The sequence below is a fragment of the Centroberyx gerrardi genome, chromosome 5, assembly GCF_048128805.1.
Source record: "Centroberyx gerrardi isolate f3 chromosome 5, fCenGer3.hap1.cur.20231027, whole genome shotgun sequence".
Lineage (NCBI taxonomy): Eukaryota > Metazoa > Chordata > Actinopteri > Beryciformes > Berycidae > Centroberyx > Centroberyx gerrardi.
This window is the reverse complement of record NC_136001.1, coordinates 2,474,696-2,546,784: the sequence shown is the minus strand read 5'-3', so window position 1 is coordinate 2,546,784 and position 72,089 is coordinate 2,474,696. Positions and strand designations below refer to the sequence as shown.

At 40.7% G+C, this 72,089-nt stretch overlaps 1 protein-coding gene and 1 pseudogene across 1 annotated transcript; one reads left to right on the top strand and one right to left on the bottom strand.

Annotated features, from left to right (window-relative positions):
• Positions 1–2,995: 2,995 nt before the first annotated feature.
• On the bottom strand, positions 2,996–5,565 carry LOC139908670 (achaete-scute homolog 1-like). The gene is made up of 2 exons (XM_071895416.1): positions 5,433–5,565; positions 2,996–4,089 (listed from the first exon to the last, which is right to left on the bottom strand). Exon 2 carries the CDS (start codon positions 3,939–3,941, stop codon positions 3,312–3,314), a length of 630 nt encoding a protein of 209 aa, XP_071751517.1. The 5' UTR covers positions 3,942–4,089; positions 5,433–5,565; the 3' UTR covers positions 2,996–3,311.
• Positions 5,566–16,011: 10,446 nt separating this feature from the next.
• LOC139908649 (uncharacterized) lies at positions 16,012–54,636 on the top strand (annotated as a pseudogene).
• Positions 54,637–72,089: the final 17,453 nt, after the last annotated feature.

The following is a 72,089-nucleotide window of genomic DNA, read 5'->3' as shown; positions in this document are numbered from 1 at the left end:
GGTTAGGTAGCAATAAATCTACTGTAATGATCACATCTGCCTTCTAGTGGTGGTTTGTACACATAAAAACTATTAGTCTTTAGAATTAAAATGTAACCTTATGGAGCACAGCCTATTTTTTGCAATTTTACGCATGTTTTACTTATTTGGGAATAGATATAGCTGTAATTGCTCTATTGGCAAATTAGGTACCAGTGCCCACTTGGATACCAAGAGCTTAATCAATCTCAAGTTCCTCTTACCTGTATCTGTAGTTTGACGAATCCAGACTGAAGGGAACAAAAGTGCTTGGGTATCTAAATACAAGGAAAAAGCATGTTAGAATATGGTTAAAGAATTTCTGCAGGCATCAGTGGTAAATGTAATGACTTACTTAAGTAATAACTTTAATAGTTTCAAACCCACAACACTCGACATCAGACAGTCAGCTACAGCTAACTTACAGTAAGTTGACATTAGCTAGCGTTAGCATTAACTAGCGTTAGCGTCTTTTGTCTAGGAGTTTTATCTTAACCGTTTATGGTTCTAATTTCGTGTACAGCCACACACCAAGTTTCCTGCTTGGAGGCAAAACAAGGGAAGCGAGATGGCAGACATAATGAAGAGCACACGTGCATAAAATCCACTCTGACTGAAACGTGATAGCTAACTTAGCTAATAAGGCATACTTTAGCTAGCACGTCTGTAGCCTGTCTGTATTGAATCTCACTTAAATCGGCTTGGCTTAGCCTACATTAAATTTTACGGGCTTCGCTTCGGGTTTCTGTTTTCAGTGTAAAGTTAGGTTGTGTTAAACACGGTGACAGAACCGTGGTCGATAGCCGGCCGTTGCTTACAGGACCACGTTGGTTAGCACCGGGCAGCTAACTTAGCTTGCCATGTGTGCAGGGCAGCTAGCTACAGATTTGCTTAGCTAACGTTAGCTGCCGAACGGGACCTCTCAAGTCATCGGTTTAGCGAGACTTTACATCACCAATCATTCGGCTAAAATCGCTCAACTTACCGCTTCATCCAGGATCCATAAAATTCTGCAGCGGCGAAAAAGAGTAGGCTGTAGTGCCAAGCAAGCTGCTGATATCTGCCCGGGTAAAGTTACCTGTCCCGCCCAGACCAGACACGTTGCAGCACAATGCATCAGGGGAAAAGTGATAATGTCAGCTCTTTTTTTTTATCACATTTCATGAACACCGCAACCACATCGACATAACTACTCTAATAAATTGTGTATGTCAACTCACTTTTATAACATTTCATGTACACAACAATTACATATACATAACTACTCTAATAAATTGTGTATGTCAACTCACTTTTATAGCATTTCATGTACACAACAATCACATAGACATAACTACTCAAATAAATGGTGATAGTTTTATTTAAAATATATTGTTGTATATATACTGACACATTTTAAGTAAAGGGAAAGCATATTGATACTTTTTAGGATAAAACAAATAAAATAAACTAGTTCACAACTATTTAAAGTATATTAAACCTACATGATGGATGTAGCACTTATTACAGTGTAGACGGCGAGTAGAATCTCTAGGTTTACCCTGAGTGTTTCCCCCTTATTCTCCCTCTCTCTCTCTCTCTCTTACTAACCCACACACATACACACACCCACATCTCATTACACATTCATTGCTACCTAAGAATTAGATGGTGTTGGTTTAGCTGCCTAACTCCAACCCCATCTTGGTTCCAAAGCCCCTTTGTTCAAACTGCGCGGTCACGGCCACCATTTTGAACTCTCGCGAGACGTCCCACTCACGTGGTCACGTCCACCATCCTGCCCTCTCTCTCTCTCTCTCTCATCTCTCTCTCTCCCACACACACACATACACACCCACACACACACACACACACACACATACGCACACATCCATACGTGCCATATGCTGTTTGTGCCTTTATGCTTGCTAGTTTATTAACTGAAGTGTTATTGATTATTGATTGATATTGCTAAAGTTAAATAAACTCTGTTATACTTTTAAAGAGAAGTTGTCTGTGATTTCTTGTGCATATGTGTTGTAATAACGGCTGGTTGTGAGGGCCTGTGTACGAATTCACCCTTCACTGTTCACTCATAAATGTACAGTGGTACTTAAACACTGTCATTTGGGGTTGAACAGCCATTTTGTGGTCCCTGATTCCAGGGTGGTGCCCCATTAATATTGACTCCCGTCAATAATTTTATGAATATTAATAATTCAACGATTATTAATTATTGATTGCTAATAACCAAACCTGCCCCTATCAAAGCCCAACACTGGACTCTCGATTGGTTCTGACTTGACTTGCTGTTCTACATGTAGACTTGAGACTTGTGCCACAAGACTTGAGACTGACTTGGGACTCGAGCAAAGTTGACTTGGTCACACCTCTGCAAGGAAAACAAACAACTAAATGGCCCTCATATAGTTTGCACCCAATGCAGGCTGGGATAGACTCCAGCCCTCTGTGATCCAATAAGTGAATAAATACAATGAATTAATGAATGATTAGTTTGCCTGTGTTTTCAGTCATTCAACACCACCCCTCTGAAAAACAAAACACAATACAAAAAAAATTGTCACTTAAGTTAATACTATATTTTTTTCCTGGAACCAGAATTTCAGCAATAATTCCATAAACAAACATCAAGTTTCTAAAATGGGCCATACAACATCAGAAAAATGTAACATCTTCTCCTCTGATATGGTGAAACTCTGGTATTATTTAATTTATTAGCCCTCTTATAGCACACGCTTGCAAAATAGCAACTTTTTTGGAGATGAAATCACCTGTATTTTTTGAATATTGAATGATGAATGAACACTTCTTCAAATACACAGACAGGAATGAAAATAGTTTAGGAATGAAAACCAAATGATACCAAACAGATATAGGATTAAAAACTTTTACATTTTGTAAGGGCTTTGTATCTAAACAAACTGCTTTCTTACAACAAGTAACCTACACAGAAATTACACTATGTCAGTACAGTGGAAGTAAGCACACAGATTTGAATTTCATACAATACAAACTCTTCTGAAAATGTTAGGACACATTTTGCTCCCTCATACATTTTATTTGGCATCAGAAACATGCTCAGCAAACTATCACAGGAGAGTACATCTTAATGTTAATCAGGACAGAACAGAAAACATTGAACAAAAGTAGAGTCCATGCACTGAAAGCTGCTCCCGAGGTGCATACATGTATTAACACCTAGACAGGTGACGTTTCAAGTTGTCTAAGCTTAATGAATATATACTCCTTGGCAACTCCTTGTTCCAACAAACTACCCTACCCATAAAACCCTCCTAACATCCAAAGCCCTCAGACTCTCCACCACAGTCTGGACCTGGAGAGGAGGAGTTGGGTGACTCTCCGCCACTGTGCCCTGCATCCTCCAGCCTATGGTTGGCAGCTCTGAGGGTGTGGCTTGCCTGGCCATTCCCCTCAACCAAACTCTGCAAATACTTAATGTAACGAATGGCTGCTCTTAGCGTTTCCACCTTGCTGAGCCGCTTATCGCCAGTTCGTCCTGGTAGGTGGTCCCTCAGCTTGGCATAGCCTTGGTTCACACACTTCACTCTCTGACGCTCCCGCTCGTTGCGCTTCTGGATGAATGCCGGCTCAAAGGGACACTCATAGACGCCAAAGTGTCCGTGGTGGAATGGGGTCAGATAGGGGAGGAGGCCAGGGCTGTGGCCCCTGAAGGAGCCTTCATAGAGGCTGAGGCTAGCTGGGTCCATGCTGGAAGGGTAGAGGATGAAGGGCACTCTGTTGGCCAGAGAGTTTGATCCTAAGTGCTGGTGGTGAGAGTTGGTGTGATCCTCTGTGTGACCACTAGAGGCACTAGAGGGAGACCGGCTGTACCTCAGACTACTGGCATGGCTAAAATAGGTGGCACGCTGCTCTACAAATGAAGGGGAGAAGGTTGCACTCATTGTATAGGAATTGGGTTAGATTTTGCTAACTACTGATGTATTCTTTTCCTTTTCCTTTTAGAATCCACTTCTCCAGCAACAATCCTCTAGGACGACAAAAGAACAAAGTGAAGTTTCATCATCAAACACTCAGTGTCTTCTTGGTGATCTGTGGAAGCATAAGACAGGATAAAATGTAAGAGCTTAGATAATTGAGTGTTCTTAACTTCATATAGAAGATCTGTAATGAAAGATGAAATGAGACAGTATCAACAGATGAAGAGGATTAGAGAGCTACACAACCCTTTGTCACAGAGCCTGCCCATGGCATAGATATTCTATGCCGTCGTTTAGGGCCACAACCGCTAGGAAGGGTCACATAATAGAATTATTATTAATGGTGGTTATGGTTGGAGTGTTTTGGGGCCACAAACACAATCTTGTTTAGGGCCATCAAAAGCCTAGTTCTGCCTCTGACAGCTATGCAGAAATCCAACTCCCAACAAACAAGTTAAGAAATGAAGAGTCATGCTTTTATATAGAAGTAAGGATTTCCTGGCTGATTATGTATTGTATCCAACACAGCAACTGTGTTTAGTCTGATTATTTTCCACCTGAAATCCCAGTGCTCTTAACAGCACATCATAGCAGCACTATTGGGTAATTTCAGATCACCTCTATTTGTTCCATCAATCCTCTTGTTTGCCTGACTTATAAGCATATTTGAATCTTGTACTGAACCTTGACATCTTAGTCTCATACTAAATCCTGACACAATTTCACCAGGAGAAGATTTGTTATGCAAGTCAAAATGAAACATGACAAATAACTCATACAAGGGTTAAAGTAAAGGGCAGAGTTGTAATTTCCCTCAAAAGTCATTAAGTATGTTTTAATCTGTCACTTCTCCTCCTTCAAGGAGATAGTTGGTTCCTTCACACATAAAGAAGAGGAATTCCCCCATTTAAGCCGAGTGTAGAGTTTCATGAAGTAGGCTAAATGCCAGACAGAACCAACAGGCTGCAGAAGAACTGAAGACATATTTTACTGTCTGTTATGATTTTCATAACTTGTCTGTAGCTCTGGACTCAGTACAGTTGTAGAATATTAGTGATATTACTTTACTATTAGCGCGGGCACTGCAGTACTCAAAGCAATACCAGAAAATGAAAGTATGAAAAAATATCATGGAATGTAAAGGATTTCAACTTGGGTTAGGTATAATTTGCATTTCATGTGTGAAAATAAATGTGGCTTTATTAGGCCAGTGTTGCTGTTTAAATGAAATACATTTTATGACCTAGTAAACTTTGTTTGGGAAATAAGACCTGTATGCATCGTTTCATTCATTCAACCAGAAACCTGAATAGCCCATTCTACTAGCCACCTACTACTACTATTACTACTACTGCTAGGCTAATTCTACTACTGCTACTACTACTACTACTACTACCAATAATAATAATAATAATAAGTGTGAGAAAGCTAACTCAGATACACTCTTTGTCTTACCTTCAGACCCTGAAGGTCTTCCTGGGGCTCAGGCAGGAAACCCAGACCCAGCCTGAGTGCGCTTTCCCTGGGTTCTGGCGGTTGAGGAATCCTTCTCAGGTGCTCTCTGTGGTTGTTGTTGTAAGATAGTGTGTGTACATACTGAAGAAACAGGCAGGATGAAGACGTGAGGTTTTACCTGCTTTTACTTGTGGATGCTCCGCCCCCCCCCCAGGTGATGGATGGGATGTCAACAGCAGCGTTTAGGCAACATGAGAACATCATATGAATACACTGCATTCTCTCTCAGTGCCTCATATGGGAACAAAATGGAAAATATCATATTAGACAAATTCAGTTATAATAAGACATGGTTCATTTTTTAAACTTTTTTTTTTTTTTTTTTAAATCACTCTGATGTTATATGTAAAGAGGGTATCATCAATGAGTCTACATGTCTTCTGATGTCAGTTGCATTTTAATAGCAAGGTCTTGAGCATCAAAGAGCTGCAGCTTACAATGACTGTTTGCTGTTTCCTCTTCCTAATCCCGTATTTCCAGATGAAAAGTGTCTCCTGCTCTGAGGGACACACACCCTTCCTCTCTCAGCCTATCATCACACAACCTATTTTCACACTTAAACATATTTATGATTGTTTAGCTACTGTGTCTTTACATTTTACCTGTAATCTGAGTTTCTCTCTGTAAATTGTCTCATCACAGATAATAATCCAAAGCAGTGGAATTGTATTGAATTGAACAGTTAATACACATTGCTGCCAGCCGTTCAGGTGAACAAAAGCACAAAATGATTCATGAAATTTGTGCATTGTGGTCATCGATGACTGATGGCAATTCATGGTTTACAGAAACCTCTCTCGATAAATTGCTTTCCTTTACTTTTCAAGTGAATGTAATTACTTTTAGCAAATTTTGTCTGATTTCAAGGACAGGCCTTGGACTTTTGATTTAATGTGATCACAGTGGTCTCTGTCAGTCGTCTTTCTGCTAGTCTGTCTGCCTCTCTGACCATCTGTATGCAGGGATATAGTGGACGGACATTAACCTGTATGATGTAAACTTGTAGTATGCATCACAATGAGCAGTATCAAACTGATGGACGTTGTGAGGATACAATTTTTAAGGAAAAAAGCCTAAATTAATGCTTGTCTGAAAATGGAATTAATTTTGTTTCTATTGGTGGTGGTTTGCCTTATAATTGACTCAAAGTCAGAGTTTACCTTGACATTTACCACTACAACACTGTCTGGATGTGTGGATCTATTTGCATAAGAAAACTAGCATTGAGCAACATGATAGCAAAGTGGAAAATCCAATTAGAGCCAAGTCTGTCTCTCTCTCTCTATCTCTCTCTCTCTTTCACACACACACACACACACACACAGACACTGACAAAGTTAACACAGACACGCACATACATCAAACAGAGGGGAGACAAACATCAGTCATCTCCAGTCCAACACTGATCCCCTTTCAGCTGCCGCTCACCCTGCACCACCACACACCCTGCCCCAGCCCCCCAGGACCCTCAGCTGTCCACACTCAAGTAAAACCACAAAAATGACTTTTTCACCTTTTTAGCTCATTCCAATTATCATACCATACACCACTATTTGACAAATTATACCAAAAAAAAATGCATTTTGGGGATTTTTATATCAAAATCTCATTACTTGTACTTCCTGCAAACAGAAAATATTTTGTGGTGACTTCATTGTGTACCAAGAGGCGTAAAAAAAAACAACCAATAAAGCCATCACCGATTTTTTAACAATCCCGCCTCTCCACCCCTCCCATCAAATAAAATTGCCTTTGTCTCCCTAACTGATAAAGCCTGCATTACTTTATTACAATATGTAAAAAAAGAAACAACAGGAGGCACCTTGATAGCAAAAGGTACTTTTAATAAAGCTTAATGTGCGCAAATAAACACTAGTATTAGCGGCAAACCTTTAGGAAAACCTTTAACATGAGGTTTCTTTTTTCTCAATTTATTTATTTATTCTGTCCTAATGCAATGTTTTCTCTTTCAACTGTAGTTCATGTAGTTTGACCCTTTTATGCCTGTTTCTCTCTAAGTTCTTGTAAATTGTTTTTTTGTGTGTGTGTTTATTTTTCTTTTTTGTATTTGGTTGCTGATAATTTCCACATACAGCGATATTAACATCACAAATGCTATGAACTGTGTGTAATTCCCTCAAGCAAATTCCACAGGATAGCGTATTTGCTGAAAGTCTGCATAAAGGGCTCAATGAGTCCGTGAGCCCTCATGCACTTGCTGATGTTACAGTGGGACAGCCCTGAGCCCTCGTGGACTTATCGGGAACATGCCTCAAAGTCCATAAGGCTGTGAGCACGGACATTGAGATTGGGCCTATGGTTCAAATTTAGAAGCATGTGACAATGGCACCATTAAGAACCTTTAAGTGTGGGTGCCATATAACATCAAAAATGGTTCCGCTATGATTATGAGTCAAAGAGCCAGTTTTGGGTTCTAGATACAACCTATTGTTTTTAGTGGGTATAATCACTGAATAAATAATTGTTTAAAAAACAACCAAATTATTTGTATTTGTATTCAGATCAATTCAGAAGTGGGTGCATGGATGTGGTTTAGACCGAAATGTTAAAAATCTTTTTTCTCCTTGCAATCATTATCATTGCTATTGTTGTGATATTAAAACATTAAATTCATGGTTTTACAATGATCTATCTATCTAATGATAATGAAGTATAAACCACTAACCACCACCAACACCCTATCCCTAACTGGGAGACACTGAACAGTCAGTTTTAAACATCTTCATTATGAACTACCTTATGCTATGAACTGCACGACCTGCCCAACTACACTCCCCCGTCTCACCCACATCCGTCACTGTAGAACACTGAGCCTATTCTTAAAAACTTTTTCATTTTCCTCATTTTACCTTTCGTTTTACCTGGGAGGAATAGCCCATGTCTTGCCTACTGTGCCCTTACTCAAATTTCTCCAAGTTTTGGAGTATTTTGTGAAGACCAGTATTGTGGAGTGACAGGGAGACATCCCTGCTGTACTGAACAGCATCAGAGGACAGGGATTCTTAATCCACTCCCAGTCAAACCAACTCCCCCTCACAAAGTCTATCCACAGAGCAGGGGAGCAGACTAGCCGGGACAAGAAAAAAAAATTTGGCTTCACAAATGCTAAATTAGCAAACAGAAACTGTATGAACAAGTAACTCTCTCTCTTTCTGCCTCTTTATTGCGGCTCCATGTGTATGAGACAGGCAGACTGACAGTGGAGCACAAACAAATCCCGCACCCTTCTCTTCAGAGTTCAGTGAGAAAAGCCACTTACTAACAACATAGAAATAATACTGAAAATAGTGGAAGGAACAAATATTCATTTAAAACACATTAATCGTGCTTTACTGAATATGGTATGCTGTATACTGAGGCTTTATTTATACCTGACTCACTGTCTTGAGGAGACACAGGAGGTGTACCTAATAAACACTTGCTGGCCTTGTTCTTTTGTTCTCTCTGCAAAACTTTAATGGGCTCAGCATATGCTGACTTATGAGAACACAAGTTGGTTGCCTCCAACACAAAGCTCCAATCCTTTTACTATGATTCAAAGAAAAATAAGTTGAGAGACAGAACCAATAATCAGACAGAAAGTAAGACACTACACTGTGAGAACCTGTCACTCACATGGCACTCAACAAAAATAGCAATTCAACAAGCACAGGAAATGTCCTCAGACTGTAAGAAATGTGTCACACTGTCTTCAAAAGCCGACCAAGAAGAGCTCATCTGTTTTGGTTGAAAACTTTGAAGGCTGAAGTTGATGTGAGGGCGTCTATCAACGCTGGCGGATGTGAAAACAAGGTTCCACTCATCAGGGGGAACAAGATCAGAACACACACACACACACACACATACATTCTCAGTCTGAGTACACACACAGTCTTTACTCTAAAACATTTAAACTGTCAACTGCTCCCGTTTTCCTTCTGTTTGCATTTATCTCACTTCTTGTCACTATTTTTGTTGAAACAGTTTTAGCCATGTTGCGCTATTTCTCCAGAATGATATTCCCCCTGTGAATCTCTGTCTGTGGTGGACGAATGCCAGTGTAGTGAAGTGAGATGGAAGCCTGGCTAAGATCAGGACGGCCGATGTGCTGTTGAGGGCCCCCCCCCACCCCACCCCCACCCACTCACCCCCCACATCCCCTCCCAACAAACACACACAACATGCATGCACATGTAAAAATATGAAAGAATTAGGTTCCCACTAAAACAAGCAAATATAACATCAGACCACTGTCAAATCATAACTAATGATGTTATGTTACATCTTCATGTGTTTCACACCAACACCACCAAACCCTACAGTAGCTATGCCTGCATTCAAAAAAGCCTAGATACACTGATCTACCCTACTCAATTCAGTTTATAGTATTATTGCCATTGGTTTGGATAGTGTGTGTGTGTGTGTGTGTGTGTATGTGCGTCGCACATCTCTTTCCTCCCTTTCTTCCTGTGCAGATGTCTGAGTCTGGCTTGAAGGAGGGACCAGGTGTGTGTTCTTGATGAAGTGATGACAGACACACACACACACACGCACAAGCACACACACACAGGCAAATACAAAAAAAAAAAAAAAATTTGCATTATTTCCTAGATTGGTTCTAGGGAGGCTATTATTTATTGGTAAAGGGGGAGTGAAAAATACTGTAGGCACCCAAATGTGTGTTTTCCCTCTACCTTCATCCTAATCTTCCTGTCTTCCTCTGTTCCTGATGGGTGGAGCTCCAAGGAAGCCTGCCACCTCTTTGATTGTGGCAGAATTATGTTTGTTGTGGATTAATGAGTTTGTGTGTGTGTGTGTGTGTGTGTGTGTGTGCGTGCACATGCTCTGATGCTTGTATAAGGGCATGCATGTGCAAGAGTGCGTGCATGCTGTTGCTTTAGTGTGTGTGCCAGACATCAAAAGCAACAAAAGATGAATCAGGGCTCCAATCCATCTAATAGGACACAACAGCAACCATGATTTTCATTTTTTCAAAAGAAAAAGAAAAATTTATAACTTGAAAAGACTAAACTAAATCTCAATTTTGCATTTATCCAAATGGCAGACATTGACATTTTAGAAAATTACATTTTCTGTTTTTCTATTGTTCGATTTTGAATGATAAAATTAAACTAATGGACCAAAACTGTCAAATGTGTGTACCTTCGTATTGTTTAACTAATCTAAGTGCAGTAAATAAAAAAGCGATTTTGCTGCCTTTTGCTCTGAAATGGAGGTCCATCTTGTCCGAAAGTCAGATTCATCTTGTCCATACCTCTGAAACACTTACTCCTTTTCTGTATAGACAAACTAAAAACAAAAAGGAAAAACGGACATCTCTCTTTCCTTTTCTGTGGTGTCAACCCAAATGCAAAAAGCAAAAGGCAGCAAAATCGCTTTTTTATTTATTCATAGTATTTTGTTACATCACCACACGGCCACCTTGGTAGGAAAATAACAGGTGATTGTAATAAATTAACAGGTGATTACAATCAAATGACAAATGCAGCCAATGAGCTGTGTGTATTGTAAAGCGCCATGCATGGGACATCATGGGAACACTATGAATTGCACTTAAATGAGTAAAACAATTGATACGAAGGTACACGCATTGTACACGCATTCAACCCCTTTACAAAATACTACTTTAACTGAAAATTACAAATATGATATACAACAATTTTTCTGTTTTAAAAAATGGCTAAATTTAATTTTCTAGGTTTCATTTGCTTTGACCCAGAAACAAATGAATTAGTGCCAGGGCAGTTCTACTCTTTGGCAGAGCGCACCTTAATTGACCACGATTGCCCACTACTAATATGGAACAGTATGTACTTTTTAAAAAAAAAAAAAAAAAGAAGCGTGTTAAGAAAAAGTAAAGATGTTGGTTTATTTCAGATATTTTAGCCAAAACAGGAGTCGAACACACACACACACACACACACACACACACACGTTGGATGACGTGGCTCACGGAAGGGCTGTTGTTTGGCGGACTTTGGCGCATTCGACTCCTGTTTTGGCTAAAATATCTGAAATAAACCAACATCTTTACTTTTCTTAACATAGATCATCTAGATGCAGTGTAATTACTAGTTCGGCTGTACTAGATATTTGATATATTCAGTAGATATATCTTTTATATCTTTTTTTCATAGTAACGGTCGCTGAGGATCATGGGTAGGCTAATGTAGCCGCTTCCGCTATCGTCCAAAACTGACAAAAAAACTTGATTTCTCAGAATCGAAGGTGAAATAATTAAAACGGATGGCCATAACATTAACCTATCGTGTTGTTGAGTTATCAAGGACACTTTCGTGTTTTTGTGTTGAGAAATGTTAAAGATATCATTAAAATCGAAGGTTATGTTACGGCTTCTGTGCTCCCGAGTCCTGACTGACAGAAAAAAAAACGTGCTGCAGGCACGAAAGATACTTCCAATTGAAATACATTAGTTTGAAAGTCGTGCTGAGTGTCACAACAAAAAATGGAAAAATCGTGTCCATGAACACGAATCGATAGATTAAATTACGTGACTATTTCACGAACTGCCATGAGACCGGGTTGGTCAGTCAGTCAGTCAGGCAACGCTTAGTGAGACGATGCGCTTCATCAGATGGCCTCTTGGGGACGTTTTTGATGTGAGATGCAGTGTTTCCCATACAGAGGCATAAAATCAAAAGTTGGTCTGTATAGAAATGGATCTAAATCGATCTCTAATGCGCCTGATGTCGCATCACGTCATGTCTGCAATTTGGAGATGTACAGACAGCAGACCAGCAGCACTGAACTCAATCCACAGAGTCTCCCGGTGTGAAAACAAAAGTGAAAGTTAACATTCCACAGTTAGTAACGGGGATTTAACTCGTCTTCGCTGCCCTACAGACATTAACGGTAGGTGCCTTTAACGTTACCTTGTGGTATTTAAGTAACGTTAGTGGAATACCGTGTCGCAGTGCTTCAATGTGTGACAGGTAGAGAGCACAGGTATATCCCTGTCTGTTTGTATGACACGCCCCTTTACATAAAGGGTAGTCAGGGAAGTCAATGGGCTAAGTATCAGCCAATGGGTAGCATCAGACACACCTGAGTTTCATTTCCTCCTCATCATAGGGAGTATATAAGGCTGGAGATCAGTGTGGAGCACGCTGGTCTGTGGTTGTGCTCTTGTGCTGTGTTCTCCTGTGCTTGTAGCTGAAGGTAAGCCTAGCATGCTAGATGAGTGATATTAATGATAGCAGGTTCCAAACTATTTCACTGACTGGTTCACCTTATTATAGGTTTGATCAGCCTGGACCCTTATGGCTCCTCATTAGATTGGGACTGAATGGGAACCAAGGTAACATGTGTTTCTCTTCTTTCTTCTTGGTTTTAATGGTTTTATGTTGGTTGACTAATGGCTATCCTCAAATAGGGATGATCCAGCAAAGCCAAGCCCCGGTATAGCACTCCAGAGGAGTGTAGGAATTTCCCTGACTCTGATTCTGACTCCTGTTACAAGGTGGTGTTTTGATGTGCCAGAGGTTTTTTCCTTTTCTTTCTAGTTTGTGTAATGGTCTGGATTTCAGACTAATGGTAACTATTGCATTTTGTTTCTTTTTGTAGGTTACCGCCCCTGCTGTTTTGCCTTAGTTATATTTATGGTTTAGTTTTTCCTTTTGCCTGACATGGTCTGGCATTGCCACTCGTGTGGTGGTAGTGTGGAGTTCCCTCCTGTCTTGTCTGGGAATACCTTTTGAATTATTTTGTGTATTTTCATTTGGTTTAGATGACAAACCAGCCGTAGGTAACTGCCCATTGTGGACCCTGAGGAGAGTGTGGCGTGTTGACGGGGACTGGCATCGTAGGGGGGGGGGGCCCTTCCCTGAATCACTTGCATGCTATAGAGTTAAATTTGCACTAAACTCCTTTTGCTCACCTTTTGCAGTGTGTGACCTGGACACAAACACGTGTGGTGTGGTACGTCGTTGGCCTTGTCCCGTTAGCAAGTCTTCCCCGGTCATCGGCCTCCTCCCTCAATCCTCCACTCCCTTGGGTACGCAAATCCTCATTATATAAGAAATTCTCTATTTTTGTACTTTACCCTTTTTAATATAACAATCTTAATAGAAGAAATAATATTGTAGTTACAAATAAAGTTGTTCAACTATTTTTCCATAGCAGCTTCCGGCGCCCCTTATTCACGGGCTAACATTTAATAAATAAACTTTTTTGTGAGCTTGAAACCACGTCTCTGTTTAATTACAAATTTACCTGTGTGCATTTCATAAAAGGAGTATTGCATCGAACATTATTTCCTGGGGTGCAATTCCCTAGGTGGCGTAGTCGGTAATTCAGGGTATCAAATCCCCTAGTAAGCCAGGTCACAAATGCATAGAATTGAACACGCACCGCACTGGTTTAGAACTTGTTGCAGGGAGAATGAAGGCATATTGGTCTGTCCATTCATCCTTGAAAGCTCAATTTTCTGCATCTACTTTTCTTATTTTGGAGCAAGACATGCTGTCATCTCTCTCTGTGTAGCTTTCGTCTCTCTCTTGCTCTCTGTGCGTTTCCTTAGCGATCTCTCCATGCACTGTAAACAATCGCTTTGATTGGCTGAGTTCAGTGAAGTAGACGCATGTGATTGGTCTGTAGCCTCATAGCTCCACTTATTCATTGTCATTAATTGATCAGAAATGGGTCGCGGTCCGCACAGAACCGCCACTGGGTCCAGATCCGGCCGGAGTCCGCCAGTTAGTGATGGCTGTTCTAGAGCGACCAGTACATTGTCTTTTATGTTTAAGGTATAAACGGGGTGCGATTTGTAATGAAAACAGCGGGGGGATCTTTTGGAATACAATTTCATCGTGTGATATCTTATACAGGTATAACAAAGAAAAATCCAAGTGCAAACCCCTATCATATACTTATTATTTTTTCCCCAAAGAATTATATCTATATATTGGGGATGCACATTTAAAAAAAAAAAAAAAAATCTTGATTTGCACTGTTACTTAACGATCAAATATCGATGTTTGTTAGGCCCAAATATGCTACAAAGCAAAAAAAACACACATGGGAATGGAGGCTATAATCACAAAGAACAAAATAAGAATATTATTATGTAGGTTATATTATTATGGAGGCTACAGTATTAGTCTATGTAGGCGATGCAATTATGCTCCTAAAAATCCTGCGCATTTGCATCTGGCATTCTCATATTCCAATATTAATCCGACTGAAATAACGTTTCCAAAGGAAATTTAAAAAAATATTGTTGACCAAATCGTCTGGAGTTAACTGTTTTAGGCCTCTTGCCTAAACATTTTTATTTATACAGATCTGATGTGTGTTATTGCTTGTTGTGGCTATTCTTGTTTTTCTTGGGTTATTGTTTTTTTGGTTTCTTTGCATGTTGTGCTTTTTTTGTGGCCTTGTCCACACTAATCCAGGTAAATCTGAAAATGCATCTTTATTTCGTTTTGGCCGTTTTGGCCTTCCATCCGCACTAAGACGCCATTTTTGACCACTGAAAACAGAGCTTTCTGAAAACACTCTCCAAAGTGGATGAATTTGAAAACACCGGTTTCGTGTTGTAGTGTGGACGGGGAAAACAGAGCTTTTCCAAAACGCTGACGTGGGATTGTCATGTGATCTCACTCAGGCGGTAGTCAAAGTCTATATTCTCCATGGCTTTGGCAGTCTTGTAGTCATTTGTTACTTTTAAAAGCAGCTCAACTTCGTCGTCAGTCCAGACAAAGAAGTCTGGCTTGTTTTTGTCCGTCTTTTGTCATGATTTGGACATCTTGTTGGCACTTAAGGCCCTCTGCTACTGCAGCCCTGAGAACACTTCCGTAAACAGTGGTAATGACATGAAGGTCATGGGTCAGAGACTTGTGCATGCCCAATAGGGTCGATTTCACTGTTTTCCTGTTTTTTGTGTATCATTGTGGATGGGAAACTTTTAGAAAACGGCCTGGACATGCTAGAGTGGACAGAAACGCAAACGACACGAAAACGCTGTTTTCAAATTTACCCTGATTAGTGTGGACAAGGCCTGAGACCACTCAAAGACTAAAGTTGCTGATTGACAATTAAGCACAGCTGCACTTCACAAGGCTCCTCCCTGCCCAATCCACGGGAGCAACCACCTAATCAAGATAAGCGGACTCACCTGCAGAGGACAGAGGCACTCGGCAGAATTATTTGAGGTAAGCCACAGGACAGGACATACTGCCAGCCGATCCGACTAACCAAACCTAACCAAACCGAAGAGGGACCCCATGCAACCGACGTTGAGACCGGAGGAACAACATAAAATGAGGTTAACACCTTAACCAGGTTAAGGAACAAGACCACGCCTAACTCCTCCCCCAATTACCTGTCCAACTCTACTTCTATCTGTTTAACCCTCTCCCTCTTGTTTGCTCCAGTTCTCACGTTAGTGCGTTCCCAACCGGACAGATTGTTCGCCGTTACTACTGGCAAACAGTTGCCCTAGTATCCAGCTTTGCTAACCAGCAATGTTAATTTTAGCATGGATAGCGACATCTTCAAAGACGAATCTAGATCCCCTGGATCTTCGCCAGCTCAGTCCCTGCCTCTGGCCCAAGCATCCCTCATACAGGTTCCGCAGCATCGGGTCATCAACAATCCTCTGTCCAGCAGTTCCAATGAAATCTCTCCCACTCCCCAACGTTTGCAAGCCCGGTCTTCCCATCCCGACAGAGGCAGAAGTTCCATTCGAGAACCGGCACGGAGGACATCAAGACGCCGTTCCACAACTCAACATAATCCTCCACCAAGGTACAGACGCTCGAGCCCTGCGCGTACCAGAGCCACTACTTCCAACACAGCAAGAGTTCGGTCACAAACTCATCCTGACCCCCCAGTATCTCCGAACGGACCGTTGACGAGCTCTCAGAGAAAGGAAAATATTATTCCACCGTAATGACAACAAAGCAAAGCTGTTCCAGCTATACACCGCTTCCCTCGTTGTCAACACCACCGTTCCTGCGCTTCCGGGTTCTCAGCACGCCGCCGCTCCCCCACCTGACGTCGGTGACGTCACCATGACTTCCGACACTCAAGAGACTCAACCTGCAGCAATAGCCCACAGTTCTGTGGGCCAGGTTGTATCCATCCCTGTGCCTGCTCCCTTCGTGTCTGATCTGTCTCGCCTTTTCACATCCTTCCTTTCATCCCTGCGTCCGAAGGCTGCATGAACACCCCTTTAACATACATCCTTGCATTCTTCCATCCTTTCCTCTACCCTTCCTTCAGCCATCAATTACAATAGCTTGGCTTCTTCAGCCTCCACCCGCTCCTCCAAGCCAGCAACGGCTACTATTACTAGTAACAGAAGGATTCAGTGCACTCCCACAGTAGTCAACTCAGATGGCTCAGCCAACCCTTCAATTCCTACTGATCTGTCCTACAACCCCTCCCTCCCCTACCCCACCCCCTCCTTTCCCCAATACCCCCATGTTTCTCCTGCAGTAACCATTTTCCCTACAGGTCAAGCACCCCACACAGCCGTCCCAGCAGTGCCCCCTACTTCCAGCAGCCCATACATACTCGCTACCGCTTCACCTCCCATTTGACCTGCTTCAGTTCTTCCACGACCGTCTCCTGTGTCCCCCGCTCTTAGGCAGGCCATAATATCTGGTAGTTACATAGACCTCGCCCAGCTCCTCCAGCCTTCCATCTGCGATCAACACAACTTACGAGAGCTTCAAAGTAATCAAGGACCCATTCAACTGAGACATTCAGCACAATCCCACTCCAGAGAACTCACAGCAGTCAAATTTGCTTTTGCCTTCTCCCTGTACCAAGACACCATCTGTTCAGTTTTTCCTCACCGCAGGGCGGAGCTCGACGAATACCTCTCCATCATTCTTGACCTGGCCTTACGGTTTGGTGGCACAGGATTCTACACCTACCATATCCTCTTCGCCTCTCAGGCAGCAGGTCACCTTCAGCAATTTATTCAAGGCACCTACTGGGGAGTTCTTAATTCCGAACTCTATTGCAGAGTTTTCGCTGCTCAGGCTTCTCTCTCTTGCGAGCTGTGCGGTGCTCCTTCCCACCCTGCCACAGCCTGCACCGTCACCATTCCTCCCCCATGAACCAATCCTTCCACCTCTCACATCCCATCAGTATTCTCTTACCTCTCCCCCGCAGCACCTCCTCCTCCCATCATTCCGAAGCCAGTGGACATACGGCCTTCGGTAAACATGCCCACTCCCAAAGGTGTTGACAAGAGAGGAAGGCCTATCCTGTACCAGGGGGGCAGGATGGTGTGCAACAACTTCAACCTCCTTGGTTGCAGTCTATCCAACTGTCGTCTTCTCCACACCTGCTCCTTCTGCGGAGGTGCACACTCCAGACCTAGCTGTCCTCACAACCCCACCACAAACAGCCAATTACTAGCCAAGCACCTCAGCATTCCAGTCAAAGTTGAGGCTCTGGCTACTGCACTTAAAGGTCCCATATTATGCTCTTTTTAGCTGTTTAAAACATTTCTCAGTGGTCTTTAAAACAAGGTTATGAATTCTGTTGCAAAAAACACACAAATCCAGGCTCTGTGGAGCCTCTCCATCCTCTCAGTTTCTCCCCTCATTAACTATGCGCTGTTCTGAGTGGGCGGGGATGCTCTGATAATGAGGCGCTGCTCTGATTGGCTGCCTGATCGGCTGGGTGAGGGGGAAGGGTGCAGACGCGGAAAAACTCCAAAACAAACATGGCAGCTCCTTGTAGAAGAAAACTCCGTCACACAACATGTAAAACCGTACATGTTTGAGAAGGAACCTGTCAACCGAACAAGAGGAGGCAGCTGCCGAATTTTTACAGACACGGTTACAGCAGGATGTCTCTGAACGGTAGGTTGAAATTTCACTGTTTTCGTACTTTCTCACCGTGCGTGTGTATGTGGTTGCGTCGGCTATGTGGTCTTTCTGGATAGCCATAGCGGACAAATTTATATCCCATAAAAAGGATATCTAACGTTACCTGCCGGAGTGTCTCGCACGGTAACTGTACCGTATGGTTTGTTTGATTCATTTTTAGCTTGACGTTCACCTGTGCCGGTGGTTTGAGGTTGTCTAGTAAGCTCGTCAACACAGTAGGTGTCGGTAGCTTTAAGCTGGCTACTTGGATAGCTGCTGTAATGTTATTCCATGAAGTGTCTTACAATTGCCGTTGTACTGGCTAGCGATAGGAAACAAATCCACACCAGACATTATGTAGTTATTACGTTCAATTACATCAAATTGTGAAGACGCAAAAGAAGAACCCATCTGCAGTGGATACAAATATTGTCACGACACCGGCAAACATGGTTATGTCTCATGCTATTGTGACAAGTAGTATGTGACAGATAAGAATAATTCATTTTCAGACAAAAGTACATTTGAAAAACTAATTTCATTCTTGTCTTATTACAGTTATTACAGTATTCTATTATCAGCACATGTAATTTCATTATTGGTTTCAGATGTATATTAGTACTGGTCACTGTTAAGACTGCAGCCAGTGACAAAAAGAGGAATGCAGATCAGTGATGCAGATCTTGTCTGTTAGGGTTAATTGTTCGTCGATCTGTTGGTAATGTCTCGGGGCTCCAGTAGGGGGATCGCGCTTCTCTCCCTCACTTAATACAGACGAGTGCTGCGAGTTTCTTCATCCTTCTCCTGTTACTATTCCCCTGTTTAAGGTAATTACTGTCCACAATACACTATAAATTTATGAGCACACGTTAGTAATACTTTTTCTCATGTTACTGTTGTTTTATATGAAAGTAAGATACATGCTTTGTTGATATATTGTTGAAAGTTTCAGGCTAACTCCGTCGATGTATAAGCTAGCTGCCGGAGACCTTGTGGTCCCGCCGTAGAGTCCGACTGTTTACCTTGTCGTAGTTGGTATTTAAGTTAGTTACTATTACATTCATATATTTGTGCTGATAAGCTGGTAAAGTGTTTATATTATCTCTGTAACAGCCTAGTTCATATGGCAACAAAAATAGATAAGTTTAAAAGTTAAAAATATATCATATAATTTAGATTTCATGTTGTAACTTAGGTAAAAAGATAATTTGAATAATTTATATAAAGTTAAAAAGATACTCTAGTCATGGTAACTGTGGTCCTGAGACTGAGTGTGTTCATGCTTGAAAAATGTATGGAAAAATGGTTTTTGTTTGCATTGTTTAAAATGTGACTTAATACAGACGAGTGAAGGCGAGAGCTGCGTGTTTCTTCATCCTTCTCCCGTTACTATTCCCCTGTGTAAGGGCATAACACTATCTACCATTTGGACATATGACTGTCGTAATTTATGCCAGTGTTATTCAGCTACAGCTCAACAGTTTTAGAACTGTAGCTGAAATATTCAAAAACTGCATCTCATGGAGGCCTGCTGGTCATTCACCCTGTACATAACCTCTTTTAGTGTTGACAGCTTTATTGTTTGTCGTATGTTACATTAGTTTGTACAGTACTCACATTTACTCTGCATTGTCTGTGCTAAATGATAAACATAATATAAACGTCATTGGCAGTGTAATGTTCTTATAAAGCTAGCAAAATTCAATAACAGTTACCCTTTCTCATTCCCTAGGTTACCAGAAGAATGAAGCAGCTTCAGGATCCACCTACATCCACCTGATGGATCATCCTGGTCTGGAGCCTGTATGTTTGAATGTGTTCTCACTACAGAATGTAATGAACATTTATAAAACAGACTATGGGCCCTTACAGCTTAGAGGTATAGAGCAGTAAGTTTTTTTCATGCATTCTGTGCATGAATTGATTTGCCAAATAATATGGCCAACATGTGACTTTGGATAATACTGTACATGACAATAAACTTGAGTAAAATATCTGTGTTGTTCTACTTTATTACACATCCATCTAGAGAAACAACTGTAGCACACCTAAAAGTATTTTAGTGACAGGGGCATCGGACAAAAGTTACTGAAAAAGTAATATAATCCCACACACACTGTCTCCACTTGCATGTAAGTGTAGACAGTGTGTGTGGGGTTATATATTTTTTTCCCTTTACACACCCATGTAAATTAAACGTGAAACCAAAAAGTAACCACAACACTGACTGTTCATACAGAATAAAATTATTTTATTATAGAAAAGGCATTAAAAAGGTACATGTAGAAACATAACATACTGCTTGTGCAGGACCATAATGTGGTGCTGTTATGTTACAAAACCTAAATCTGTGAGTGTACACAGGGGAGTGTTCCACTGTAGCAGTTATTGCAGTGTAGTAAAGTAGTGCAGTATCAATCACAAAAATAATTTATAATATGATGTTTTTAGTTATGTTATGTATTCGTGAAACACACCCAACTACAACCTGACCTCATACCAGATAACCAAAACAACAAAAGAAGAGACTGAGTATTCAAATCAAATATATTGACAGTATGTGTACCCTCTTCTCAGTGTCTAGCCTACAGATCCTTTGTCAGCTAGTGCTGGGGCTTTCTAGGTCACAGGGTCAGAGTAGTGATACCAGTGTGTGGTGCTGTGCATATGCTGTGAGCTCCCTGATGCTGCCAGCTGCGTCGGGTTCAGACTGCCTCTTGATTGGACCGAGACACGTGGCTGCAATGACGTCCTCCTTGGCTGGCCTGTCAGACTGGGCGCACAGGTCTTCTGGGACGGGGATCTTCAAAACCTGGCTCACATAAGGTGCAGGGTCCTGGAACACGTGATCAAAGATGAGGTCCATCAACTCATCAACGTAATCTGTGGAGTAACAGAAACACAGAAATCATCAGTTCCATTACAACCCAGCAGGCACTGGACGTCAATGTAACGTCAGAAAGACATTGGACTCTAACGTTGGACAGACGTTGAATTTTGGTTGGAAATGAAAATCGGGTTGAAGCCAAAACCCAACGTTGGGTTGACATCAACCTCCAACGTTGGACAGACGTTGAATTTTGGTTGGAAATGAAAATCGGGTTTACGTCAAAACCCAACGTTCCGTGTACGTTTTGATAGTTTGTTTTTTCGTTTGAACCAAAAAACGAAAAAACGGAAATACCATGGTTTTTTTGTTTTTCGTTTTATACCAAAAACGAAAAAACTGAAAAACAGAGCCGTTTTTCCGTTTTTGTTGTCTGAATCAAAAAACGAAAAACGAGAAAACCAAATTCAAATAACGGTCCAATTTTGGTTTTTGCAAATTCCTTTTTTCGTTTTTCCTTTTGAAGAAAGACATGAAGAAAAGCAAGACAGGTGACCCGGAAGTAAAAGTAAATGTATCAAAATAAAAGCCAAGAGGATAGAATGGCCATTCTATAGTTAGTTAGTTAGTTTATTTTTATTTCTGTGTCATGCCAAACATCTGGCCCATCCCACATGGGATTATAGGACACCACCATTTTACAAAACATACATCTTCCAGTGATACATATAAGAGCAAAAAAAAAAATAATAATAAATTACCACATTATAAAGTACTACTATATTCTTTCAAATAACATATTTGAAATGATAGGTTTCAAATGAACAATACACTGAAAAGAACTGCTAACTTACAGTTTATCTTGATAGAGCTTTTTTTCTCATCTCCCAGGCTTTCTCCAGGTAACTAGCTAATCTAAATGTTTCATAAGCGAACAGCCAACTCAATCTTTGTGCATCTTCCATATTTACAAAATCAATATCTGTTTTTATCTTACTAAACAAAGTATTGCGCAGTTCCCAGTAAAAAGGGCAATAGAAAACAACATTATGCAAGCATGTACCAGGGTAACGTTAGAAGAAAAAAAATAAATAAAAAATAAATAAATAAATAAATAAACCTGGACCGATGGAAGTATGTTAGCAACAGTAGTTGATTACATGCGGTTTAATATTGTGCATTTATCCATGTACACAGCAAGAGTCAAGTTTTCGATTAATGAGTGCATTGTTTGGTGCAATACAGTTCGTAATATAGTTTAACCTAAGTAATTATTGTGTGTGCAGAGTTGTTACTGTTAGCACTGATATTTAATTTGGGGTCCACCGTAATGCGCCGTTGCTTGAGTGAACACAGAGTGAAAGTAGGTCAAGCTGATGTTTACCCTCTCTACCAGTAGATGATAGTATGAGTATTTAAATATATGCCTGGTTTGTGTCTTTAACTGTTAGCTCATATGCCAACAATTATCCAGGTTATTGATACAGATGTATTTAATGCTGTTCATTTCATTTGGTATTTGATGTTTATGGTTTATTTGCAACCTAGTTATATACAGCATGTATTTACTTTGTATTTTTATATCATTTCAGAACCACACATAGGCTATCTATATATGAGGGGTGGAAGTAACAAAGATTAAATGATAGAAATCGATGTGATGAAAATGCATGTGAATTGAAAAACTGAGTGATAAACTGGCAAATGATTTCATTAGCCATTTTCATTATTTATCACCACTTCCTATCATTCAACATTGCCATTTATCATTTAAGGCGAGCCTCAGAAGGGTCAAATCACTTAACAATTTTTTATTATTATTATTATTAAACCTTAATTTAGACAGGTAATCTCATTGAGACACGGGGTCTCATTCACAAGAGAGACCTGGTCGGGCAACAGCAGCAGACAACACAAAGTTACAGACAGACAGGACATTCAATACAGAGACAAGATAAAACACAATCATAAAGGTGATGAGTGCAAAAGTGCCAAAGTGGTAGCCAGATTTTAGGACTATGTACAAGAGCAAACCCCCACAGACGCTCTCTCCATATTTCTTAGAAGTAGTTTAAAATCTCCTAGGGGAATCAAGCTGGACAGCTTCAGTTTCTGCTGTAGCGTGTTCCAGGTTGAGGGGGCAGAGTAGGAGAAGGCCTTTTTACCAGATTCAGTACGGACTGAGGGGATGGAGAGAGTGATGAAGCCCTGGGAGCGCAGCCTATAGCAGCACTGTTTACGTGACATATAAGTGGATAAATAAATGGGCAGCAGTCCAAGAATGGATTTATATATGAAGTTATACCAATGCAAGGCTCTGCGCATGGATAATGATGACCAGTTGACTAAAGAATACAGAGTACAATGGTGTGTGAGGGGTTTACAATCGGTTATGAATCTCAGAGCTCCGTGATATACAGCGTCCAACAGATGAAGAGAGTGAGCTGAGGCATTCATATACAAAACATCCCCATAGTCCAGGAGAGGCAAGAAAGTAGCAGCAACAAGCTGTTTCCTAGCATTAAAGGAGAAACAGGATTTGTTCCTAAAAAAGAAGCCCAATCTTAATTTCAATTTCCTTAAAAGATGGTCAATATGAGATTTAAAAGAAAGGCTTTCATCAATTGTGAAGCCTAAATATTTATAGGTGGTCACAGTCTCAATAGGGGTACCTTGTACAGACATGATACAGGGAAGAACAGCTGGCACCATCTTTTTGTTAGAAAAGAACATGGCCTTGGTTTTGTCTGTATTTAACACCAGTCTGAGGAGGAACAGGTGCGACTGAATAGTGTCAAATGCAGACTGCAGACGTTCAAATGCCAGGGCAACAGTGCTTGCACAACAATATGCAATAGTGTCATCGGCATAGAGATGTACAGATGCATTAATATTTTGACCCACATCATTTACATAAATAGTGAAAAGGGTGGGTCCTAGAACTGAACCTTGTGGCACACCTTTGGTGACATTAAGAAAGCTGGAAGAAAGACCACTAAACTGCACACATTGCTTACAATTGGAAAGGTAAGTTGAGAACCAACCAACAGTTTGGTCTGACAGACCTATAGCTGATAATCTCTGGCATAAAATGCCATGGTCAACGGTGTCAAATGCTTTAGACAAATCAATAAAAAGAGCAGTACAATAGTTCTTGGCATCCAAGGCTTCCACAATATCATTTACGACTTTCATGACAGCAGTTACTGTACTGTGCTGCTTCCTAAAACCAGACTGGAGAGGAGATAGAATGTTGTTCAAGCACATGTATTCCTTGATCTGGTCATTCACCAGCCTTTCAAGGACCTTAGCTAAGCTAGAAAGTTTGGAAATGGGTCTGTAGTTATTCAACACCGTGGGATCACCACCTTTCAATAATGGGAGAACATAGGCAGTTTTCCAGACATCAGGAATGACATTGCTTTGTATAGAGAGATTAAAAACATGTGACACTGGTTCAGCTATAATATCTGCAGCTAGGCGTAAGAAGTAAGGGGGGAGATTGTCGGGGCCTGCCGATTTCCTAGGGTCTAGGTCCTTTAAGGCCTTACAAACCTCCCTAACAGAGAAAGGGGTGAAGGAGAAGGTGTGGCTATTGGAGGCATGACTGGCAGGGGGGGAGAAAGTGGGTGATTTGCCATCAGATAATGTGCCAAACAAAGAGCTGGAGGCTATAAAATGTTTGTTGAAACAATTAAGCATCTCAGATTTATTTGACACAGGGATGGAATCAACAACAATATTAGGAGGCAACTCTGAAGAGCAAGAGTTGGCAGAGAGAGATTTTATGGTTTGCCAAAATTTTCCTAGGATCATTTAGACTGTCTGTAGTCTGTGATAAATAATAATCGCTTTTGGCTTTTTTAATGGCAGCAGTGCAGCGATTACGTAGTTGACGGAAATGTAGCCAGTCAGCCTCAGAGCCCGACTTCCTCGCGTCGGCCCAAAGCTGATTCCTCTTATGTAAGAGGCCTGCAAGCTCAGAAGTGAACCAGGGGCTATCATGGCCTTCACCCTGAACCGGCGAATAGGAGCATGTTTGTTCATAAAATAACTAAAACTGTCATAAAAATATTTCCAAGCAAGGTTAACATCACCAATCAATAAAATACGGTCCCATTTATCACTCAGTTTTTCCAATTCACATGCATTTTCATCACATCGATTTTTTTTGGTTGGAAATCAAAATCGGATATCTGTCAAAACCCAACGTTGGCTTGACATCAACCTCCAACATTGGACAGACGTTGAATTTTGGTTGGAAATGAAAATCGGGTTGACATCAAAACCCAACGTTGGCTTGACATCAACCTCCAACGTTGGATAGATGTTGAATTTTGGTTGGAATTCAAAATCGGATATCTGTCAAAACCCAACGTTGGGTTGACATCAACCTCCAACGTTGGACAGATGTTGAATTTTGGTTGGAAATCAAAATCAGATATCCATCAAAACCCAACGTTGGGTTGACATCAACCTCCAACATTGGACAGATGTTGAATTTTGGTTGGAAATTAATATCGAGTTGATGTCAAAACCTAATGTTGTCTTTACATCAAGCTCCAACGTTGGACAGACGTTGAATTTTGGTTGGAAACCCAACATTAGCTGTCAAATTCCAACTTTAAAGAAAGATGTTGAAATTTGGTTAGTATGAATTTTGTTGGCATGACATCAAACTTTTAACAGAGCCACGTTTTTGTTGTAAATGAAAAATCAACATACTGAGAAACTTGGATGATGTCATACCAAGGTTGGGCAGATGTCAAGATCCAATCTCAGACCCCAAAGTATTAATTTTAAGACATGAGCAGAGAAAAGTTAACAAACTTTAAAATTTTAGTGAAACTATAATCCACAAATATTTGGCGGTTTTATTGGATAAATGACAAAGACATGCAATGGGTTATCAAAATAACCTTTCATTGTAATGTTTTTAAAGAACCTGCTTACCTTGTTTTTTAAAGAGGTGGATTCACAAAACCTTCTGGAGATGAATTCACAAAATTTCACAAAATTTCACAAAATTTTCAAAATGAATGAAAACAAAATTAATTTCACAAAATTCACAAAACTGTCCGGAACTCGGACCCCACTTTTGGAACCAGCTAACACATTTAAACTTCAGAAAAGTCTTTCAGAAAAGTCCTTTAAGAAAGTTTATTTCTGCCACCTCCGCCCACCCTGTCTGGGGCATACTTGCCTCCCGTTTCCTCCGTAGTCCTCTGGACACTCTCTGTAAGAAATATTTGAAACTGTAAATCTATGGGGAATATAGGATAAGATAGGCTACAGTAAGCAGTAAAAACATTAAGTTGCAGACATTCTTAGGGGCCATGCACATTTAACACATTCTTGCATGTACATGCTGTGACTCCTCAAAAGTTGGAGAGAGATTTCAACTTTGGATGCTGTTCACAAACAGCAAGCGGCTGGCTACATTCTGGCAGAAAAACGTGAATGCCAGCAGCTCTCTTTGTTTTAAAGACGTCAAAGAATGTAAAAGACATCTATCCAGCATGTTTACACTAGAAAACAATTAAAAACAGTGCACTGAAAATCTGACATTTCTTGCGGGTAGTGGCCAGGTTGTTCACAGGTGGCCACTGTGCTACTGTGCTACTGTGCTACGTGGTTACTGGTTTTCACTAAACCACCAAAATAGACACTAGACAACACTGAGGATATATGCTTTTTACCTGTGACAACAGTGAAGAGACGGAGCTTTGTGAAGGCAAGCTTGCCCTTCCCCCCCTTCATGTTGAAATTCACCATGACCTGATTTGTCATCAACCTGTGGATACAAAAGGGAAAGGATTTAAATGTCCAAATAATTCACTTATGATATTATGAACTGGTTGTAATAATTGTCTCCCACCAAAGGGGGGACTATGGATCGGTCTCCGTCCATTAGTTCGTTCGTTTGTTAGTTTGTTAGTCACATTGTAACGTTGACTTTGTGCCGCTAGGGGCGGCATTGACAATGAATGGGGACTCAGTGGTAAAGCAATACAGTTAAAGTTATCATAGGTAACATAATAGTCTACACACGCTACACACTTGGAAACATCAGACTGGGTTGATGTGTTGAAGTGAGAGTCAATGGAGAATTTTTGGGCAAACCTCTAACCACAAGACACTGTAGTTATTGTACAGTTGTTGGACTGTTGTACTGTTATTGCACTCATCACTGCACTACCACTGTGCTGTCAGTGTTGACTACTTATATCATATTACCACTTACATACTGTGCAATACCATATATCACTTATATTATTCATAACACTCACGCTCCTGGTGTTGTATGTTATATTGTATAGGCCTTATCAGCGTGACGTCACAACAACAAAGAACTTACTTCCGGGTGGATAAAGTCGGTGGTGCTGCATCGGCGCTACAGTATTTTTTGTGTTATTTAACCAAAGTAAGACCCCTTTTTAAGCTCTTGTGATTAGAAATACACAGACATTATGTAGTTCTGGCTGTCCACCGAAAAGGAGACGTTGCTGATGTCGTTGCTGTTGATATTTGTTAGTGTATAACCTAACATAAACTAAATATATAGCCTATTTAAGCATGTGTCCACAAGCTACTATATTTTACCAAAATGTTTAGAAATGCTTAAAAGTTCTGTTTTGGCCACTGTCTTATACAAATTAACCATAACTTTCTGTTTTTATTTTATATTATGTTATATAGCCAAACAGTGACAGCCAGTGACACAAAGTAGGCTGTTAGTGTGATTCAGCGAGCAGAAGTTCAAATTCAAGTGCTGATCTAACAAAGCAACCTCAAACCAGTCATTCTTTAGTGTTTTGCTTTATAGTAGAAACTGTGGACTGTTCGTTATTTACTTTCAGTCTTGATTGTAAAGCATCTTGACTGTAAAGCAGGGTATGATAGCAAAGCCAGATCACAAACCACTGCGTGTGTTATGCTACTTGTGCTGTGCTAGAACCGCGGTCCATTAAAAACCGTGCAGATAAAACATTTGTGGCACTTTGACAATACGTTTTACTCGTGTAACAGAAAAGGGCTCAAGAATTTCAGAAAGCTTATCATGTTGGCAAAATTTCGGTCAGGAAACCTTACCTACATGAAGTGAAAGATTTTACCCAAACGGTTTTTAATGGAACGCCTTGGGACTGGCAGTGCAGTGCCAGTCACAACGGAGCTACTGCTGTGCTGGACCCGAACGAGACTAGCAAAACCGAGAGACTGTATAGCAAGCTTGCACGTTATGCTACCCAACAGCGACGTTTATAATTTTTTATTACTGACCTGTAAGAAAATGCCTGCCGCAAAACCCGGTCATGAGTGGTTGCTGCCAGCCTGTCCTCAGTTCTGTAGATGCAGACGGCCTGTAAACTATTATCTGTATCCACCGATTCCGCCTACACCTAATCCATTATGTACCAAGCTATATTTGGCATTACAGCCCCAAACACAACCCGATTTCGGCATAATCGCTAATGTTTTGTTTAGTTGACTCGTATTTACCGCTGCTTAAAGATTTCCGCTGCCGACAGGTGCGAGTTATCCACCCGGAAGTATAGCCAATCTGTTTGTTTACAAACATTCTGATTTGGACTATATTGTATTATAAATTGTATTGTAGTATACATTGTGTAATGTACGGATTGTATTTATTGCGTATTGCAGTTCTTATATTTTGTACTGTATTGAGTAAAAACAGGACAATTACAGTTACTACATTTCAAGATATAACTTGTGTAAGATATAACCTAATTCTGAGGAGAGTAGGCAACAGAAATATATGCTCAATCTGTCCTTTCATTGTCCCGTACGAAAATGCTTATACAATTTCACTCATATTTCAAGTACACTCAGCTATCACTGACTGATCCATGGGTGGAACTACATCACTGTTGGGGGACAACATGTTTACCATTTGCTTGTTTGTGTTAAAAACAAGTGCGTTATATCTAACGCAGATGTCACACTGGTTCTACTGGTGGCGCTAGATGGAAGGTCATGGGCTCACCCAAACTGCCAGGTTTCATCGTCTGGCAACACAAATGATATCACACAATTTCAAAAGTTAAAACCATCACCACCACTGTTTCAACATTTTGGCCTGGTGTTGATGCTAAAGGGCAGTAAGGATGTGAACGTGTAGAAAAATCTCTAAACATTTACTTGGGGCTGTTGTGGGCATGTACACAAAAAGGGGGAATTCAGTGATATCACCAGTCTGTAATAATTTTGCGATGAGTTGGCAACATCAGCACATATTTGCAAACCTCCTCAGTTCCAGCCGGTTAAAGATAGACAACTTCATCAAGTTGTCTGTGACACTGCATCAAGTGACAGGTGTGACAAGACATTATTCATTTAATTTCAAAGATGCTTTAGTAGTTATTTTATTTCCTCTTTCATGGCCATGATTGTAGGTTTCAGGTTTTTATGTTTTTGTGCATCGATTAAATTTGTTTCACTTAGGAGTTTTTTCTAAACGTTTACGGTTCCCATATCGTGTAGAAGGAAGGTCATGGAGTCACCAAAGGAGCCATTATATTGTTGCTAGGCAGTTGCTATGGTGTTCTAGGTGTGTAGTTGCAGTAGTAGCACTAGCGGTGCTAGTACTACTATCAGCAATAGTAGTAATAGCAGTATCAGTGGTCACAGAGGGCATTAGGAGAGCCGCGTGTGTATCTGTGTCCCTGCCTGCCTGTTTGAGAATAAGTTCCGCTTGTCGCTAACCAATCTGTATTCTCTGCTCAGTAGGTACTACGCATTGGTAAGCGGGAGGGAAGAGTACAAGCAAGAGTGCAAGCAAACGTTGAGTACAAGCAACCCTCACCAAAACGAGCCGGACATTTTCAAGCTGGTTTGGTGTCGATAGCTCAATAACTGTGGGAGAGTTAAGCGCAGAAATTTGGGCAGAATAAAAAGGAAAATAAGAAAAAGAATAGTCAGAAAACCATTATGCGCTTTTACGATTTACTACACGGGGAACATAAATACAAGTGAAACGCCCATATAAATTAAATTTAGTAAAACCGGCATAGGTCTTTGGTTCATGGCAAGTCCGTGTATTTCTTGGTGGTCCCCCTTGCCAAGGCAACAGCTGTACACATCCTCCGATGTCACTGTGCTGTTAGAAGTGATAATAAATAACTTAATGGCTCTTGTATTTAACGGGTTAGTTCGGTTTTTTTGACATGGGGTTGTATAAGTAACTTTTGGATAGACGTTACATTACCTGGAGTAGATGACAGGCAGCGAGCGCCCTGTTGAGAGAGCTGAGCAGCAGTCCCCGGCAGCGGAGCCAAGCAGCAGCACAAGCGAACTGGGGCAGCAAACAAAACATATTTAAACCACAAACACATAGGCCCCTTCAAAATTTCAATATCCACTTCATATTTGGATCTTCCAGCTATCTGCCACAAGTATCACAGCCTTATCTTGATAATGTGGTATGATTCTTTTTGGAAAAAAAAGTTGTTATTGTTGATTTAACCGGATGGCAGATGGCTACTGCTCTGTCATATTGTCTAAGGTTAGCGGTTACCTTTAACTAGTACAGATTATTCCTGGCTAATTAGTAAAGTAAGCAACTATAGAATGATTGTCAGTAATTTCCCTATATAATATAAATGTATAATACAGGCATTGCCAAGGTCACTGTTCATAGTGCCAACACTTGGCTAGTGTTTACTTGTTATGCTAATGGCTAAGTGAGCAAATTGAAAATGTCTGTTTTAGTGGTTGTGCTTTTAAAATAAAAGCATGATGGCAAGAAACAGAAATTAAAGTTAGGCTAGAGTAAAAATTAGAGCAGTTTTTCATTACCCAAACAGACAATCTTTTGTAACGTTACCTAAATCATTAACTTGTTCGCCGATGCTTTTCTGACAAAATCATATATTTTCGAGATATGGCTGTGATACTTGTGCCAGATAGCTGGAAGATCCAAATATGAATCAGATTTATTGGAATCGCTGTGCAGTTTATTAAAAATGCTTTTGTTTTTACCTGAAACAGGGCTCTACAGTGCGAGTATTTCACTCGCATTTGCCCCTAAAAATAGATATGTGCGAACCGGAAAAATAATTAATGAGCACAGTGTGCAAGTAAAGATTACAGCCTACCGTAATCTTTTTTTCCCCCCGCTGCTAATCATTCAAAAACTACAAGTCCCATATTCCACAAGCCGCAATGCGCCAACCACAGCAGAGTTTTCTGTGATGACGCAGCCGGAGTCAAGTGAGAGAAAGGTGAACAACACTGGAAAAAAGGTATCGGTACGATAGGCTATAAGTTAACGTGCAGACATCGTTAAAAATGAAGCCCATTCATTTTTATTTTGAGTGAAAAAGAGACGAGGAGAAAGAGGAATCCGGCGAGGGGGATTCGCAAGTTTCAACTAACAAGGCTTCTTCGCAAGGTTCACCTGAGGCGGCTAACGTTAACACGGCAGCTAGTAACGACAGGGCGGTTGAGAACAACATTAGCGAAGCTACCGTGACCCCCGCTGTCACTTCCACAGCGTCCGTCCACTGGAGCCGGCGGAGGGAGAACATATAGAGCCTTCTGTCGAGGAGTTCGATCCCACTCCTGCCGTGGCCCGCTGGCTGACCTCTAAAGGCCCATTCACACTTAGAGCGACAACTATAAAGATAACTATAAACTGTAACGATATGCTGTTGCTCAAGCGTTCACACTACAACGATATCGGCGCCGAATATTCAGAGAAAAAATGGAGCATGATTACTTTACCGACGTACTTTTATTTTACTCGCTCGCTAAAGTAAATAACGACATAGCCGAAGGATTTGGGTTCATGCATTGCCGCAAAAGAGAGAGGAGATGGCAGATAATAATGCTCTTTTATGGCGCTTTCATAACATTATTGTGCTTTGTTTATATGAGAGCTAATGGTACTAATGGTCACTAAGTGAAGCTATTCATTTCTTTACCAGTAGGTGACTCTGCACACCACATCTACTGTGGATCAAAGAGTAAAGTCTCCTGTAGCCCATGTTGAGAGAAACACCTGTAACGTCACCGTGGCTAAACGGGTTTCAACAGGATACTGGAGGGCTCTATTGTTACCTCCCGGTCATATTGAAAACATAGGATAATAGCGCATTTGCGGTCAGGTTGGCCAAGAGATTATGCTATTTTCTTAGCATCATGCTAGCAAAAGGTAGCGATTTAACTAGCTTCCAGGTCAGTAAACAGCCTTACCGCTAATCCCAAGAGCTGTTCCGATCCCGACCGGTATGTCACGTTTCTTTTCAACATTTTTAGAGGCGATGGTCTTTGTCAAACAGCGCTGGGTTCCTCTGGACTTCTGTCATCAGTTCCTCAGCAGCAGCTCCATCACTGCAGTGAACTACTGAATTCTCCCACCCCTTCTTTGTAGAACTTTAGTTTGATTGGTTGAAAATGTTTTATCGTTGTCTCTACCACCAGAAAAATCGCTCTGAGATGGAACCAAGAATATAGTTATAGCTGTCGTTTTGGATGTTTTTATAGTTACAGTTGTAGTTTGAACACAGACATTCTATTTACTTATAACGATTTAAATCTTTTTATAGTTATCGTTCTAGATGTGAATGGGCCTTAAGCGTGCCAGACGGCCAACATACAACACTGTTGTTAAGAGAATCTCACCCAGCAAGTGTCTGATTAATGATTGCTATATATGTAGATGTAGACAGGCTGACTGGCAAAATCGGTATCAGGGCAGCTGTCACAGGTCTATGAGGAAAAAGTGAGGAAAAGTAGGGATTGCTAGTCTGTTCACATTCAATTTCAGTTCTAATTCCAGTTCAGGGATCTGATATTAACCAGATAAATATATTTATCAAGCCTCTTAGAATAAGAGTAGGCTAATCAGGGATCATGACCAGGTCCCCCTGTGACAGCTGCCCTGATACCGATTTCCCCAGTCAGCCTGTCTCTGTTTGACACTGGTGAAAATAAAATGACAACGTGATTATGTAGGCATCTACATACAGCTTAAACCCCTTTATCCAGTTTTGGAGTCTTGGAGGTCAAACTGCATACGGTATATGATGTACATCGGAAATGCTCATCTTTGGCAGCTCCCAAAGACGCCGTGAATAAAACAACGCCATATCCACATGTAGCTGCTACAACAACAAGCTTTCGGTAAAACTGAACCGGAACCTAGTAAATCTGTTTTAACAGAATGCGGAAGTAAGTTGGGCATAACGCCAATTGATTCACCACTCCAAACCTTACAACTCCATCTGCTTTCATTTAATTTAAGTAGTGCATTATCATTCAGAGTGGACAATTATAATAACATCAAAATGTACTTTTATTCCCAAATTATTAACCCAGCTTACATTTTATGACCACCTCAGGAACATCCAGGCTCTTTTTGACTTCTCCAATGATGCCGTAACTGCCACATTGCGTGGGGATCTGAAGCTGAAAAGGACATTGGCATGGAAATACATTATCTGGGGATGCCCCTCATGTACAAAAAAAATGTACAAGAACCAGCTTCTTGACTTCCTATAATATTTCATACCTCTCGGATGGATTAAAATGCCTTTGATTTTCCTCTGAATTATGGAGGCGCCTCACCATGTCCTGTAACATTCAAGATATGATTAAATGATAAAATCATAAGTATAGCTATTCTATACACTGTTGTATAAAAACAAATTTACACTTGAGGCCATGTGTCCAGTGGTCAAATCATAGCCATGAGGTTACAATAGCAGTCTCTACCTTCTCTCTCTCTCTCTAACGGCCCAAGGTCAAATCACTATATGGCCAAATCATATTCCATAAAAGCCGTCCCTGTTTTACAATTGTTAATGTCACGTTTTACATGCCAGAGTAGCTGTAGATGGCCGATGCAAAACATACCTCAGCTTTCCCTTTTAAAATAAGCTTTATCTGTTTAAATAATGCCATCAAAAACAAGCCAAATAGCACACATGTTGTATAGCGGAAAACTGTATGTTGAACTCCATTGAAACGGCTTCCTTTGTCGTTGTTACAGTAATAGCAGAAACAAATGCATGGCCAATTCACAACTCGACCCGAAAGATTTGTAGAAAAGAACATATTCTATCAACTAATTAATTAATCTGCTTTAGTTGCTTGTAAACAGATTGATGTTACCGATAAATTGACAGATTTAAATTTGGCGCGTTAATTTACAACAGCATATCACGCCGCTATCAATGCATTATAAAAAACTCCCTGGTCGACTTAAATCATTTAAACAAATCATTAAATCATTAAAAAAATATATATGGACAAGCAAGTTGGGGTTAGTTCTGCATAAGCTTGGCTGGCGCTACCGTTAAGCTAGCCCTTTAGCGGTAGGAGTTTGGCTAGCGCACCCAGCAACTAACTTACATTAACGGATTTTTAAACGAATAAAGTTAATAAGGTAGCTGTACAAACAAGGTAACCTTGGCCTACAGACTTACCGGTGACTTGCCGCAACTTTCGGCGACCGATCGGGCACGCTTCAGTGGCCTTCTCGGATGTTCTGCCCCGTTCTGCCTCCCCAGCAGGTGCTCCCTTCAAAACAGTCCCACCGTCTGCGTTGCACTGCTTATCAGAATGCTGATGACGCGGTAAAAATTTTCAGTGGTTGCTTTTTCTGTGTTGTAATAATTTTTGTGAAATGTATATGTGTGTAAATGTGTGTGTAAATAATTTGACGTTACCTTTTTATGACTGTCAAACAACAGCAAGATCATTAAAATGTTTTTCTTGAAGTCTCAAAATGCTAGGATGAACCCTCTCTTGAACGGAAGTTTGCACGGAAGTTTGCTAGCTTGTTAGCATTTTGTGACTTCCATAAAATAAACATTTTAATGATGATGCAGGTCCCAGAATTTTTCCCAGAAATGTGTATTTTCATCCAGTGATTACAGTGCTACTATCCCCAAATGAAATATCACTAAATAATGTAATAAGTGTAATGTCACAACCATTATCACTAGATTTCAACCTAAATAAAATCAGTTTGAGATTTCAATGAGATTCACCACAGTCATTAAAACATCAAATCATCAGAATAGTGCTTGGTCATCAAAAGCCACAAAAACAGCTTAATGGTTTAGCATGCTACCTATAGGTCCCTCTCAACAGCCAAGCCATCAGTGGCCCAGAATAGGTGGGTAGGCCATCACCTGTCACGTTTAAAGCAAGTTTGACCCAAATGCAGAACACCAAAAGGCAGAAAAACGATTAATAACTGCTTTACTTTAACCTTGCACCTCCTGTTGTGAGAACGAGTGCTTTACCGGGAGTGTGCTGCTCCAAAATGAATGAATTGGATAGACCTGCAAACAACACGATTTTGAGCAGCAACCCAAAGCTGAAAAAATGTTTTGAAGGATGCAAATCAACACATGGTGGTTTGGGATTCATTATTGAAGCTGATCTTTTCCAGTCCTCTTACTTGTTAATTGGTGGAGCTACTTTGTTTTGGTAACACTATGCTATGGCTTCACCTACCAGATGCGTTAACACACAGCGCTGAGGGAGCTGTTTCATAGTGATACAGAAACAAAGTAGGTCCACCAGTTAGCAAACAATATGGCTGGAAAAGTCAACTAGTCAAGTAATAAGTATAAAAGAGGTTAATAATGAATCCCAAACCAATGTGTGTTGTTGTGCATCCTTCAAAAAAATGTTTCAGTTTTGGGTTGCTGCTCAAAATCACGTTGCTTGCAGGTGTATATCCACTTCATTCATTTTGGATCAGCACACTCCTGGTGAAGCGCTTGTTCTTGCGACAGGGAACGCACTAGGTCAAACTTGATAGGATCTATTACACTTGCATGGAGCAGCAAATACCACTGTATGAATAACAATCCGAACTATCACTTTAAATACAACAAAATGCCACGCTTACTGGACGTTTACTAAACGTAGGATATAGGTCACACTACCACAAAGACTTATGTCTGTATTCTACATCAGTATGAAGTTGGTATGAGACGTTTTGACAGACATTGGATTTTGGTTACCCAACACCAACTGAAATCCCACAAAATACCAACGTCTAATGTTGTCTGTATCCCACGTTAGATGGACATTAGCACTCTGACGTTTAGCAGATGTTGGGTTTTGGTTAGTTAACAACATGACTTACAGCCAACAAAATACTAACATCTAATAATGCTGGAATGTCATGGATGTTAACATTGTGACGTTGTTGGGTTTTGGTCTCCATACTTAATGTCGGTATTCTACGTCAATGTGACGTTGGCATGAGACGTTTGGAAGACGTTGGATTTTGGTTACTTAACACCACGACTTAAAACCAACAAAATATCAACGTCTAATGATGTTAGAATTTCACGTAGTGTGGACGTTAACATTATGACGTTTATCATACGTTGGGTTTTGGTCACCATACCTCACGACTAAATGTCGGTATTCAGCGTCAACATGACATTGGCATGAGACGTTTGGAAGATGTTGGATTTTGGTTACTTAACACCACGACTTAAAACCAACAAAATATCAACGTCTAATGATGTTAGAATTTCACGTAGTGTGGACGTTAACATTATGACGTTTACCAGATGTTGGGTTTTGGTCTCCATACCTCACGACTTAATGTCGGTATTCAACGTCAACATGACATTGGCATGAGACGTTTGGAAGACGTTGGATTTTGGTTACTTAACACCACGACTTAAAACCAACAAAATATCAACGTCTAATGATGTTAGAATTTCACGTAGTGTGGACGTTAATATTATGACGTTTACCAGATGTTGGGTTTTGGTCTCCATACCTCACGACTTAATGTCGGTATTATATGGAGCTTTTTTCCTATCTTTATTCAAGAGCGTGGTCTTTCAATTTGAGAGCATGATTTATTGATTTCACGTTCAGATTTTGTAATGCTTTCCCTCAAACCCTGCCCTCGCACTCAAATAGCCCCTGCTTGCACTTAGATTTGCTCTGCTTCTGCTCAAACTGTATGCTTGCACTCAGATATAATGTTGCTTGCACACAGATTTCCTGCGCTCCAGCTTCAGCCCTTCTCCTCGCACCGCTGCTTCTGTGCGCTCATGAAACGTCTGCTCTCAGATTTCTGCTCTGCTCTCGGATTTTTTGTGCAACAACCCTGTCAAAATTCCCCAACCAATAGAATGCCAGGTGTAGTGTTGACCAATGAAATGATCCCTGCCTCGTTGCGGGCGTGTTCGCTTTACTTCTTAGAGCGTCCCGTACGGGCGGTTACTCTTTAACCGGGTTCATCCACTCCCGCCCTCCGGGGCTTTATTAAATGTACTTCCCTTGCTTTCTTTACGACTTTTGGAATAAAAGGACAGTTAATGTATATATCAGCGCCCGTACTTTTTCTTTTACTATAATAGCTACATAAAATAGTAGCCGTGTAGCACACTGGCCTCCCGTCGGTGTGCTAGAGGAGAAAACGACGTCACCTTCATGACTCAGGAGCGGGAGTCTCGCTGATCGCTGGCCAACATGGACCACCAAAGTCAAGGAACTCAAGTAAGTTTCTTATTTTAATGGTGCTATTACTTCCTTCAAATTGAATTGGTTAAGTCATATTTGCGGCACAAGAATACATCCATGATAATATGCTTGGCTTTCAAGTGTTGTACATTATGGGAACACTGTTGCTAGGCAACTAACAACAAAATGGACGTCGCCGTGTTTGTTTTTTTCCTGTATTTTAGTGTTTAGGAATGGGAAAAGTACCAACAGCAAAAGTAACCAGCTAACACATTAAGACAGTAGAAAACAAAAGTAAATTCAATGAGCTACTACATTTTAAAAACGCAATTGGTGTGTTGTGTATATATCCTTCTCTTCAAATGATGTTTACCGTTGCGGTGTCAAAGTCTGCTCTATCAGAAAGGTTTCACATATTGTAAATACGGTAAACACGTCCCCACTTGCAGGTATCATATCTGTAACATATCTACAATTAAATCAGTTAGATTGCAGACATTAAGCACTAGCTTTCCAGTTGAACAACGAGGGGTCTGTTACTGTTAAAGCTGAGGAAATCCTTAAGTTGTGTCACAGATATTATTCCAATTTATTCCAATCTCAGTTAATGCTACAGCGTGATTACTGGAGATTGAGATACACATTTAGCTACTCATAATTGCTCTGGGTTTGGGTGGTGTTGGGCTTTGATAGGGGCAGGTTCGGTTATTAGCAATCAATAATTAATAATCGTGAAATTATTAATATTCATAAAATTATTGACGGGAGTCAATATTAACGGGGCACCACCCTGGAATCAGGGACCAATAACCGAACCTTCAATACAGTCTCAAAATGGCTGTTCACCCCCAAATGACAGTGTTTAAGTACCACTGTACATTTATGAGTAAACAGTGAAGGGTGAATTTGTACACAGGCCCTCACAACCAGCCGTTATTACAGCACATATGCACAAGGAATCACAGACAACTTCTCTTTAAAAGTATAATGGAGTTTATTTAACTTTAGCAATATCAATCAATAATCAATAACACTGCAGTTAATCAACAACTTATTATACAACTATAACTATAGGTCTAACTAGCAAGCATAAAGGCACAAACAGCATATGGCACGTATGGATGCGTGCGTATGTGTGTGTGTGTGTGTGTGTGTGTGTGTGTGTGTGGGTGTGAGAGAGAGAGATGAGAGAGAGGGAGAGAGAGAAGGCAAGATGGCGGACGTGACCACGTGAGTGGGACGTCTCGCGAGAGTTCAAGATGGCGGCTGTGACCGCACAGTTTGAACAAAGGGGCTTTGGAGCCAAGATAATAATAATAATAACCTTTATTTGTATAGCACCTTTCATACACAACATGCAGCTCAAAGTGCATTACATCAATAAAAGGCAGATAAAAGACAGATTAAAAAGATAAAATTCATATAAAAGAACAAGCAAGATGCATTGCATTAAAAGAATCAAATCAAGTAAAATAGAAAGATAGAAGAACACAACAAATACTCCCACTTTTAGATGCACATTGTGAGTGAACCCATATGTTTTTCTTTAATTTACTTTCCCCCTGTCCTTCCTGATTCTACTCTTGATCCGATATTTACGTCAGATCTCACTGCCTCAGGCAGACGAGAATCATAGATTCTCCTCTTGGTCAAAAACCTCCCCATCCACAGATGGATGAGAATCCATCTGATTCTACTCTTGATCCGATATTTACGTCAGATCTCACTGCCTAAGGCAGACGAGAATCATAGATTCTCCTCTTGGTCAAAAACCTCACCATCCACAGATGGATGAGAATCATACAGGGTAAAGCTCTGTCCCCCCCACATATAGTGTTCACTTGTGCAAGTAAGCATTACCCGGACAAGACCAATGAAAATTTGTACTTGCCCGTGTCAGCTCTGTTGGGATCCTGAACAGAAACAGTTAAAATGAAGGCTACTTAAAAGCTAAGCTGAAAAGATAAGTTTTTAGCAGTCGTTTGAAAATGCTTACAGAGCCCGCCTCTCTAATATTCTTTGGGAGGGTGTTCCACAGTTTAGGAGCATAGTTAAAAAAGGCTGCATCCCCAATCTTCTTTTGAGTGGGGTTTTGTACTTCTAACAAACCAGCAGTAGAAGACCTGAGGGCTCTTGATGGAATGTAGAACAGCAGGGATTCTGTAATGTAGGCCGGTCCTAAGCCATTGAGAGCTTTGTATACAAGTAAAAGAACTTTAAAATCAATTCTAAAGGACACTGGGAGCCAGTGCAATGTAGCTAGAACCGGAGTGATATGCTCTCGCTTCCTTGTTTTTGTTAAAAGCCTAGCTGCAGAGTTTTGGATAAGCTGAAGCCTCTCAATAGACTTTTTTGGGAGGCCGGTAAAAAGGGCGTTGCAGTAGTCCAGTCTACTTGTAACAAACGCGTGAGTTAGCTTTTCAGCATCTTTCTGGGTTAGGAAGGGCCGCACCTTGGCAATATTTCTAAGATGAAAGAATGCTGTTCTGGTCACCTTGTATATATGGGAATTAAAACTTAGATCAGAATCTAAGATAACACCCAGGCTTGTTACTTCTGATTTGATCGAGGGATTCAGGTTCCCAAGTCTTGTAGAGAGTTCTTCTCTTTTGGCTTTGGGGCCGACCAAAAGTATTTCTGTCTTATCTTCATTCAGTTTTAAGAAATTTGTGTTCATCCAATCATTGATAGCCAATAGACAAGTAGTGAGGGAGCTTAAGGCATCTGCATGATTTGGCTCTACAGAAATGTATAGTTGTGTATCATCAGCATAGCTATGGAAATTGACATTATGTTCTCTGATAATATCACGTAACGGAAGCATGTACAGTGAGAAAAGCAGGGGACCAAGACAGCTTCCTTGTGCAACACCAGAAGTTAGATCATGTTTCTCTGATACATGATCTCCAAGACAGATGAAAAATTTTCTCCCTGCAATGTAAGTTCTGAACCAGTTTAGGACACATTCAGAGAGACCAACCTGTTCTCGAGACGATCTATGAGAATATTGTGGTCGATGGTGTCAAATGCTGCACTCAAGTCCAAAAGAACCAGAACTGACACCCTGTTGGCATTAGTGCTAAGTCGCAAATCACTGACTATTTTGGTGAGAGCAGTTTCTGTGCTGTGGTTGGCTCTGAAACCTGACTGAAACTTCTCCAGAATGTTGTTTTCATTTAAAAAGTTGTTAATTTGGTTAGAAACCACTTTTTCAAGTACCTTACTTAAAAAAGGAAGGTTTGATATGGGCCTGTAGTTACTTAGGACCCCACAGTCCAAATGTGATTTCTTCAACAGCGGTTTCACAACAGCGGTTTTAAAGGCATCAGGAAAAACCCCAGTCTCAAGTGATGTATTAATGATTTTCAGAGCAGAGTTTGAAACACTATTGAAAACCCTCTTAAAAAATGTAGTGGGGACAGGGTCAAGAGAGCAGGTGGAAGATTTACTCTCTATTACCATCTTATTAAGTTCTGCAACAGAAATACTAGAAAATGCCCTCATGGATGTTTGACTTTTACAAGGTTGGTTATTGAAATTACCAGCACCTGAAGCGATACTAGCCCTGATAGTTGTGATTTTGTTTTTAAAAAAGTTAGCAAATTCCTCACATTTTGCATCAGAGGCTTGGCTTAAAATGTCAGAGACAGGGGCAGGATTCAGCAGTTGGTCAATGGTGGAAAACAGTATTCTAGGATCACTCCCGCTCTCTGTAATGATCTTTGAGAAATGGACTTTTCTTGCAGCACGTACAGCATTGTTATATGCAGTTAAGGATTCTCAGATGGAGTTGGAGTTAGGCAGCTAAACCAACACCATCTAATTCTTAGGTAGCAATGAATGTGTAATGAGATGTGGGTGTGTGTATGTGTGGGTTAGTAAGAGAGAGAGAGGGAGAATAAGGGAGAAGCACTCAGGGTAAACCTAGAGATTCTACTCGCCGTCTAGAGACACAACAATAGCCTTTTACCACACAGGAACTCAGGGTACGACTTGGAAATAGTACGCCGGGTTACTGGTCTTTGAACTGGTAAAATGCAGTATATTGGCTCTATATGGTGGCTACTAACACGGATGCAAGCTCAGCGGCATGCAATTGAACACAAATCAGCTTTACATTAACACAATCAAATTAAGCAGCAAGCATAATGATTGAGGTATCTTCATACAGCATAAATATGGACGCGGCGGGCCGATGCGCTTCCCAATAAGCACAATTACAGCTTCTGATCAGTCAAGCTTATTTAACACACCTATTCTAGTCTCTGCCCAGAACCAAAGCCTCTTACTTGGGAATCACTCTCGAGTGATTGGTGTGTGTTTGAGTCCGTCTTATCGATCCGATGGGGTTTTCCCAAGCGAGTCTGCGGGACCGTTATCTCTCCGTGCACGGAACAACGGCCAGCTGGCTTTCCTCGTAGGCAGCGAAAGATGTCAGCCAGGAGTCGACCTGATTGAAGAAACGTATCCTTACGTTGTCTTCTTGGAGGGAAGGAGTGTCCTTAGCTGTATTCTCTTCCAGTCCACTTCTGCAGGTCTGCTACACGCACCGGTTACTCGTACAGTGCGTGTAAGGAGTTAGAATGCCGGATGCACAAACAGCTAGTCTAATCCTTCTGGATCCAACAGTGTTATGGCTAACACTAAACAGTCTGGTCTCGTCCCGCGAGTTGAAGACTGCGCCTCGGCTAAACAAAAGAACAGTTCGAACGTTTCAGGTACCACCTTGTTAGTCGACGCAAGTCGCAAGAAGGGGCGATGAGGAAAGGTATCTCTGGAATTTATACTCTTGGTGACGTCATGGGGACATCCCGGGGCTCGCCCGAGTCTCGTCCAATGAGAGACCAGAGGTTGGGTTTCAGCCAGTTCGCACCTAGGTGTGAACTTCAGGGCCTGTTGTAATTTTGGTGCTGCTTTCCTTTGTTTAAGGTCCCAGCCCAGCGGGTGGGCTAGAGTTCAGGTTTCTGATTCCCTTGTTAGGCCGGTGTTTTAGGCTTTTAATCTTACATGTAGGCCTTTCCTTTGTTTGACCACATGGCCTGGCCCAACACTGGGTTTATAAGCATTAATTAATGGCTTCATTAATTGTTAATAAATAATTTACTAATGCTTTGAAAATCATTTAGAAGTCATTAATAGGCATTCATTTTGGGTTGCCAGGTTGTGAAAAATCCCTTCACTGAGTCATGAAGGTGACGTTGTTTTCTCCTCTAGCACACCGACGGGAGGCCGGTGTGCTATACGGCTACTATTTTACTATTGTAGTAAAAGAAAAAGTACGGGCGCTGATATATACATTAACTGTCCTTTTATTCCAAAAGTCGTAAAGTGGATGAACCCGGTTAAAGAGTAACCGCCCGTACGGGACGCTCTAAGAAGTAAAGCGAACGCGCCCGCAACGAGGCAGGGATCATTTCATTGGTCAACACTACACCTGGCATTCTGTTGGTTGGGGAATTTTGACAGGGTTGTTGCACAAAAAATCCGAGAGCAGAGCAGAAATCTGAGAGCAGACGTTTCACGAGCGCACAGAAGCAGTGGTGCGAGGAGAAGGGCTGAAGCTGGAGCGCAGGAAATCTGTGTGCAAGCAACATTATATCTGAGTGCAAGCATACAGTTTGAGCAGAAGCAGAGCAAATCTAAGCGCAAGCAGGGGCTATTTGAGTGCGAGGGCAGGGTTTGAGGGAAAGCATTACAAAATCTGAACGTGAAATCAATAAATCATGCTCTCAAATTGAAAGACCACGCTCTTGAATAAAGATAGGAAAAAAGCTCCAGTATTCAACGTCAACATGACGTTGGCATGAGATGTTTGGAAGACGTTGGATTTTGGTTACTTAAGACCACGACTTAAAACCAACAAAATATCAATGTCTAACGATGTTAGAATTTCATGTTGTGTAGACGTTAACATTATGACGTTTAGCAGACGTTAGCTATTGGTCACCATACCTCACGACTAAATGTCGGTATTCTACGTCAATATGACGTTGGCATGAGACATTTGGAAGACGTTGGATTTTAGTTACTTAACAACACAACTTAAAACCAACAAAATGTCAACGTCAGCTGTCGTCAGTATACTACGTCAAGTTGACGTTGGCATTAGACGTTGTCCTGACATTGAATTTTGGTCACCCGACATCACAACCTACATTCAACCAAATATCAACGTCTATCGACGTTGGTGGCCAGCTGGGAAGAGTGTACATCACATACTAGTGTGTAGCAAATTTGCAATTTTCATTTATAGATTACTTTATACGATAGTACTTTATGACATTTGTATATTTATTGAATTTTCATATTTACAAAGTTTTGTGTGTGCAATAAAAATGTGTTGGTAAACATACTGAAAGTTGGCTCAGGGGGTCGGCTAAGCAGACCCAGGGTCCTCCTCATCCTCTTCCTCCTCCATTAGGTCAAGACGGTCTCCTGGATGGTCTCTTGATAGGTGGGGAGGTCAGGCTAGGTTGTGGAGGAACAAAGGGGACAGTTGAAGAGCTAACTCTGAAATCTCTGCAATCTAAAACTACATTACCACAAACTACAGCCTCAATAATTACTATGTAGTTGATTCTAAATGTCTCCACCACAGTCAAGGAAAATAGGACATTATAACCTCCAGAGAGGTAGTATTTCTTGCAGTGTCGTCGTTCAGGTTTTCTAGGTTTTCTAGTTTGCCACAACCCCAGCTGATTACAAGACTAGATTTACCAGACTAGGTGCAAAGACAGAACGTGATCTCATCAACCAGTAACTCCCTTCCATTCATTTAGAAGTGAAATATTCATGGTGACAAGAGTCCCTGATCGACAAAGTACTTTTAGAGTTTTGCCACGTTACAGTTGCGATTGTCTCGTGTACGGAGATGTGTCCGCAAAGTGAGCCAGAGGAGCTAACCTTAGCTAGCGCTAACGCTAGATTAGCTTGCTGCAAGTGCCACTAATTTAGCCCCTAAACTTGATTATAGTACATGTGTCCTAACGGCACCGGGTTAACGAGACGAGGTGCTCGTTTTGGCCGGCTGAGGTAGCCTACAACCGACTCTAGCTGCACATGTTTTTGCCCCTATTGCTAACTGTTGTCGTTGTGGCCAACAGGCTTCCTCGTATTCACAGGCCCGCATCAAACTGTCTCATCAGACTGGAGCTAAATCGCTACCCGATGCTAATCGGACTGAAATACCATAAACTACCGTATCCATTTCTCATTCTCAAGTTACGTTAGCGGACACATCTCTCCACACAAGGCAGCTGATTTAGCAACAAAGCATCATAGAGTGTAAAATAAACAAGAACACAATGTCGCAAACAAGCAAATGGAACATAACTTTACACACCTTAGCAAACCTCGACATGTTCTCAAGCCCAGCTAACTGTACTTGGAATAGACTGTAAATATAATCACAAAGTGGCGACACTTACCGATTGCACGTTTGCTGTTGGGTCACGTCCAGTTAGGATGGATCCATCTCTCATGTGCAGTTGATTGTTTTCGGACATTTTTCCATGCTACGCAGCTACGCTACAGACAACAGGGTTTGGTCTTGCGCATTCAGTTGCCGGGCAATGGCGGATGGTGCTGTAGGCTGGCATATGAAATGAGTGTACCTTTGTGATGTCACAAATTTACAGAAGTCCAAACGGCTCGTTTAAGGGCATATTTTCCTTACATGGATGGTGTGGATTTAGCTGGGGACCAAGTGTTTTGATACTTCCATGATGTTTAGATAGCACATCCAACTCCTTTATAATCAAAGAGACAAGGGAAATCCGGTTTTGCACGTTATGGGACCTTTAACCCTCTAGACCCCAGTAGAATTCTATTGCTGCAGTTCACTGAGAATTCTCACTTAAATAAGCATTTTCTTGCTCATTCCAAAGAAACAGCTATATCTCAAAAATAAAAAATTGACAATCACAAGTTTTTCCATTTAAAAAAAAACACAACTTCCCCTTTAATTTGGTACCAAATACATGGCAAGGCGATTCAGGGCATCTCCTTACTTCAGTGTCAACATTCACAGTATGACAACAAAAGTTCTTTCCTATCTTGGGTAACGATAAGCTTTCAAAATACATACAAAACCTCCAGCGCTTCAACCCACACAGTAACAAGATCAGACAATAGTAGTCACCAAACAAATATTGAAAAAGTCGGCAAATTTGAAATGGAGAAAAGTCGCCGCAACCCAGTCAGCAAGGGTGTAACTTTGGTTTGAACATTGGGGAGGTTGAGATCCATTAGACCCCGAGGACGGCAACCCTGTAGGGGGGTCCGGGAAATTTTTTTTGAAGAACAGCTGTGAAATGATAATTTCTGGTGAACTTTAGGGGGAAAATACTTAAGACTACTGATCAATAAATCAAACATGAAATCACAATATTTGTAAACAGTTGATCAAACCAACAGTTCAGAAAGTCTCCACCAAACCCCATTGTTCAGTTACTGAAAAATGGGTTACCAGTAAATTATATTTTATGCATGCTAACATGCAGTGTTGGGCAAGCTACTTGGAAAATGTAGTGAGCTAGCTACCAGTTACTCTACATTAAATGAAGCTCCACTACATTGAAGCTATCCCCCAGAGAAATGTAGCTAGCTAAGCTACAAGCAACATGGCAAAAGTAGTTTGCTACATCGAAGCTACTTTTTTTTTTTTTTTACATTGAACCAACTTGCCAAAATGCCATGCCAAATCAATGTTATCTCAGTGATCAAGAAAAACTGTCAGTCAAACAAATAGGCACCAAAAAAATGTTCAGTTCAGTTGTTTATTATAAAAAAAAAGCTGTGCCTTTGCGAGCAACTGCTCTTACAACAATACCAATTTGGCAACAAAAACAAACAAAAAAACATGCTCCAATAACATAAAGCAAATCATCTATGTTCGTTTGCGTGTGTGTGCGTGTGTGTGTGTGTGTGTATATATATACCTGTTTGCATGTGTATGCTCAATCTAGTGGAGACTTGGGCACATTTGATGGATAAAGCTGTGGAGACTTACTTTAACAAACTCTTTTAAGTCAACTCAAACTACAGTAGCAAAAGAATAAAGACCTGACGCGTGTTAACTGTATTCCCTGCACCAGAGACATCGCAGGCATCAGCCCAAGGATTGGTAAGTGATGTCACCGTCATACGGAAGTGCTTCTGTCGGCTACACAGACACAATTCCTCTGTGTATGGCGTCACGTACCTATCCTTAGTTTTATTCCAGACCACAACAGAAAGCTTTGCTGCACTTGAACTTTAGAAATGCCTGGGAGAATGTAGCTTTCGTGGACGCTACTGCACTACTTAATAATAATAAACTTTATTTGCACTTGATCAATAAAACAGCTTCGCTACTGAAAACGCTATTTGATTAAAAAAAAAGCGACGCTACCACCACGCTACTGAGAAATGTCGTTAAACTAGTAGCGCCGCTACTTGTAGCGACGCTACTGCCCAACACTGCTAACATGCCACCTAATATCTGACTCCTAGCTGGGTCTGTTTCAGACACATATATACAGTGGCCCTGAGGGTCAAAACACCACAACATTTCACAAAACACAATGACATTTCACAAAACACGACATTTCACAAAACACAATGACATTTCATAAAACACAATGACATTTCACAAAACAAATGAACATTTCACAAAACACAAAAACATTTCACAAAACACAACAACATTTCACAAAACACATTTCACAAAACACAACATTTCACAAAACACAACAACATTTCACAAAACAAATTAACATTTCACAAAACAAATTAACATTTCACAAAACACAACAACATTTCACAAAACACAACATTTCACAAAACACAACAACCTTTCACAAAACAAATTAACATTTCACAAAACACAACAACATTTCACAAAACACAACAGCATTTCACAAAACACAACAACATTTCACAAAACAAATTAACATTTCACAAAACACAACATTTCACAAAACACAACATTTCACAAAACACAACAACATTTCACAAAACACAACGGCAAAAGAGAAAACATTTCAGCATTTCACAGAAAACGGAAAAGGTAGGTCCTTTCTTTGTTGTTACTGATTGGATGTATTCGTTGTCACTCAAAGTAACAGGAAGTGGGACCAGAGCAATGGCTCTGAGAGATGTGTTCCGCTGGTTCAAATTACAGTTTTTTACAATTGCTTAAGCACGGGCTCATGTTGTCAAAACACTACACACAATTCACACAACCACACACACAAGTAGCAGAACACCTCAGATCTTTTGCAAAATGAAACACATTCATTCAAAACTATACAATAATTTATAAAAACCCAATTTTTGGCACACACATGGTTCATACGATCTGATTCTGTTTGAACCAGTTACACACTACTGTGCTCAATCTAAAACACTTTTAACATTTCTACTTTTCTAATGATATAGTCTGGGTTTGATTTTTTCAGAGATATTGTTAAAGTACATGAATATATTGACCAAACACAACACACAAGACCAGTACTGCACACTGATGAAAATATTTATTTCTCTCCACATTGTAAAATCAGTTGATACATCCATGCATTTCCAAAGGTTGCATTTTGCACTGAAAATCAGAACAGAACATATTCTAAATAGACTATAGTACATAAACACAGCAAAAACATTTGTGGAGACAAAAAAGAAAGCGCTGCAACGTTGCCTTCCATTTTTGTTGAAGACAGGTACACTCACCTGTTGCCTTTCTATAGTGCTTACGCCTGATTGGTGAGTTTACAATTAAGCACTTAAGTGTCTGTACACCTGACGGCCGTGTTTGATCAATTGGTTATAGGTGTAGTATTTTGAAAGGCAGTGCCTTGAAATGGCAAAGTGACATCATGTTAGATTTCTGTGTCTAACGTAGAGAAGTGTGTTTAGTGTTTTGCAAAACACTGTGTAGTGTTTTGCAAAAAGTGTGAGGCTGAGAATGTGCTTATAGTTGTGCAGATATGGGCTGAGGTTTTGCTCTCTGAGTGTCAGTTTCAATAATTGTGCTTTATGTGTCATTTTAGTGTGTAAGCAATCGTAAAAAACTGTAACAGAAAATAACGCTTCCGGCGTTTAGCCTTCAAAATAAAAGCGCAATATTTTAAACATGTATAAATACTGTTTTAAACCAATTACTTTGTATTTCATCGTCAAATTCAATAAGTGAACACCCATATTAATGTTTGATGTCAACATAATAATGAAAAATGCTATAATATGTGCCATTTTTAACTATAAACGCTGCATATATTACACTTTCTGACATTTTTGACTAAATTGGACACTGTACAGTTTACCTTTTAGTGTAACTGCACAAGTTCTATGTCAAAACACTCCTGCAGACCTGAACTTTCACACACACTAATATTTAGGCCCAAATGGTTTAAGAAGAGTCATGACAGGCCCTCAAAGTCAGCCATACTCTAACACTGTGACATTTGTAGAAAAAAGTATCTAAGACACACATTTGAAACACACACAATAGTCTCAAGTCTTTTTACAGTTTTTAATTTTACTGGTTTCAATGGCAGGTGTGACTGAAAAAAAGAAATGGGACAAATTAGATATAAATACATAAATAATAAATACACAGCTTGGACCTAAATGATAGTGTGTAGAGAAAGTACAGGTCTACAGGAGTGTTTTGACATAGAACTTGTGCAGTTACAATGAAAGATAAACTGTACAGTGTCCAACTTAGTCAGAAAATGTCACAGTTTTACAGTATGACTGACTTTGAGGGCCTGTCATGACTTTTCTAAAACAGCTTGGACCTAAATGATAGTGTGTAGAGAAAGTACAAGTCTGTTAGAGTGTTTTGACAGAACTTGTGCAGTTACAATGAAAGGTAAACTGTACAGTGTCTACTTTATTCTACAAATGTCACATTATTACAGTATGGCTGACTTTGAGGGCCTGTCATGACTTTTCTTTAACAGCTTGGGCCTAAATGTTGGTGTGTAGTGAAAGTACACATCTGCAGGAGTGTTTTGATATAGAACTTGTGCAGTTACTCTAAACTGTACAGTGTCCAGTCAGAAATATCAAAAAGTGTAATACATGCAGCATTTATAGTTAACAATGGCATATAATATGGCATTTTTCATTATTATTTTGACATCAAACATTAATATGGGTGTTCACTTATTGAATTTGATAATTAAATACAAAGTAATTGGTTTAAAACAGTATTTATACATGTTTATTTTGAAGGCTAAATGCCGGAAGCGTTATTTTCTGTTAATTTGAACCAGCGGAACGCATCTCTCAGAGCCATTGCTCTGGTCCCACTTCCTGTTACCTTGAGTGACAACGAATACATCCAATTAGTAACAACAAAGAAAGGACCTACCTTTTCTGTTTTCTGTGAAATGTTGAAATGTTTTCTCTTTTGCCGTTGTGTTTTGTGAAATGTTAATTTGTTTTGTGAAATGTTGTTGTGTTTTGTGAAATGTGTTTTGTGAAATGTTGTGTTTTGTGAAATGTGTTTTGTGAAATGTTGTGTTTTGTGAAATGTTAATTTGTTTTGTGAAATGTGTTTTGTGAAATGTTGTTGTGTTTTGTGAAATGTTAATTTATTTTGTGAAATGTTACTTTGTTTTTTGAAATGTTGTGTTTTGTGAAATGTTCATTTGTTTTGTGAAATGTTGTTGTGTTTTGTGAAATGTTGTGGTGTTTTGACCCTCAGGGCCACCGTACATATAGGCTACTCATGTGATACTGTTGTGTATAATACTGCCTCACTGCCTATATCTTGCTCTCTAGAGGGCACATGTTTAGCTCCAATCTCTAATCACCATTGAGTGGCAACAACAATAACAGCAAAGAAAATATTGGAAAACACTCATCCAATCAGGGAGATTTTTTGTACCAATTAACAGATTAATGCTTGATTCTAGAGCATTTTCCCCACTAGTTTAAGTTTCTAGTTTAATCACCATGATGATCTTTACACATCTTGAACACACCTGGAACTAAATGCTTTTAGCAGTTCAAAGGCCACATATATTTCATGACATGGTGTAATAAAGAGCTGAAGCTAGTGTGTTTTCCATGAGAAGCCTAGCCTTATCAACAGTACAGAAGCAAGCAACTATGCAATGGAGAACAACATGTTTTTAAAAAATTGATCAGATCTAGGCTGTCAGTTGCCAATCAGCCTTGGGCCGGGAGGCGACAGCCGCATGCGGACTCACATTGCTGCTGAGCTGGTGCTCCGCGCGTCGTAACCATAGAAACGGCCGCAACGCACAGCTGTGTAGTCTAGAAGATGCTGGCAGCTAGCTAGCTAACGTTTGCATTGTACATAGCCATATATAACACATACCTGATACACCCACTCTTGCACCGACACTTTGGGTCTCATTAATGTCCCAGTAGCTGCTTAGAAAGCAGTCATTAAGTTTTGGGAAATCACAGACCTCAAGAATCAACTTTTCCTCCATTTTTCAAACTCAGTGACAGCAGAACAAACTCTCATTTCACTAGTCAGGTGACATGGTGTCCACTGATAATCAATTTTGTGGTGAAACTTGGCCGTCGCGGTGTCAAAAAGTTAAGGCATGTTGCGGGCACGAATGTGTTTTTTTCACGAGTGAGCCCGCGTCCTGCTCCGCCTGCCATTGCGCCCACTCCTCCGTGTCTCCCCACGCACCTCCCATTGAAAATGAATGAGAAAGGAGACAGAGGCGCAACATGGGCACAACCAAACCAAACGCGGAGAAAAAAAATATTTTATCGGTTTATCTTTGTCTTTATTATATGGAGTTAATTTATACTCGTTATGCTATATTATTGGGGGGGTTTATTGGCCTGTTTGTGATATTGGAGGGGTCGCGACCCCCCCATAAATTATGCCCTTGCCAGTCAGTCCTCCCTACCGACTCTTCGGCACGCTGCCTCCCGGAAACCAGCGTCCGTCTCCGGCGGTGAGAGCCAGGTAGGTCCCGGTATTTAGTGATGGTGATCTTGTGTCTTGTTTTATCGAACAAGAACAAGTGATTTCGATCAAAATACTTCAACTCACAATGTCTTTGTAACTTTCCACTATACACATCGGTCAGGTTCTGTCTCACAGCACAATTGTACAGCTTCCATAGGGTTTTAAAAGCGGTGACGCAAAGCCATTTTTAGATCTACCGAGGACAATTAAACCCAGGGAAAATCAAAGGTGTCAGTGTCACCAGATACATTTTCTGGTTCCGGTTCATTGATGACAATATGAAGTATATATAAAACAAAGCTGATCACTTTATTTTCTGTTTGTGGTACATTTTAAACGATTTAAAAATGAGGGGCGCTCTTGGGCGCTATAGTGAAATATAGAACGGGCGCTATGGGGTGTGGAGGGTTAAGAACCACCCAGACCCACTGTTTGTCCAGTTTCTCATTCAAGGCTTTTCTAATGGCTTCCACCCTGGTATCGAAGTCACTCCCGATACTTCATCCACATGCCGAAATCTCCAGTCAGCCCTAGCTGATCCAGACACTGTCGACAAACTCCTGGCAAAAGAAGTGAAGGAGGGCTTCATGATTGGACCATTTAACACAACTCCTTTTCCTGCCTACCGTATCAGCCCCATCAGCATCGCCACCAGAAAATACTCTGGTAAGAAGCGTCTAATCATTGATCTGTCTTCCCCCCATGGTTCCTCTATTCCAAGCACCAACAGCCTTATTCCAAGTCCAGACTTTTCAATGCAGTATGCGACCATCAACCATGCCAAGTCTCGCCAGCCAAGGTGCTTGGCTTGCAAAAGCAGACATCACCAGTGCCTTTAAAGTTCTTCCCATCCATCTGGATTTCTGGCGCTTTTTTGGGTTCTGCTGGAAAGGCGTTTACTACTTTGCTGTCCGCCTTACTTTCGGTTGTAAGAGTAGCCTAAACATATTCAATTCCCTCTCCGAAGCTCTCTGCTGGATACTCATTAACAACCGCAAACCCCCCCATCATCCACCTTCTCGACGATTTTCTCGTCATCACCTCACCATCATCTCCTCCATCCTTCGGCCTCTCTACACTGAAATCAGTGTTCTCAGAACTTGGCGTTCCCCTCGCTTCAGATAAAACTGAGGGACCCTTCACTTCTCTCGAGTTCCTCGGCATCACGTTGGATTCACTCTCCTTCGTAGCTTCTCTGCCAGTGGAGAAAATCCAAAGGATTACACTGTTCATCGATAACCATCTCCTAGCGCACAGGTCTAGGACACAGGTCTGGACTAAACGTCAGTTTCTCGCACTGCTCGGACACCTCAACTATGCTATATGGATCATCCCACAAGTCAGATCCTTTTTGTCCCACATGCTGACGATGGCAGTCGCTGCTCCTTCCCTACACAATCGCATCGTCTTGGATGAATCATGTAAAATGGAGCTACGATTGTGGTGACACTTCCTCTCATCTTGGAACGGCATATCTTTTTTCTATGATGACTTCATTACCCAGCCAGAGGACATCCAGCTCTACACCAACACCACCCCTTCCATCGGATTTGGCGAATTCTATGGAGGCAGATGGTTCTCCTCCGAATGGCCACCCGAATTTTCTTCCTTGGACCGCCAATCCCTCTCGCCCTCCTCTGCTCTTCATGAGTTGTATCCCATTGTCGTAGCAGCTTGCCTGTGGGGCCATGAGTGGTCCAGGAAGATCATCCTCAACAACACTGCCGTCGTCGATATCATAAACAAAGGACGGTCCAGCTCCAGCCCCAGTTCCTACTGGCTTTCTTTGGCTTCCTGAGATGCTCCGAGTTCACGTCCACTACCTCCTCCGATCGACGATGCGACATCTCATTCCACTCCCCTGACTCCCTCATCTTCAACCTCAGGTTCAGCAAGACCGACCAGCTCGGACTCGCACATCCCATCTTCATATTCCGCCTCAATTCGTACTTGAGCCCTTTGGAGCCTCTCGTCAACTACATTAACTCAAGATTGACCGCCAATGCTTCCCCACAAGATCCTCCCTTCATAACCGAGATGGGGAAAATTGCCTCACGCTTCTGGTTCCACCACCATTTCCGGCAAGTACTGATCAAATCTGCCTATATATAGGCACTACTCCGGCCATTCTTTCCACATCGGTGCCGCTTCCACAGCCTCCAGTCAAGGAGTATCAGATCATACCATACAAATCCTCGGACGCTGGTCATCTCAAGCCTACCACTGTTACATCCGCAATAACCTCCACATCTGGAAAGTCCATGCAAGAAGAATATCAAGGCCGGCTTTGTTTCCACGCACGCGTGCAAGGCAGTGTGCGCGTGCATGTGGTGTGTGCGTTACTGTGTGCGCTGTTGGTTTGTGTGTGTCTGCGGAGGGGTGGAGGGAAGGGGGAAGTTGTGTGCGTGTGGCGTGTGCGTTACTGCGTGCACTGTTGGTTTGTGTGTGTCTGCGGAGGGGCGGAGGGAAGGGGGGAGTTGTGTGCGTGTGGTGTGTGCGTTACTGCGTGCACTGTTGGTTTGTGTGTGTCTGCGGAGGGAAGGGGGGGAGTTGTGTGCGTGTGGTGTGTGCGTTACTGTGTGCGCTGTTGGTTTGTGTGTGTCTGCGGAGGGGCGGAGGGAAGGGGGGGGAGTTGTGTGTGTGTGCGTGTGTGTGTGTTTCTGTGTGTGCTGTTCTGTGTGCCGGCAACGGCCACATGGAGACTTTTGGGCACGTGGGTGTGGGGTGAGTGTGTCTGTGTGTCAGTGAAAGTGGTGTGAGACAAAGGATGGGAGGAAGTTTAGGTGTCTGTGTGTCAGTGAAAGTGTAACTTTTATAATTTACAATTTAACATTTGCCACCGACTCTGTCCGTTTGTCATCGGATGTGTTTGTTATAATGACTTGTTTCGAGTTGTTCGAGACTTGTTTTTGTGTATCCTATGTATGCATTGGTGTCTGTCAGACTGCCCGTTTGGTCCATGTTGGAGGGGGGGGTGTCAGTCGGGATTCTATAAATGCTGACGGGTTGCTAGGACAGGTCAGGGACCGCTAGTTGAATCGCCTAAAAGGGGGGCATGTCTGGTTACGTGAATTGGAGAAACAAATATAATATAATAGAAAAAACTGACAGTAGCGATAGTGTATTGACATCTAGAAGTTGTGGGGTTGTATTGACAGACCTGATCAGTCTGAAAATAAAAGAAGATACAATATTGACCAGAACTAGGTTCCTGGTGGTCTACAACAAACCAGGTCACACCCCTCTGACAATAACAGAAAAAACGAAAACGGTGACCCGCACCGACATTGTCTGTGTAGGAAGCTTAGAGGTGGGGGGTTCACAACCTTACATCATCTCCTCTCAATTCATTTCTCCAAGGTAGATAATTAAAGATAAAAGAAAGTCGCATATTGACAGCTATCCTGTCATCATAAATCCCGTTTGGGGGATGTGTCTCAACACGGTTTTTATTGAACGTTTGGGGTTGTGTCTCGCCATGTTTTGTAGGTCTTTATTTAAATTTTGGGGGTGTTCTAGGAGTGGCCTAAATGCTTCTAACTATATAAAGTGTGAGTGCTTCTTCGATGCCCAGACAACACAGAATCAACGCCGACCAACTGTAGGACTCACCGCTCTCTTTTAATTCCAGCGCCTTCCGTCGTTACGTACTCATCTGTACCCCTATCGTATTTTCCGGCTACGGGACATCACGATGGAAAACACAGGTACGACCTCTAACGCTTCAACACCGCTTCGTAGAGTGAACATGGTTGATGCTGCGTTAATTATGGCTCCCAAAAAGAAAAGGAGTGTTCCTAAAACCCTGCCATGTTTTCTAGACCAGAAAGCATGGGCTCCGCTATATGAGTGGAATATGGATGACGGACGTGTCTCTGGGTATCTGTTTGAGAAAGGACAAGTATGTCTTTATACAAGAGAGGCTGATGAGATGTTTTTGAAAGAAGTTACACCACACATTCATTTTTTTGAAAAAGACTGGAGTGTGGTTAGAGATAAAATATGCCCGGGTCTAAATAATACTCAAGGACTGTATGAGGCCCAATGGGATGGGTCAGTGGAAGGTGAAACCTACCGGGTGGAAACGGATATAGCCATCAAGGACCCTGAATCCTACGTATTTTTCAGAAAATGTCTGGATAACTCTGTTATCCACAATGCACGGCGTGGCACCCCTGAGGAGGCCAAGTTATACCCCCTCACTGCTGAAGAATGGGGGTCATGGTTTACTACAGGATTTCTAATCCGCTGGAGTGATTGGGAGAGAACACAAGATGTTTTCTCTCACATCAATGTTTTGTTCAAGTGGTATGAGACCTACAAATCCTACGAAGGACTCAAAAAAAGACTTTTCCAAGACCCGCTGGAGAAAAAAGTTTCTCCCTTACTGATGTAGAATGGGAGGGGATTTTGAATCTGCTGGAATGTTTGGGAGATTTGTTTATATCGGACTAAAAGGTTTCTAAAAAATCTGTATATATGTTTGCGCAGGTGTGCAGGAGTTTGCCACTCATGACAAGCCTGCTTATTTTACAAGCTCCCAGGGTGATGACAACAATGACAATTGGATAGACTGATTCGGCGAGGAGTTGGGGAAGAGAAATCTGACATTTCTGCCCCAGGAAAAAGTAGACATACAGAATACTTCTTTGGAAGAACATACAAACTCTTCGGATGATGATGATGATGATGATGATGTCGCGGAAGACACAACCATCACACCTTCTATGTGGAATGTTGTAAAGGTAACTATTGGACATTTTTTGTACAAAATTATTACTCTAAAAGTGAGAAGTGCTTGTGCAATCTGTCAAAGTCCATACTATGGACTTATTGCCATTCTCTCAAGGCCATATCACTCATGTATTGACGAATTACCTCCATATTATTTTGACGAATGTTTTCAAGAAATTACAAAAGAGCTTTTTAATGAAAATTACACAAGAGCTCAAGCGTATGTTCTGGACTGTCTCGGGATTGTGCCATCATCTTTGTCAAAAATTCAAGACGTTGCAGCGGCCGTTGTGTACGAGCTAAAGGGGAGTCGCTACATCATTCCAAAACTGAGGCAGATAAAAGAACAGAGTGGTACCAAAAGACTTAACGATATAGTCAAACAGTCTTTCAAGATATGGAGGAAAAGTGAAACCGTTTGACAAAAATGGGGAATACAGATAGCTCTCTGGCGGATTATGCTACAAACCAGAGTGTGTCGTATAAACTTACAATGTTGATGTGTGAAACTGTTGATAATGAGCTACATGATGTTGACAATAACGTCAATGCTTACAGATCTCAACAATACCAGGGGTTTAAAAAGCAAATGATGTGTGTTAGAGTTGTAGCAAAGGATTTACCTGGTATAGATTGGTCCAGCATGATACTCCTAGGGGCAAACAAATATTCAGATATAAAAACTACTCTCACAACAATTGTAAATTGTTTTCCTTTAAGCGATGATCGTATTAGAATTGGACATGTTGCTTGTTTTTGTACTTTTGGTATTGATCTGTGTGTTTTTAAGATAAACAGAAAAGAAAATGTAGATGTTTATAACGTGATGAAAAATCTAGCAGTTGTTAGTTAAAAAAAACCGAGGGGCATGTGTGAATTTTCTTAAACTAGCTAATCATTGATTTTGATGTTTTACCGTTTTTTGTAATAATGATAATAACGACGATATTTGTGATGTAAACATGTTTTAACAATAAAGACTGTTAAACTTGACAACAAGTGTTCATTCATTATATACAACACCATGGCAGAGGTCATGAAAAAGATATACTATGCTGCAGAGAGCTCAGGGGGGTATGGTGGTAGACAAAGACTTAAAAAGGCTGTGTTTGACAGTACCGGCAGACAATATCTAGACTCAGAACTAGAAAATTGGCTTCTGCATACACTCTTCACAAAAGCGCTCCTATACATTTTAAAAGAAATAGGGTATTAGTAAACGGCATAGATTGGCAGTTTCAGGCAGACCTAGATGATATGAGCATTTATGCTAAAGAAAATGATGGGGTGCGTTATCTGATAACATGTATAGATGTGTTTTCAAAGTATGCATGGGTTCGTTGTTTAAAAAATAAAAGCGGTGTTCAGGTGACCGCTGCGTTTAAAGACATCTTAAAAGAAGGAAGGGTACCTAAAAAATTACAAACAGACAAAGGCACAGAGTTTTTTAATAAGGAATTTCAAGAACTAATGAAAAAAAATCTGATTATACACTTTGCCACATCAAACGAGACAAAGGCATGTGTTGTTGAACGCTTCAACAGAACTCTCAAATCTAAAATGTGGAGATATTTAACAGCCAACAACTCTAAGCGTTATGTAGATGTTTTACAAGATCTAACCCATGCCTATAACACAAGTTATCACCGAAGTATTAAAATGAAACCGGTTAATGTGACTAAAGACAATGAAGACATTGCTTTTAATAACTTGTACAAAAAAACCAAAAAAAAAGAGGCTGGTTTACTTAAATTTAGATTTAGAAATGGGGATACGGTACGGATTTCAAAATTGAGAGGTTCTTTTAAGAAAGGTTATGAACAAAATTACACGGATGAATATTTTACCGTAGCAGAATGTGTACCGCATCAACCACCCGTCTACAGATTAAAAGATTATGACGGTGAAATATTACAAGGTTGTTTCTACGAGCAGGAGCTGCAAAAAATTATTGTAGATAAAAACAACACGTTCAAAATAGAAAAAATTCTGTCTAGAAAAAAGGAGGGTCGTAAAACTATGGTTTTGGTGAAATGGATCGGGTGGCCTGACAAATTTAATTCTTGGATTCCTGAAAATCAAGTTATAAACTTGAAATAAGAGTACATATGAGATATATAAGTCAGTGTCTAACTAGATGTGTATCATTGAACAAAAAAGTAGCATAAGGATAAACAGTATAAGGATGGATGGAGAAGGATTTTTTGTAACATTACCTAGCAATTCTTCCTCAACTTTTTACCCCAACAATACAATAGCTAATTTTAGAACAAAACTAGCCAAAGCTCGACACTTAAAAGGCTCATATGAAGTAGGATTGATTGAAATACAATATCCAAAGACTTGGACACCCTTTTCGGCAAAAGATGATGAATTTGTTGTTTCAGATAAAATGTCTGGCAAGAATGCCTGTCTAAGTGTAACGGTGGGATATTATACAACTATGCATCAGCTAATAACCGAGATAAATAGAGCATTATCTCAGCATGACATGGGATACATTATTCTCCAGTACAACATCATCAAAAACAGAGTGTCTATTTTGGAATCTGATATAGACATAACATTTCATGGAAAACTTGCACAAATGTTAGGATTTGCACCCGGCGTAACGTTTAAAACCCCTTCGCAAAAGGAAATAGATTACGAGGATGTTTCGCCGCTGCGATTTTTGGCACCACATCCTGCCGACATCAACGCGGGGTTGTACAACATGTTTGTTTATACCGACATTATAGAGCATCAATCAGTAGGGGACTGTTATGTGCCTCTTTTGAGAATTGTACATATTGCCGGACCAAACAATCAAATGATCACAAGGACATATGACAAGCCGCATTACATACCCCTCTCTAAGGCACACATCGACGACATAGAGATATCTCTCAAGTCAGATCAGAATCAAAATATACCCTTTACTTACGGGAAAGTTATAATCAAGTTACACTTTAGACCTGCAAAGACTTCTTTTTAAACTCGTGATCATGTATCAGCCATATGTTCATAATACGGCTAAATACGTTTCGTACTATACGGCACAAGCGGGCGGAGATTTACCGGGCTACAGCGGAGTTAGTTCACAATACGGAGCCGGACTAGGGGGTATTTTCCGAGGATTGTTTAGAATGGCATTTCCGCTTTTAAAAAGGGGTCTCCATATAGCCGCCCCTCATCTCAAATCAGCCGCTAAAAACATAGTTTCTGACGTCGTCACTAACGTCATGACCCGCGCCAACAAGACGCAAGAGGGGTCAGGAATGATGACCATGGCACGCAGACCTATGAAACGGCCTCCTGGCAAAAGGGGGAGTGCCCAACCGAGAAAGCGGCGCAGAATCCCAAATAAGAAGAAGAATCCTAGGTCAAGAAAAGCTATACAGGCAAGGAGAGCTGACTCGTCTAAACGTTATAGGAGCGGTGTAAAGAACTTATTTTAACAAAAACAAAACAAAACAAAAAATGGCTTTGCTACACAACATGTCTGGAGAATGTATTAAATCCGAATTGGATCTGTTCCTGGTGCCGCTCACACAAATGTTTACGTTGAAATTCCTCCTCTAGCAGCAATATCTGATACGGCTCCTTTGGAATTCTTTGTTTCTGCAAGCAACGAGAATTATCTAGATTTAAACAACACATATCTCTATCTGCGTGTAAAAATAACCAAGGCTAATGGAGGAAATTTGGCACAGACGGACGAAGTGGGATTCATCAACTACCCAAGATGTACATTATTTTCACAAGTGGATATTTCTCTGGGAGATAGACTTATAACACAGTCGTCAAACACTTATCCTGGAATTGATTGCCCCCATACATTCCGATCTGTTTTTTCAAGACAAGTTGTTGATAAACGGAGTTGATTTGAAGCTCAAATTTATAAGATCTAAAAATGAGTGTTGTTTACTACGCAATACAGTTGATGACTTTCGCGTCAACATCCTTTCGGTGGGTCTGTTTGTAAAAAAGGTATCAGTATCCCCTGCTATTAAACTAGCACATGCCAAAGCGTTAATGCACGGTACTGTAAAATACCCCATTGACAGAGTCTGCCTCAAAAACTTTAGCATACCTGCAGGAACAAGAGTATGTAATCAAGAAAACCTGTTTCTAGGGCAGATACCCAAATTTATTGTTATAGGGTTTGTTGATAATGAGGCTTTTACACGGAAGTTATGCCCGTAACCCATTTGCATTTAATCATTATGATATAGAGTTTTTATGTATATACGCTGACGGGCAGTCATATCCCACGAAACCGTTTCAACCCAATTTTGCAAAAAATAGCGCCATAAGAGAATATCACCAACTAGTTTCGGCAACTGGAAAGTATCTTAAAAACGAACCTTTATCAATAACTCGGGATGAATTTTGCCGTGGTTATAGCCTGTTTTGTTTTAATATGGCTCCTGATGAAGGTTGTGGACAGCATATCTCACTTATTAAAAACGGCAATGTCAGGCTAGAGGCACGTTTTAGAAACGCTCTCAATCGAACAGTTAATTTAAAGGTCCCATATTATGCTCTTTTTAGCTGTTTAAAACATTTCTCAGTGGTCTTTAAAACAAGGTTACGAATTCTGTTGCAAAAAAACACACAAATCCAGGCTCTGTGGAGCCTCTCCATCCTCTCAGTTTCTCCCCTCATTAACTATGCGCTGTTCTGAGTGGGCGGGGCTGCTATGATAATGAGGCGCTGCTCTGATTGGCCGCCTGATCGGCTAGGTGAGGGGGGAGGGTGCAGACATGGAAAAAACCCAAAACCAGCATGGCAGCTCCTTGTAGAAGAAAACTCCGTGACACAACATGTAAAACCGTACATGTTTGAGAAGGAATCTGTCAACTGAACAAGAGGAGGCAACTGCCGAAGTTTTACAGACACGGTTACAGCAGGATGTCTCTGAACGGTAGGTTGAAATTTCACTGTTTTCGTACTTTCTTACCGTGCGTGTGTATGTGGTTGCGTTGGCTATGTTGTCTTTCTGGATAGCCATAGCGGACAAATTTATATCCCATAAAAAGGATATCTAACGGTACCTGCCGGAGTGTCTCGCACGGTAACTGTACCGTATGGTTTGTTTGATTCATTTTTAGCCTGACGTTCACCGGTGCCAGTGGTTTGAGGCTGTCTAGTCAACACAGTAGGTGTCGGTAGCTTTTAGCTGGCTACTTGGATAGCTGCTGTAATGTTATTCCATGAAGTGTCTTACAATTGCCGTTGTACTGGCTAGCGATAGAAAAAAAATCCACACCAGACATTATGTAGTTATTACGTAAACATATGGTTATGTCCCACGCTATCTACCATTTGGACATATGACTGTCGTAATTTATGCCAGTGTTATTCATCTATAACGCTAGCTCAACAGTTTTAGAACTGTAGCTGAAATATTCAAACATTGCATCTCATGGAGGCCTGCTGGTCATTCCCCCTGTACATAACATCTTACCTCTTTTAGAGTTGACACCTTTATTGTTTATGTCGTATGTTACATTAGTTTGTACAGTACTCACATTTACTCTGCATTGTCTGTGCTAAATGATAAACATATAATATAAACGTCATTGTCAGTGTAATGTTCTTATGAAGCTAGCAAAATTCAATAAGTTACCCTTTCTCATTCCTTAGGTTACCAGAAGAATGAATCGGCTTCAGGATCCACCTACATGCATGTTGATCATCCTGGTCTGGAGCCTGTATGTTTGAATGTGTTCTCACTACAGAATGCAATGAACATTTATAAAGCAGAGGTATAGAACAATAAGTTTCTTTTATGCATTCTGTGCATGAATTGATTTGCCAAATAATATGGCCAACATGTGACTTTGGATAATACTGTACATGACAATAAATTTGAGTAAAATATCTGTGTTGTTCTACTTTATTACACATCCATGTAGAGAAACAACTGTAGCACACCTAAAAGTCTTTTAGTGACAGGGGCATCGGACAAAAGTTACTGAAAAAATAATATAATCCCACACACTGTCTACACTTGCATGTAAGTGTAGACAGTGTGTGTGGGGTTATATATTTTTTTCCCTTTACACACCCATGTAAATTAAACGTGAAACCAAAAAGTAACCACAACACTTGACTGTTCATACAGAATAAAATTATTTTATTATAGAAAAGGCATAAAAAAGGCACATGTAAAAACATAACACTGCTGCAGGACCATAATGGGGTGCTGTTATGTTACAAAATCTACATCTGTGAGTGTACACAGGGGAGTGTTCCACTGTAGCAGTTACTGCAGTGTAGTAAAGTAGTGCAGTATCAATCACAAAAATGATTTATAATTTGATGTTTTTAGTTATCTGTTATGTATTCGTGGAAAACACCCAACTACAACCTGACCTCATGCCAGATAACCAAAACAACAAAAGAAGAGACTAAGTATTCAAATGAAATATATTGACAGCATGTGTACCCTCTTCTCAGTGTCTAGCCTACAGATCCTTTGTCAGCTAGTGCTGGGGCTTTCTAGGTCGCAGGGTCAGAGTAGTGATACCAGTGTGTGTGGTGCTGTGCATATGCTGTGAGCTCCCTGATGCTGCCAGCTACATCGGGTTCAGACTGCCTCTTGATTGAACCGAGACACGTGGCTGCAATGACGTCCTCCTTGGCTGGCCTGTCAGACTGGGCGCACGGGTCTTCTGGGACGGGGATCATGAAAACCTGGCTCACATAAGGTGCAGGGTCCTGGAAGACGTGATCAAAGATGAGGTCCATCAACTCATCGACGTGATCTGTGGAGTAACAGAAACACAGAAATCATCAGTTCCATTACAAGAGTGTACATCACATACTAGTGTGAAGCAAATTTGCAATTTTCATTTATAGATTACTTTATACTATAGTTTATACTTTATGACATTTGTATATTTATTTAATTTTCATATTTACAAAGTTTTGTGTGTGCAATAAAAATGTGTTGGTAAACATACTGAAAGTTGGCTCAGGGGGTCGGCTAAGCAGACCCAGGGTCCTCCTCATCCTCCTCTTCCTCCTCTGTTAGGTCAAGACGGGTCTCCTGGATGGTCTCTTGATAGGTGGGGAGGTCAGGCTAGGTTGTGGAGGAACAAAGGGGACAGCTGAAGAGCCAACTCTGAAATCTCTGCAATCCAAAACTACATTACCACAAACTACAGCCTCAATAATTACTATGTAGTTGATTCTAAATGTCTCCTCCACAGTCAAGGAAAATAGGACATTATAACCTCCAGAGAGGTAGTATTTCTTGTCATCGTTCAGACTACAAGTCTTCTACAAGACTAGATTTACAAGACTAGGTGCAAAGAGAAGAACGTGAAATGTTACATCTCATCAACCATCCATTCATTTGGTGTTAGAAGTGAAATATTCATGATGACAAGAGTCCCTGATCGACAAAGTACTTTTCGAGTTTTGCCACGTTACAGTTGCGGTTGTCTCGTGTACAGAGATGTGTCCGCAAAGTGAGCCAGAGGAGCTAACCTTAGCTAGCGCCAACGCTAACGCGCTAGCGCTAACGCTAGATTAGCTTGCTTCAACTAACCCCTAACCTTGATTATAGTACATGTGTCCTAACGGCACCGGGTTAACGAGACGAGGTGCTCGTTTTGGCCGGCTGAGGTAGCCTACAACCGACTCTAGCTGCACATGTTTTTGCCCCTATTGCTAACTGTTGTCGTTGTGGCTAACAGGCTTCCTCGTATTCACAGGCCCGCATCAAACTCTCTCTCATCAGACTGGAGCTAAATCGCTACCCGATGCTAATCGGACTGAAATACCATGAACTACCTTATCCATTTCTCATTCTCAAGCTACGTTAGCGGACACATCTCTCCAGACAAGGCAACTGATTTAGCAACAAAGCACCATAGACTGTATTAAAAAATAAACATGAAAACAATGTCGCAAACAAGCAAATGGAACATAACTTTACACACGTTAGCAAAGCGGGACATGTTGTCAAGCCTAGCTGAATGTACCCAACTGTAAATATTATCACAAAGTGGCAACACTTACCGATTGCACATTTGCTGTTGGGCCACATCCAGTTGGGATAAATCCATCTTTCAGGAGCAGTTTTGATGAAAATCCTGCTTTGTATTGACACTCGTTTACGAAGCAGTCCGAGGTAAAGCGGTTAGCACAAACATGCAAATTTGGACTAAGTTTACTGTAGTCAGAACGTTATTGTAAAAACAATATTTTTATCTTCCGATGCTGGGAGGCAATGTAGAGCTTTGTGTTCAGCCTTGAAGCCAACAACGCAACATTTAGCATGTTTTGCTCTTGCTTTTGATATCTTCTAAGCGAAGTAGCGAAGTAAAACAATGGCGGCCGAAAGCGCACAGAGGAGCAGAGGGGAGTGGGAGTGGTTATCCAGCTCGGAGGTCGGCATATGCAAATTGCTCCCCTTGGGACGTCACAAGGGGAGCCAAATCAAAACGGCTTGTAGAAGCACATGTTTTCCCAGGAAGGAGGCCAGGGCAACAATGCAGAGGCATTCACTTCTCACATTCTGTGGGTTGTTAGGTTGAAGGATGACTAAAGTGTATGTGTATGGGCAAGGAAAAACGTGTTTTTCATAATATGGGACCTTTAAGGGGATGGCCGACTGAAAGGAGTGCAGTACCAAAAGAAATTCAGCCCTATTGGACATTTAGGGATGAAATCACCCACACATCTGAGCTGATGTTCAAAGCAGCAAAGCTCATTGTTCCACATCAGCTGACACAAGAAATGCTTAACAAAATCCACGAGTCACACTTAGGAATTGTGAAGTGCAAAGAAAGAGCCAGAGACATTCTGTATTGGCCACACGTCTTCACACATTGAGGAGATGGTATCTCAGTGTGCAATTTGTAACGAGAACAGGAACAGCAATCCGAGAGAGCCGTTACTCTCACACCCAATACCAGACAGACCGTGGGAGAAAGTAGGGACCGATCTCTTTCACTACAGAGGATCTGAGTTTCTGCTATGTGTGGACTATTTCTCAAAGTTCCCGAAAATCACTAAGTTGAGAGACACCACCAGTAGCAGTGTCATAGTTGCAATGAAATCGATGTTTGCAAGGCATGGCATTCCTGATGTTGTCATCTCGGATAATGGTCCTCAGTATGCCAGTGCTGAGTTCAAAGACTTTGCAGAAAGCTGGGAATTCAGGCACACCACGCCTAGTCCCAGTCACGCCCAGTCGAATGGTCAAGCAGAAAGAACAGTACAGACTATTAAAAATATGCTGAAAAAATCAGAGTGTAATAATGGTGACCCCTACATTTCAGTGTTGGAGTATCGCAACACACCACTGGAAGGTGTAGGATTATCACCAGCACAGTTGCTGATGGGACGGCGGCTGAAAGGAAAACTGCCAACCTCAACCTCACTGCTCACTCCAGAGGGAACTGTCCAGGCAGTTGAGAGACAAGCAGGAGCAGCAAAAACTCTACTTCGACAGGCAAACAAGGAGACTGTCTGACCTGCAAGTGGGAGAAAATGTCAGGGTACAAAGAGGAGAGACATGGCAGCCAGCCGTGGTCCTGCACAAACATGAGCAACCGCGATCTTTTGTGGTTCGCACACCAGATGGGAGACTGTACAGGAGAAACAGAAAGTATCTGCGGAAAACAGATGAGACAACCTTTCAGTCTACAAATGAACAGGACATCTACCTGAACAGAGACTCTGGGATGAAAGACTGTGACACAAGAGACAAGCACGCAACACACACACGTTCAGCTGAGCACACAGTTGTTGCAGGCCAAAAAGAGACACCTGATGAACAATATGAAACACTCTCATATCAAACCAGATCTGGTAGACAAGTAAGACTACCTGTTAGATACAGAGAGTAGGTTGAGTATATCCATATGACATTGAAAGTGACTTGCTCTTCTGTTTAAGATGGTTCAAGAGGTTTTGAGTTACAGGGTCATCTAAGTGAAGGCTATATGCAATTAGCAGTTTGCAACATTTACAGTGTGTAAAATGCTTTGGTAAATCTTATGTTTTGAAATAAGACATGTTTGCAGTTGTCAAGCTTAACAAAATAAACAGACCCTCATGTATGTAAAAAAAAAGAGGGGGATGTAATGTATTAGGCTTTTGTGCCTTGTTGATACCCATAGTTCAGGATATACGTAATACAGAAGTTGGGAAATGTGACGTTGTTGTACTGGGCTGAATTAGCATGTGGCTGTATGTTGCACGAGTAACCAGTAAAGTTCTATTCACAGTGGAACTAGGTTGTCAAGCCTCATCTATATAACAGTTGGAAACGAGGGAAGTAGTGGTTTGTTTACTTAGCGGTAGTTATTTATTTTAGTTTCCTACCATACATATTCGCAAACACCCTGTTGCATGTAAGAAAAGTCAATAACACCAGCAATTAAAATAAAATGTTTTTATGGTGAAATATATTTATTACCTTTTCGATTTTTTTCAAATGACAAAGACAGTACAATTCACACTAAGTGTGTGTGTGTAGAGAGAGAGAGAGAACATTACTTTTCACTCACTACAGTACTCACTATTCAAATCATCACAATGCACAACCGACAAGTATAGTTAACATCAAGGCTATCATTACTGGCTCGTTAGCTGCTAATGTTAGCTACAGATCGCTAGCTGCTAACGTTAGCTACAGCTCGCTAGCTGCTAACGTTAGTTACAGATCGAACCTGTAATCCCACCCATTGATGATTTCAATGGTTTAGCGGTCGACTTCATTGTTTTAGCGGACGATTTCATTGGTTTAGCGGTCGACCTGAACCCCGCCCCGATCTGTAGCCCCGCCCCATTCTGCAGGCTGCACGTTTTCCGCGGAAGAAACATTGTGATTGGACAATAAAGTGAACGATGACACAGCTGTTGCTATGCAGATGTTCATTCAGGATTTGAAGGGAAGCTTGTAGTAGCGCGACTCGCTGCCTCTGGAAACTCCCGCCCAGCTAGAACATAACGTTCCCATAACATTACATAACGTTCCCTACAAGTTCCGACAATGTTACAGGAGAAACGTTTTGACTGCAATGTTCACAGAACGTTTTGAGGATGTTTATAACGTTTCTGCAACGTTACATGTTAACAAAGGTGGAACGTTCTCACTGCAACATTCCGAGAATGTTTTGTGAACATTGTCTAGGGCATAGGTAACAGAATGTTTTTTACAGAACGTTTCTGCAACGTTACATATTACCAAAGGTGGAACGTTCTCACTGCAACATTCCGAGAATGTTTTGTGAACGTTGTCTAAGGCATAGGTTACAGAATGTTTTTTACAGAATGTTTCTGCAACGTTACATGTTGACTAAGGTGGAACGTTCTGACTGCAACATTCTGAGAATGTTTTGTGAACGTTGTCCAGGGCACAGGTTACAGAATGTTTTTTACAGAACGTTTCTGCAACGTTACATATTACCAAAGGTGGAACGTTCTCACTGCAACATTCCGAGAATGTTTTGTGAACGTTGTCTAAGGCATAGGTTACAGAATGTTTTTTACAGAATGTTTCTGCAACGTTACATGTTGACTAAGGTGGAACGTTCTGACTGCAACATTCTGAGAATGTTTTGTGAACGTTGTCCAGGGCACAGGTTACAGAATGTTTTTTACAGAACGTTTCTGCAACGTTACATATTACCAAAGGTGGAACGTTCTCACTGCAACATTCCGAGAATGTTTTGGGAACATTGTCTAGGGTATAGGTTACAGAATGTTTTTTTACATAACATTTCTGCAATGTTACATGTTAACAAAGGTGGAACGTTCTGACTGCAATGAATGTTTTGAGAATGTTGTCTAGGGCTCTTTGACTTGGCCCACCTAAGCTTTCTTCAATTTTTTCCTAAGAAGGTTTTCTTGGAAGTTTTTCCTTAACCCATTAATGACTAACTACTAAATTTAGTATGTTAAGGAAATTCTCCACAGATTTTGTTTCTGTTAAGAGGTAAAAAAAAAAAAAAAAAAAAGAACTGTCAAGACATGTGGCTATACATACCAAAATCATTTTTTTTAATTTCACATAGTCTTCATTGGTAGACAAATTTGATTTTTTTTTTAGAAAAAAAATTTAGTTTAACATTAATTTAACATTCTAAATATCAGATTTATACCAGATCAAAGCACATATTCTTGAAATTCAACTTGTTCTGAATCCAACGGTACATAGCAACAGAAGTTTGGCCCAGATGTGGCCCACACTTCCAGTTTTCTTACAGCCCACATTCAGCCCATTCAATGACGGCATTGACTCAGCCTGAATGTGGCTGCCAGAACTGAGCCACAGGTCCACTTTACAAGAGCCGGATGTCAAGCATGTTATGGGCCAGATCTGGGCCAGATACAAAAAACACTCTAAACAATATTTTTTTATTAATTTTATAAAACAATTCTAAATTAAAGTACAAGACAGTGACTGCTTTTACAATTCAACTCGGTTTATTTGTGAAATTATAATCTGAGGACTGTTGTACAAGTCAACACATGTAGGCCTGCAAACAGTAGGGCGGATGTAATTAATCGAGCAACAGAAAATTAATAGAATACAATTTTAGTAACCAATTAATCGTTTAAGTAACTTACCAATTAAAACTAGAAAAGATTATATTTTCTGAACAAAATGTGTGCTTGCTTCAGCTTGAAAATTCAGAAAGAATTCATTAGTAAACCTTATTAATTATAAAAAAGTAAAATATAGTTTGATTACTAATGACTAGCCAGAAGTCATTCAGTTATCAATACATTAAAGAATATGTGATATTTTCAAAGAACTAGGATTTTCAAAGTTGTAGTAGCACTAGTTTTAGTAGTGTAGTAGTAGTTATAGTACTAGTAGTAGTATTAGCAGTGGTACTACATTAGTAGTATTTGGACTAGCAGTAGTAGTAGGAGTAGTAGCAGTAGTAGTAGTTGTAGTCATGGATGGATTACTGAACGGGCCAACCGGGCACAGGCCCAGGGGCCCAAGAGCTCAGGGGAGCCCCAAAGCCAGAGCCTGATACATGATGATGCTGTCACTAACTTTACATTTACTGTCCTGCAGTCGAAGGGCTTAGTCATTTATCAACACCAAAGCCCCAAAATTCCCCCTGTAATAAGGTAAACATTTGTTTTGAAGGTGTCACCATGGCACTGTCACAGTGAGTGTTCCCCTCAGTTCATCTATAGCGCTTTAGCAGTAAAGCGCTGCATTATTGTCTAATACCATGCAGCTACTGTGTGGCCATACAGTAGATTTTGGGGCATTGCAATTGCAATTGCAATCAGAGGCATTTTGCATTTTAAAATAATACACCTAAAATAATATGTGTTTGCACCTTGTAATTCCGTTGTAATTGTTTATTTCATTTTGTCTCCCATAAGTGCAATAACAAAAAAAGATAATAGACATAGCAATATTATATAGCCTACGCAATAAGGGCGTACAATAGTTTTTTTATGTTCATCTTTTGTATTTACAAAACTGTTTTGAATATTAATTCGAATGCAATCTAGTATCCCTACATATGTTATCATCTTTCAAAAAAGATAAGCTGATAGGCTTCCACTTTCGTTTCCATTCTCACTAGATTAATGGGTGTTAGGTAAGACTATTTTATGATTCGTTTAGCCTTCAGAGGTCTACCTGCTATTTAATTTGCAACATGACTTGTATTCAGTTGTTAGAGTTGACTTAAACAGATTCCAAAATTATTTTTAGATAGGCGTTTTTCTAACGTGCTGTTGGCTTTGAGTGTATAAATTCTGAGCTGTAAATCTTGAGTTGAGATTCAGGTAATATTGGCTCTGCGTATACTTGTGCTGTTTACTTGTTGCAATAATTTCTTGTTGTGGTAGCACGGGGGTGGGCCTTAGTAGGTATCTGTGCCCAGGGGCCCTTTGTCTCATAATCCACCTATGGTTGTAGTAGACCTACTATTAGTTATAGCAGTAATAGTTGTAGTGGTAGTAGTAGTAAAGTTGAAGTTGAAAAATAACAATGACCCTAAACAGGGTGACTCGCTGAGGGAACTATGAGTCTTGTCTTTTTATGTTGTTTTTGCCCACCACTATATGTGCTGCTGTGTTATAGACTACCTTACGTATTGTTACTGCCTGGTAGCCTGGGGTTAGGGTTAGGGTTAGGGTCATGGTCATTGTTGTGTGATGATGTGTGGAAGGTGTATTGTTGGTTCTCCTTGTGATGTACAGGTTTGTGGAAAAGAATTTCCCCCCCAGGGACAATAAACTAACTAATAATAATAATAAAATAATAATAATAATATAATCTACCATCATCAAGTGGAAAATAGCATGAATCCCCTTGATATGGCTATAGTTTCCCTCCTGCTCAGCCCTACAATACCCAGCTAATTCATAAAATCATGCTGTGTGAGAAGGTTAGCTCCACACTGCAAGCACAACAGCACAATTCAGTTATAGCTGGCCCCAGAGCCATATAGAGAGAGAGTTGCGTCAACGGAAGTCCAAAATGCTTGATCGTCACGTGATTCACGTAGCTTCAGATAGTTCCAGGAAGTACTTGGCGGGCAATTTGAAAACGTAAATACAGAGAGACAGAACTGCGATTTTTGGTAATTAGTAGTCAATAAATGCATTGATTTACAATATTTATATACAATATTTATATAGCACACCGACATGTGTATGTAGTTACATCAATGTTTTTTTAAAAAGTAAAACTTGTATGGTAGTCAAGAGTAATCGCATCCTAATGTTTATTGATATATTTAAAGGGAGGGGAAGGGAAGGAATGTTTCAAAATTCAGATTAGATTAATTTTCTACCATTTCTTTAATTCATGGTGGTTTCAGTAATCCCATGGTAACTGAGGGCCTAAGTAATCTTAATGACTTAAGCAGAAATCTGCTTATTAAAAAGGGTACATCAAAACATCATCCCATCCAGACAGGACAGGACACATTAAAACACATATATATTTATACACATATAAATATATATATTTTATGTATCTTTTGTCTTTTTACTATGCATTTATTTACCGCAATGAATTCATTAAATAAATCTCTAATAAACTCAGAAACATGAATAGCATGTCAAGCAGGTTGTCTGTGCCCTTTCCTCCGTGTTGTCCTTGCATATAGTCTCCACCATGGTTTGCTGTGCTGCATGGGGATGCTCCAATCGCTCGGAGAAAGGAGTACAAATGTACGAATGTATTTTCACAAGCTAGTGTGGTTTATGTCAATCCCTACTTCATCAGTGAGTTTTTATCTAGCTGCCCATGTATTAAAAAGACGAAAGGACATTATGAGCGCTGGCATTTCTTTCTATCAAATTGACCTTGAACATAATTCAGTCTGCCAACTCACGTTAACAGATTATTGAGAATGAATGCAAATATACAGAGTTTAGTATGGCGTCTAGACTCTAATCCTGTCACTCCCTGCAAGCGTGCACCTAGCTAGCCAAAGAGAGCAGCCAGGGAGGGACAATCCGGAGGAGACCTAGAATCAGAGCCTACAGGTGGATGCTGGGGTGGAGCTGGGGATGATAAAATGATATATGGTTAGCAGCAGCTAAGATAAGATTGCACTTTATTGATCCCCTAGGGGAAATTCGGGTGTCACAGCAGTGGTGTACAGTACAATGACAGGAAATAAGGTATATAATACAGTAAAATAATAAGGTAAATAAGAATAAAAATGGTGCAGAAAAGATGAAGGCAATATAGATCAATATAACACACTATAAAAACTATGAAGATAAACAATATAAAACTATTAAAAAAGTGTCTC

Coding starts and splice junctions, on each gene's coding strand:
- LOC139908670 (XM_071895416.1), bottom strand. CDS start 3,941: ATGAGTGCAACCTTCTCCCCTTCATTTGTAGAGCAGCGTGCCACCTAT.